At 38.6% G+C, this 72,089-nt stretch overlaps 5 protein-coding genes across 5 annotated transcripts in view; 1 reads left to right on the top strand and 4 right to left on the bottom strand.

Annotated features, from left to right (window-relative positions):
• The first annotated feature begins 20,713 nt into the window (after window positions 1-20,713).
• LOC139128457 (activated RNA polymerase II transcriptional coactivator p15-like) lies at window positions 20,714-21,241 on the top strand. The gene has a single exon (XM_070694228.1). It carries the CDS (start codon window positions 20,714-20,716, stop codon window positions 21,239-21,241), a length of 528 nt encoding a protein of 175 aa, XP_070550329.1.
• A 1,465-nt stretch (window positions 21,242-22,706) lies between these two features.
• LOC139128445 (uncharacterized protein F54H12.2-like) lies at window positions 22,707-24,038 on the bottom strand. Its single transcript, XM_070694220.1, has one exon. The coding sequence runs from the start codon at window positions 24,036-24,038 to the stop codon at window positions 22,707-22,709; it is 1,332 nt and encodes a 443-aa protein (XP_070550321.1).
• A 5,103-nt stretch (window positions 24,039-29,141) lies between these two features.
• On the bottom strand, window positions 29,142-36,773 carry LOC139129763 (uncharacterized). The gene is made up of 5 exons (XM_070695451.1): window positions 36,702-36,773; window positions 35,285-35,386; window positions 34,410-34,504; window positions 32,139-34,227; window positions 29,142-29,625 (listed from the first exon to the last, which is right to left on the bottom strand). Exons 2-4 carry the CDS (start codon window positions 35,375-35,377, stop codon window positions 32,607-32,609), a joined length of 1,809 nt encoding a protein of 602 aa, XP_070551552.1. The 5' UTR covers window positions 35,378-35,386; window positions 36,702-36,773; the 3' UTR covers window positions 29,142-29,625; window positions 32,139-32,606.
• On the bottom strand, window positions 30,092-32,348 carry LOC139128428 (uncharacterized). The gene is made up of 2 exons (XM_070694200.1): window positions 31,121-32,348; window positions 30,092-30,990 (listed from the first exon to the last, which is right to left on the bottom strand). The coding sequence occupies exons 1-2, from the start codon at window positions 32,346-32,348 to the stop codon at window positions 30,092-30,094; spliced, it is 2,127 nt and encodes a 708-aa protein (XP_070550301.1).
• A 34,901-nt stretch (window positions 36,774-71,674) lies between the features above and the next one.
• LOC139128416 (zinc finger protein 718-like) overlaps window positions 71,675-72,089 on the bottom strand; it is a 945-nt gene continuing 530 nt past the window's right edge. The window contains exon 1 of the mRNA XM_070694190.1: window positions 71,675-72,089. This exon is cut by the window's right edge and continues 530 nt beyond it. Coding sequence (XP_070550291.1) covers window positions 71,675-72,089 — 415 coding nt within the window.

Genomic DNA, 72,089 nt, shown 5'->3' with positions numbered 1-72,089 from the left:
ATCTCAGAAAAGGTACGCATAATCAAAACTGACGAGTCTACAAACGATATGTGTTAGTTTCAAAGTGTCGTCATCATACCAAAATTTATTCATAGATCTTCAACACCACGTAGATCCTAAGTACAATGGTACGTCTCAACCGTATAGTAAAGAAAATACTCCTAGGAAAAACTACTTTGAAGATTGCTAGATGCATGAAACTTAAGTAACAGATATAGCTATTTTGTACTTGAAAAAAAAATATATATACATATATACAAAACGTTATATATATATATATATATATATATATATATATATATATATATATATATATTATATTATATATATATATATATATATATATATATATTTGATTTTTTACCGCAGCTTAGATTGTATTAAACTGAGTGGCACTCTTTTTTTTCTTGAGTATCTCATGTGCATGTTCACTTCAAACTCATAATTTTATTAAATTTTATGGCCTTGCCTCTCGATTGAGTTTGCATTGACCATCGAGAATCAGCAATAGTATCAAAAACATTTGATGCAATACATAAATATTATGTCAAAATATTAAAATGCACAAATAAGTGTATGAATGTTTTCATATTTACAGTGTTGTCTTTTCTTGAATCTATACAGATGGCAAAAACTGCTTATGGATATAGATACGCATGAAGTTGATAATTTTATGCAACATTTTTTACATTACATACATGCTGACGTCATTCAACATGTTGGTTTGTCTGCGGGTATGCTATACACTGTCCGTATTTGCGGATATTTTGCTTGCATGGATTTTTGTTTATTTTTATCACATTTTTCACAAAACAGTGCTCGGAGAGCGCACCATCTGCGCCAATCATGCGTGGAGACAGCTAGCCCCCAAAGGAAGCGTAACATAGATTAGCGCCAGACATGGCGGCCGCTGCGCATCTTTTGTTGAATTTACGGCAACAGCTCTCTACAAACAATGAACGTTTTGATATTTATGTACCATGTTACTACAAATATGTTATGACACAAACCAGCAATCCATGCTGCAAGCATCTTCAAAGGTCAATGAAAGTGTTACAAAGCCAGCTTTCTTCCAATTATTTACGAAACCGTGCTTTCAAAACATAACGAGTGGTGGCATGGGGAAGAATTAATCCAAATAACAAGCAAACATGGCATCCATATTCAGAATTCCTGTCATGTATTAGACCTTGCAAAATATGAGTCATTAGAGTCGTTTGACTTGAATTAAAAAATCCTGCATTACACTTACGTTGTCTTAACAGTAACATTTTGTATGGTTATCGTAAGAGTTCCTAATATTGACAATTTACGTTCACTGTCCGTGCACGATGGTTTGATTTCCTTGAGTGAGTGAGGACGTTCGATTCCAAGTTGGTACCCAGCTTATTGGCTAATTGGTATGTCTCTTATTGACAAAGTCTTTCATTGGTGTAGATCTTCATATGACGTTTAAGATTACATTTTTCAGTGAATGTTTTCTTACACACAATGCATGAGTAAAGTTTTTCGTTTGAGTGGATTCGTATATGTCTTCGAAAGGTTACCTCTGCAAACTGAAGGAAAGTTTTTCCACAGTCTCTCCACGTGATTTGTCCGTCATCTTACGGATCCTTTGATACTGCTTCAAATTTGTACTCTGTTTAAATTTATTACCACAAGCCGCACAAGAGTATGAATTGTCTTGTGAGTCAGTGAGGTTGTAGTGATGCTTGAAGGTTTTACCGCATATGTGGCAAAGATATGGCCTTTCTTTTGAATGGACCTTGCTGTGTCGCTCTAGATCCCTTTTGCGAGACAATCGTATCCCGCAGACTTTACAAGCATGTGGCTCTGTTTTCGACTGAGTTCTGAGATGTGTGTTCAGACTGCTGGCTTGAATCAAATTCACACGGCTTCGATTGCATGATAATGTTCGTTTCTCTGTACGTGTTGGATTATGAAAGTTAAGGTGATATCGCTCGGGTGTCTTACCGCATTCCTTGTATTTCAAGGGTCTATGGTAAGTTTGTGTCTTCAAATGTTTTGTTTGGATGGTTTTATTTGTAAAATCTTGACCGCGTTTGACGCGTTTACGTGGCATTCGTTTCGACGAAATCGGTGTATTGTGGTATACTGGGGCCTTTATTGTTTATTTAAGCAATAATGCACCCCCTCCCGGCCCATAATGGACGAAAGCAAACTTTGTACGACATAATGTACGAGGCGAAGCCGAGTACATTATGAAGTGCAAAGTTTGCTTGAGTCCATTATGGGCCGGGAGGGGGTGCATTATTGCTATTATTTTATAGTTTTGGCAATGCCAGTGAATTTGTAGTTGTAGAAAACGAATAAAAAAGGAAATTTAAACTGAGTTTGAAGCCAGTGAGCGTCGTCCAGCATGATCGGCCCTCCACACTGCACAGTGCACTGCACTGAACACGCACGTTCAGCACAAAAAATGACCAGCACTTTCACGGTTCATTTTGAATTGAAAAACGATGTATTTTCGAAGGAAATGAAAAGTAACTGCATCCCTACCGTCTATATCAAACTTGAAACATCACCTTTAAATATCATGCCATTCAAAAAGTCGACACGGTGAAATGCCAGAGATGGAGAAAACGGAATGTTCATGAATCGACATCAGTATGATCAGCGAGCTGCATGGTATCAGCTGATCAATACGATCATTATTATGTCGCTAGTAGTACAGCATTCATTGCTAACGATATCAACAGAGTTCAACATTGTTATTCAAATGTTTATATTTCAATAATAATTGTGTCTATAAATTTAATTTTCGGTGGCTTCTTGAGAAGAGCTATTTTATTTCAGCGAACGACATAACTTGACGTAAACGGGTGCTTGAAAGGTACATGTTGACAAACATATACTGGAGGGTTTCGGTACCGTCGCGATATCGAGAACAAGGCAAGGTAAAATCACAGACATGGAGAAAAAACGATGAATGAAAGTTGTCTCCGATTACAGTCAATGCATCAGAATTAGGTGGCCGAGATGTTAGATCAACGGAGAGTCCACGGTCGTCATGATTGTTGGTAGTAGCTGACCTTGGACCGAGACTTTGAATGGCTCCGCAGTATGTCAGTAGACACCTCCGGTTTTTTACATCCATGATGACAGCAAGCTGCCGTTGTTGGCTCGTTTACGGCTGGTTCGAGTAGCCTTTCACGCTTGCATCGTTTACATGGCCACTGACATGCATAATATGCCATGTGTCAAACCCAGTATCATCTAGGAGTTTGCAAACGTACTGAGTTCTGTTTCACCTATACGGCAACGAAGCGAACCATGTTGTAAACAAACGTAGGATACAACCAGCGTATGCTGAGCGCCAGCTAGACAGACGACAAATGCGTGCGCGAGGACTCAAAAAATGTGATAAATCGTACAGTAAGACATTATTATCAATATTGTGCACGATCATCAAGATTTATAGTTTTGTGTATTACATGGTTTATCCGATATTTTCCCTCCTTTTAAATGCGCAGTCCTTTTTTCGTTTTCCAAAAAAAAAATTTGCTCGCTGTGGGGCCGCAATGCTGAATAATGGAATACATTATCAGTAATAATGTATGGATATGACGTCACAAAATTCACTGGTATTGACAAAGCTATAATATAATATAAGATAAAGGATTTGTCACTTCATATTGACAATAACAACGTCAAGTACCCTGATGATTCAACAATAACTACTTGTGCAAAATGTATTCAAAAAATGAGACAACCTTGAAATCTGACTTAGATAATGTTCAAAATTGGTTTAAAATAATAGAATGGCCCTCAATATTGACAAGACAAAAACAATGATTGTAATGACGCAATATTACGTAAATAATTGAAGAAGAAAAACTTTAAAATGTACACCTGGCGCAGCGGAATTGCAAGCATTTTACTGTTAAAAGATTCCCGGTACACTTGTCGATGAAAATCTGACCTTGGAAACAGCACTATGACAAGATTTTTAAAAAGCAAATAATAATATTTCTTTGCTCAGGAGAATGAGACATTTTACCTACGAATACAATATTTTTTTTGTAATAGCTATATTCAATAAATAATATGTTTTTTTATTTCAGTTTTCTTGTTGATTTGTTTTTTGTTGTTAAGTGTGCGCGTTCATTTGTCCCTCGTGCGCTGCTTTAGTCCACCTTCTGTTTCAGTGCATTGCATTGTGTTACCTTTGAATGTCATGTTTCATGAAGCTCATCTTTGTGTTAAATTTTGTACGTACAATGGAGGACACTGGGGAAGATAAAAATCTTTACTGAAGCTTAGAGACTACCCTCGTTGCATAAGGTTCAACAAAATAATAAATAAAATAAACTACCATTTGTAAATGTTACAAAATGTTATCTTTAGATACAGAGCAGCACAATCAAAAGGCTTTAATGTGACTTAAATATTGCTATTAACGAACACCTGTAGTTATTATATCTATAGTACAATTGTAATGCATTAATATGATGGGTGAGAACAAATGAGGGAATAGGCTTACATTAATTAATTTGTTTTTTCATGCATGTTATGGGTTGAATGTAAGTAGTTATATATTTGCCCAGAGCTAATGGATCAGGGGCCTGGCTGGACCATTCAGAAGGATGTTCTCACTTTCCCTTAAAGAAGAGCATATACAACTACAAAATTACCTAACGAGAACTTGTAAATGTGTAAGAGAATGGTTAAGCAGGGCAATATTAAATGAACCAGGGTATATTAGAGTTAGGCATATTATTATCTATATAACAAAAACATAATCTGAAGGTAGATACAGAACATAACAATGAATTCTGAAGACTTCTTGAACTTAAAACAATAACTATGTAGCATAACTGAAGTAAGGACACTATCTTTACCCACAACTGATGTATGCGATTTGTTTCATAATGAGAATGACGAATGTCTGGTATTTACGTTTGTTTTAATAAAACAAGGTAAATAAGCTGTAAAAATGTGCTTAAAAATACCATACCACAAGTAATATAAAGATATATCTGAAGTTTGAACCTGCCACGTTTGGCAGATCTACTTTGTCTCGCAGGATTTGCAAAATTTGTACAGTGAACATTTCATTGGTGGGCAATTGTCTTCATAGATATTTACTAATCGTTACCGATTGAGGACGCAAAGTAAATGCCTTTTAATATGAAGAGATTCCACAGATGGGTAGAAGTTGACCATATCAAATGTAATTACATTTTGACTTAATCGTTCTGTATTCCTTTAAAACCAGTCAATCACAGCCGATACTCTAACATCAGCAGGTAATGTACTCTTTGTCTGTGAGAAAGCTACATATAGTCAGTGCTGAAATATCTATGCTGTTATAAACGATCTCAGTTGGTATCAAAGTGTTGTCATGAAAACAAATATTATTTTTCGAATATCAACAGCACCTATCACTATAGTACAATGGTATATCCCAACCGTATAATGTAAAAACATCTTAATGGAAAAGTAGTCTGAGGATTGCCAGATGCATGAAATCAGGATTTCCGTCAGATACGGGACCTTGCAGAAATATGATTTGGCGTTTGTGTAGATAATTTAAGATATTTTTAACATAATGTGACCTTATAATGAATTACAAACACTGCTCTACTCTTACGTTGTCTTAACAATAGCACTTGGTATGGTGGCTGTTAGGCTTCAGTTTCGTTTCGAATCTACGTTCACCACCCTCCTTCACGATGGGTCAGTTTCTTTAGGTAGATGGGACCACGTAAACTGCCTCAGTGTTTATGAATAAGCTCAATGTCTCTTGTTGATATATTCCTTTTTGTTGGTGTGTACTTCTATATGTATTTTAAGATTATATTTTCGGTGAATCCTTTCCCACACACCAACAAGAGTGCAGTTTCTCATTTGAGTGGATTCGTATATGTTTGCGAAGATTACCACCGTGAGTGAATGTTTTCCCACAGTCTCTGCACTTATGTGGTCGTTCATTTCCATGGACCATCTGGTGCTGGCTCAGGTTCGAACTTCGTTTGAATTTCTTACCACAGTCCTTGCAAGAGTACAAATGATATTGTGAGTGGGTGTGTAGATGGTCAGTGAGGTTGTGTTTACGCTTGAAGGCTTTACCACAATGATGGCATAGATATGGCCTTTCGTTTGAATGGACTTTGTGATGTCGATCTAGGTTGCGTTTGCAGGAAAATTGTCTTTTGCAGACTTTACATGCATATGCCTGTATTTTTGAATGAATCATGAGATGAGTGTTTAGATTACTGGCTTGGGTGAATGTCATACCGCATCGATGGCATAGGTACGGTCGCTTCTTTGTGTGTGTTCGTTGATGAATATGAGGTGGCAATTTCGCTTAAATTCTCGCCGCACTCCGTGCACTTGAAAAGACTTTCGTAAGTGTATATCTTCCTACATTTTGTAAAGATGGTTTTACGTGTTAAATCTCTATCGCACATGACACTTTTCTGTGGCATTCTTTTTGAAGAAATACGTGAACGTGCCTTTTGAATGATTTTCTGCCTAGATGAGTTATCATTGTTTTTCCTTTTGCATATGATTTCGTTTGATCTAATCCTGATGTGTTTTTGAATCTTTTTTTGGTGTGCTGATGTGTTATTCATTTTCTCATGGTGTCGGTCTCCTTCTGATGTTTTAAACAGCTTGGTTGCCCCGACAGGCTTCCCATGACGTGGGAAATCCAAGAGCCAAATTGACATCTGACCGAAATGTGCAAAAGTGTCCATAATAATTGGATATCTGTGCAAAGATAAAAAAACATAATTATATATTTTTCATTATTATTTCAATGCCATCCTTAAAAGTTATTTTATCACATTAATTTTGTTTTAAAATTGCTTCCATCGTATTTAAACTAGCTAGCATTCTAGCAGCTTATTTAGTCCAGCAATTGAATGACAAATGATATACAATGTTATCATATATTCGGTAACATTATTCATAACGGGATTGACAGACCTTTTAAGTTGTTGCTCCACGAGTTGAACCAGGCACTACAATTTCAGTGCTTAGCACTTCAAGCGTAGAGAAGCTCTGAAGGCCATCTCATCACCCCTAAACACGATAGTCCAGTAACCAACTATCATGGTGATGTACATGTATAAAGTGCATGTATAAAATTATGTGTATTGCACATCGTTTTTAAACGGATTTTCATAACTTGATGTTGAAGCGAATACATTATAATGTACCTGAGAGCCGATGCTCACTAAATTGATAACAATTGGCCTGTTATATCATTAAAATACAATAAATGTTGGATATTCTGTTATGCTACGGCATGTAGTTTATATGGTGATTTTGTGGAGAGATACTACCATCTCTCTTGCAAGCTTGTAGATCAAGGTTACTCAAGACAAAGGCTTGCCTCTACATTCAAAAGCTTTGTGCAGATGTCATGAACTAATAGGTAAGTGTATCACTTAAGGAAATGATCACTGACAGCACTGTTGATAATTATCTGCAGATTAAAAACCACCTCTATTTTGACTTGCAGATTTCATATGGCGGGTACCACATGTTGGACACAATGTACTTACCATTTTCGTAACACCTGACAACTTCTTGGTTTTCTTTACTGGAGGTGTATACATAATTTTATTTCTTCTATGACTTTGACTTGCTGTATGTAATGGTACTTGTTTGCTTTCTCTCCGTGCTGTGCTGTTTGTGTTTGTTATAACAAGTGTGTCACAATAGTACTTATGACCATGATGTAAATTATAGTTTGGTGCTATTGTCTGATGATTTTGTCATAATATACTCAGTTGAAAAGTTCTAAAACTCACTGACCTTTACCTGCTTCCCTCAGGCGAACGTGCTTCTAATTTGCCGATTAGCCTCGCGAAAAACAAAAGTAAACCTACTGTAACAGATAGTTGAAGCGTGTCTCCACACTTAACAAAAGAAGATTGGAGAGTCTTTAGTTTAAATAAATAAATTCTTACCATGTTTTGATGTGGCTCCATTTTGATACCTTTGGTAGATTTCCGAGATTGATTTTACAAAACCACGTCCTAGAGTAACCATTCTCTGTCCATCACACTTAGAGTTACTGTAATTTTCTGGAAATTAACGTTTTGAAACACTGCTTCATTGACTACAGGGAGTTGTACATATTTTATTGTACTCTTAGGTGATACACACGTGTTCATTTTTTCATTACGAAACATGATTGGAGCCGGAAACAAAACACTGTAATTAACACAAGTCCGCCGACAGGCATGGTAATATACTATTGGACTTAACTGAACAAGTTAAGTAATTTGCTTCTACCGAATAAATGTGAGAGAAAATTCAGTTCACCAGTAGCGCTATACACCAAGGGCGGACAATTCCGTAATCTGTGCAAAAGACAATGACTGAGCGACATTGATCTCGTTAAAATTAACACACTTATTTTACTAAACTGCGAAGAGTTCCCCACTTACCTACACTGTCTCGACAGGGAAGAAATACAGGTTTCATCCTTAAACTATCTTTGGCATCGATGAGATTTACAGAAACGTCATATCCATCGATTCGTAATGTCTCAATGGCCATGTCTTTGATTTTTTCCAGATTCCAATTATCACAAAACTGTTATCATTGTTCGTCTTCGATCCTCGTTGTTTTGAGTATATTTTAATTGATGATCTAGAAAAATGTGTATCATAGTTAAACATAGATTTAAAAAAAAGGTCATATAGGTTCCCATTAACTGAGTAACCACGATATCGACACACATTGAAGCTTTTTGCAGCTCTGTAAATGATAATCTTACTTATTGAATCGCTCTGTAAGAATGTATAATATATAAATTGTCGGAAAGCTACATGCTTTTTGTTTGTCTGTTTGTTTGTTGTTGTTGTTGTTTTTTGCAGAGCATATCTATGTTTGTCTCATTTCAAACAGGTTATGAATCATTAAAATATGTTGTGTCATGTCGCAGTATTTTGTAAAGTAGAATATGTCGAAGATGAAGTCATATATTTTATGAATTATGGCAAGCATTTAAAAACCATTACCCTATTATCCTAGTTGTCACAGAAAGGATAGGGTTTATATGCCCTCTGGATTTAGAAAGCCTGACAGAGGCAGGATAGTTACAACCTTATTATTTTGATAGGTTGCAATGAATATCAATAGAGACATTGATTAAAGCGGTACCACGAGACTTTTTTGAAAATTTGTTGTGTTTAATACGATGTTATTATTCGGGATATCACAGATTTCCTGAGATTTATGAGACAGGCAGTACTTGCAAACGTGTTTCACATTATGGTGTTGTGTATAAGCTGTTGTTTACCATGCGCATTGTTCTCTTGATAACATGACAACAGGGCCAAACGTGCATTAGTGATAAGAGAGTGGCGATATCAGATAGCCAAGTAATAAATTTCTTCAGCGAGATTCTGACATTTGAACTCTGCGGTTGGACACAAAAGAATGTTATTCGCTTGTCTCGTTGAGATATATCAACAAATAGTGAAACTTTATATAATTCATTTTGTGTTGTACAGGTGATTGCTTTTCTTGTGTCAAAGTCAGCCTTTAGTGTTTCAACAGTTTATATAAAAAATATAAATGACTACAAATAAAGCAGTCTACAACTGACATGATAACCTTATATCTGCAGACAATTCTACTGCAGCGATACGAGGTACCCGTCTCTTCACTTGGGTATTATACTAAGAGCTTTAGTTACACGTCATTATCAGTATCCATAACAAAATGTAAAAATGTTGGTTTAATGTGCATTTCGAATGATTCGAAGACAGAATGCCTGCGAGATATGCAAACTTCACGCAATCGTCATTCAAAATTATTTTTTTACATGAAGACCATCCTCTCATTTTATAATAACTTCACCTAAAATTAGTCGATTTGTTGGGGTGTATTCAAGTTTAAAGAAATCTTTGTCGAAGCGGGCGCTCAACGTCGACTTGGACAACGACATTATGTTCATGCACAGTCCCTCCACCAAACGGTCGGGAAACGCTATTGTGAAAACGTGCGAACGAGGGGATTAGCTGGTAGGATGCGCGTTGCGCTGGCGTTCGCTGTTGATGACGTCACACCAGCTGTAGCGTCCCCTCAAAGAGTGGGTACGGTGGTGTCGTCTTTGACGAAGAAACTAGCCTGAATCGGCCGTAAAGTGTATAGCTTCTTTGAAACGTCAGTATATTCTCGATAAGCAATATTTCTTGATGAGGAAAGAGGGTGATCGTTTTATTCCTAATCGATTTTCAGCGCTAAATCGCGTTTGATTACGCTATCGTGTGTCGGTCATTTTTATTGAATTGCGTCATTCATAATGTCTCAGGAGAACGTGAATTTTTGTTTGCTCTACACTGCAAATTTCTGACGGTCTGTTTCATTCTGATGTCTGTTCTTGTGATTAAAGTATACGTGAAATTTAACTGACGAACCCAGTTTTTGAATAAAGGTTGATAATGACACGCAAACTGATCGTTTATTGTGTAATGCTTTGCTCCGCCATTTAGAAAATGGCGTCCACTGACGATCTGTGTTCGTTGTGTGAAGAGTCGAAATCTTCATGGTTTAATTTTCCTTTTGATGATTGGTCAAATAAGTTTAATTGAGACGCATTTATCTGATTGAAAGCAATTTCAACTTATTTTAGCGATTCAATAACTGCAAATGAAAGTTTAAAGTTATACAATCGGAACATTGTGACCTCTTCACTCTGTTCCTCTGAAATGGTGTTGAAATCGATGTCTTGTCATCGAGAGAAATGAAATCATGGTCGTGATCATTACATTGTTAGTGACTGCAAGTGTAGTCTAGTCAAACGCAACCTGCAGCAAGTTTAAATACAAAACACAGCCTATGTAACGCATGCGCATTGTCCTTTAGTTCATTGCATGTCAGGTAAAAATGATGTCATCGTTTATGCTAATGTTAGACCAAGTCGCGATAATCTCTTTACGCGAATAAACAGTGTAACGGAATCGCAACGCGCATCAGGACAATAGAAATACATTTCGTTTCCCGACCGGTTTGTGGAGGGACCGTGGTTTATGTCACAGCAAGTATTGCTGGTGTAAAATCTTCACACATTAGCGATGTAAGATCTTAAATACATGATCGTGGTACCATGGGAGCTTGCCCGACAAAATTCGCAAAAAAAGATTGTGAAAAATCCTAAAGACTACTATAGGTAATTCAGACATCGAGATCAAATGTCGTTTGCCTTTCCTAAGGTTTTGATTTCGCATACGCCTCGTCAGATTATCACGTAACAAAAACACTATGTGCGCTAATCGAAAGCAATACTTACGTTTTACTAAATGAGCATACTTGTACTAATGTATCGTTGTATGATCCGATAGTCGCACTTGGTAACAGGAGATAACTAGCCTGTCAAAAGTGTACAGAGGGACTAGGACTAGGACCATAACGAAAACAGGGAACTTGCCTGTTTCTAAGTGGCGTATCTGCGACAAATGGTTCTATAAATGGTTACTCGATCCCTCGTATATCTACATCTAAAAAGGTCGCCGTATATTAACAAACATTGGTTATTATTAAACGTAGATTAGAGTACAGATGTGCTTAGTCGGTTTTACACATGTCGCCAGGTCAATATTTAAAAGAATAAAACATGAAAAAACTACCGCCACCTTTAATTTATTATTGTATTTTTAATGGGAGTAATTAGACATAGTTAGGGTTATTACACGAAGTTTGGGCGATACCGCGTCGTATTCGAGTGATGTGTCCGTATTTTGACGAGTTGCGCAGCAACGAGTCAAAATACGGACACATCACGAGAATACGACGCGGTATCGCCCTAACTTCGTGTAATAACCCCTTTATCATACATGCATGCTTAGGTTATGACTGTTTTCCTACGGACGTTCCGAAATTAGCGACGAAATCAACTTGAAATCGACCTTGCTTCCTCCAGGCTGTACTTATAAAAAGTTGGTTGCTAAGGAGTGATGACAACCGTATCACTTCTTGATATTATTCCGCTATTGGCCCATTCCACTTCAAAGGAGGGTTTATTGAGCACTTTTAAAGCCAACAATTTAGATATTACGATGTCGACACAGGTTTTCACAATTTGAAGAAGATTTATTTTTAGTTTCAAATGACGATGGATGTAAAACATAGGCGGGAGTTTATAAAATGGGTGTGTTTTCGTATTTTGATACATAACCTCATCCCTGCGTGAAAGTTGTGAGGCCGCCAAAAATCGGGTCAAAATACTGGCGCCACGCTCAAACTTTATCGAGTATGAACAGCTGAGAGCACAGAGAGCGAGCAGCTCTGCGACATCTATGAATGCACATACAGTGGATATAATAACCATACCAGTCGGTTTATCTCGAAGAATTATACATGTTCCCAGACGTCAAATATGCCGAATTTACCATATCAGTAAGCGGATTAGTGAAAACATGAAGTGAGTACACTGTAAGCTGTAGTGTCGCAACTCGTTCGTGATTTTGTTGCTGTACGAATAAAACAATTCAAAGGTATTTCCGTCGTCTGCTCGTATATTTTCGTTCCTGGCTTGCCTAAATAGAACTAAACTAAACCTAAGCGGAAGTTTGACGTTCCCTAGATCTTACATTGTATCTGAAACCCGCACCGCATCGGTGCCACCAGACACGATCATGACCTGTGCAATGACAGGTACAAATCGGAAATATCATGTGCACCTTCAACCTTGTCTGTCGCGAGTATTTTCAGTGCGGTTGGATTTTCGTGGCTCATTTACGACTGTAAACGATGTAATTCACCGCCCAGATACTTTAAGCTCATCAACAGGAAACTTGTCGTAAAGCGATTCTATCATGATGCTCTGTCAACCGATATCATTACGTGTAATCATACAACGTAGACGACACGAAAACACTGCACCGTGCACCGCCACGGGACCGGCCGTGAATTGACAGGTGTCGGCAAATTATACAAATTTTCAATACGTTTGTTTGTATGTTTTTGGTACAACTGTACTTGTGCCTAAGTGCAATGCCCATGAAGTGACTGCAAACAACAGAATTTTGACCATAATCATAATGACGTTTCGGATTGTCATTTGTCTTATTCGCTCAGCTGTTTTATATGTACATATACCAACGGAGGTCATGCATACAGCGAAGGTCACGCGTACGCGTCGCTGTAAGTAGTTCGGTTACAGTGAAAATATAATTCGTATTTTCACTAGTTAAAATATGGGCTCATATCAGTACCGTCTGAACAATAGAAGAATGGCAATACAGGCACAGCATGTATGATAATAATAATTATGACAACACAATTCAGTGTATGAATATGAGATCCCGCTTTACCCTGATTATTTTTATTAACGATAATTAACTGGCAACGTCATTTAACAAAGAGCAAAAAACCGCACAACAGAACATATGCAGATGTTTCACCTTCATGTTTGTAAGTTACTATCCAACAATAAAAAAACTATGCTAGAACGTTAGGTAATATCATAATACTCTATTATTACATATATGTACTACAGTTTACTTGTGTATCGTATCACAAGTATACATTCAAAACACCCAAGCACAGAAATAACACAGAACTCTCAAAACTCATATGGAAACTCAACGACAACAACAGAAACTACGATATCAAATGGTCAATTATCGACAGAGCTCCCCCCCCCTATTCAAATAAAACCAAACGCTGCAACCTTTGCATAACAGAAAAACTCCATATAATTTATTCAGATAGCAAATCAACCTCAACAAACGAGCAGAATTCCTCTCAAAATGCAGACACCGCAGCAAATTCCTCCTCATTAATAACTGACCTGCCATTGGCCGCAACCGCTTATTTGAATATGCATACTCACCTGCAACACAATATAAACAGTCCCATTCCCGCCAAATCCTCACTCCTGATGATTGCTTAGTCCATGAAACAGCCTGTCGAGTGACAACTACAAGTTCCTAGATTCTCAGTATTACCGCCAAGCAGAAATGCATTGAGCATTATACTTTGCCTGCATTTACAAGCAATCCATTTTCGTATATATATATATATATATATATATATATATATATATATATATATATATATATATATATATATTGTTATGTAGGTCATTTCCCCCACACTCATCATGACCTGAGTTCAATTAGTCTAGAACATTCTCAAGGTCACTGCCCTTGATGACCTCACAACCTTGAATTCAATTAGTCATGTTTGGAATGTTCTGGAAAGTTGATTAGTTGTGTAAGGGAGATAATTTTAGAACAGTAATTAGCATGTCAATAAAAGTTCTAGATTGTTCTTATATGCCTTTATAAAAGGGACGTGCACAGCTTCCAGTCAGACTTTTGGGATCGTGTCTCTTGTGTGTTACTAAACTCCAGCAGTAGTCATTCTCAAGACTTTTCAAGACCTTCACTGTCAACGCTGGATTTATACTGTGGACTTGTTACTGTGGACTTTGTGTAGCTTCAAGCCTGCAAACCAAAGGACTGTTCATTCATCCGACTGACTGTTACAACTTTGAGACTGGAGCTTTGCCGTCCCAGCTGAGATAAGTAGTCTGTACACTTTAAAGCTTGTATTCTATCCTAACTTAGCAATTAGTTTTATTTTCGTAATAAATTTTGTTTAAACGTTAACTGCTGAGTTCACCCTTTTGTTCGTATCCTCTGCACGTAACAAAATTGGGGGCTCGTCCGGGAGACGAATATTTTGAGCCGTTTGACAACATTTTGACAGCCTTTTCAAAACTACTGTATACTGTGAACTCAGCGAAATTCAATCATGGCGGAATTTAAACCAGACGAATTTATGGATGACCTTGATCAGGACGCATTTGATTCCCTCAAAAAAGACAACCTCATTGCACTGGCAAATTTCCTTAAAGTAGATGTCAAAAGATCTATGCGCAAGCGAGAAATACAGTTCAAGATTGCAAAACATTTAGTTAATGCAGGCCATTTTGAGGAGTCTGCCTTAAAAGATTATGAACCTGAGTCTTCCTTTGAACTCAGAAAATTAGAGTTAGAAATACAGGCAGATTTGGCACGTGAAAAGTTGGCAATAGGAAGAAAGAAAAAGAAAAGAATTACAAATGAAAGAAAAAGAATTACAAATGGAAAAGGAGAGACAGGCATTAGAAAAGAAAAAAAAAAAAATGAGAAAGACAGAAAGAGAGGGAATTGGAAATGAAAGAAAAAGAATTGGAAATGGAAGAAAGACAAAGGGAGAAAGAAAGAGGAGAAGAAAGACAGAAAGAAAAAGAATTGCGATTAGAAGAACAGCGATTACAGGTAGAAATAAAACGTTTAGAGCTTGGACAGTCAGGAAAATTCTTCCCTTCAGACAAGTTGACATCACTAAGCATTTCAGGTTAGTTCCCCCTTTCCAAGAAAAGGATGTTGACAAATATTTTCTCCATTTTGAGAAAATCGCTCAGAGTCTGAATTGGCCTAAGGAGTCCTGGTCTATGCTTTTGCAGAGTGCTTTGGTGGGTAAAGCCAGAGAAATTTACATTCAGTTGTCAGTAGAGCAGACTTCAGATTATGATTCTGTGAAGGAATTAATTCTCAAGGGCTATGAGTTGGTGCCTGAAGCTTACCGTCAGAAATTTAGGGATTGTGAGAAGGTGAAGGATCAAACTTATGTTGAATTTGCTCGAACAAAAGAACAACTGTTTGATCGTTGGTGTTCTTCTGAAAAGGTCAGTCAGAATTATGACAAATTACGACAGCTTGTTTTGATTGAGGAATTTAAGAGGTGCATTCGGAGTGACATCAAGACGTTTATCAATGAACAAAAGGCAGATACATTGGAGGTTGCTGCACGTTTGGCCGATGATTATTCATTGACCCACAAATCTTCATTTCTCAGCAAACCATCCCAGTCCTTTTCATACAGAAACAATGCAGGTAAATTTAACTCCTCCTTTTCATCCAAGAATTTTTCAAAGGAGAGTAGGAAATCAAATGACAACAGTTCACAAAATTCAAGTAACACTTCCACATCATCAGATCCCAAGTCTCAATCTCCTTCTGACAAACAGTTCGGTACACTTTCTTGTAATTATTGCAAGAAAGGCGGCCATTTAATGTCAGAGTGTTTCAAATTGAAAAGAAAACGTGAAGGTCAAAGTGGTCAAAGTGGATCTAAGCCACCGGCTTATTTCTTCATCAACTCAATAGAGTCTAATAATGTCTGCAACACATTTTCTGAGGTTAAACCCCTCTTATCCCCAATTAATGAGGTCAAGGTCAATTCTTCTCAAGATAGCATTATGGGTATTTTCGAACCATTTATTCATGATGGTTTAATATCACTTTCTAGTGATTTGTCTTCCGCTACCCCTGTCAAAATTTTAAGAGATACCGGGCTTCCCAGTCTCTTTTGTTGGCAGATACGCTGCTGTTTTCTGAAAAGTCATTTTCAGGTTCTTAAGTTCTTATTAAGGGATAGATTATAATGACTACATTCCTGTTCCTCTCCATAATGTTTATTTGTCTTCGGACTTTGTTTCTGGACCTGTGACTTAAGGTATTAGCCCCTTTTTTGCCTTTTGAAGGGATTCACCTTCTCCTTGTAAATTACTTTGCAGGGGACAAGGTCATTACTAATCCAATTGTGACTGATAATCCTACTTAGATCAGGATCCAGAGCCAATTGAACAAGAGATACCCGATTTATTTCCTTCATGTGCTATTACTCGAGCCATGTCAAAGAAAACTTCCGAGAATCAAAATACTCTCAAAAATAATGTCACAGATGTTGACTTAAATGACACCTTTCTCAGTCAGGTGTTAGACACGGATCATTCCGTTATCCCTCGTGGATTTGAAACTTCCAGTAAAACTTCTGCTGACCAAAGTCAGACATTTTCTAGATCAAATCTCATTGCAGAACAACACAAAGACCCAGATATTTTGTCTTTGTTTGACAGGGTAGATGATGAAGGTAAAACTTCAGATAGCTCTGTTTCCTATTATACAAAATCTGGTATTCTCATGCGTAAATGGAGACCTCCAGACGTTTTGGTTGATGACGATTGGGCTATAAAACATCAAATTGTGGTTCCAAAGCCCTACCATGCTGAAATATTGCGCCTGGCCCATGAAACCCCCTGGGCTGGTCACTTAGGAGTCAGGAAAAACTTATCATAAAATTCTCAGTCACTTTTATTGGCCTAATCTCAGGCAGGATGTAGCACATTTCTGTAAAACTTGTCACACATGTCAAATGGTAGGAAAGCCAAATCAGACCATTCCAAAGGCCCCTTTACAGCCAATTCCTGCATTTCAAGAACCATTTAGTAGGATACTAATAGACTGTGTTGGGCCCCTACCAAAAACAAGATCAGGAAATGAGTACATGCTGACAATAATGTGTACATCAACTCGGTTCCCAGAAGCCATACCACTGAGAAATATAAAGACAAAGACTATAGTGAAAGCTTTAGTCAAATTTTTCACTTTATTTGGCCTCCCTAAATGTGTCCAGTCCGATCAAGGCTCCAACTTTATGTCTGGAATTTTCAACAAGTAATGGATCAGCTAGGCATTAAACAGTATAGGTCATCCGCCTATCATCCAGAAAGTCAGGGTGCTCTTGAGCGATTTCATCAAACTTTGAAAAACATGGTTAGGACCTACTGTTTGACACAGAGAAGCAGTGGGATGAAGGAATTCATTTTCTGCTCTTTGCTGTTAGAGAGTCAATTCAGGAGTCTCTTGGTTTAGCCCATTTGAGCTTGTATTTGGACATACAGTCCGTGGCCCTCTTAAGCTCGTTAAAGAGAAATTCCTGTCTGACGACGATGATTGTCTGAATATTTTGCAATATGTGTCAGATTTTCGTACAAAACTCTCTAAAGCATGTGAATTAGCCAGAGAAAATCTTGAGTCATCTCAGCAGTCAATGAAAACCAGATATGATAAAAGCACCTCAAAACGGAAGTTTGAACCAGGTCAAAAGGTTCTTGTTCTACTTCCAATTCCTGGCAAACCACTCCATGCTCGTTACTTTGGGCCATATCTAATCGATAAGAAATTGAGTGATTTAAATTACATCATAATAACACCTGACAGGCGAAAACAAAAACAGCTATGTCACATAAATATGCTTAAGCCATATTTGGATAGGGATAATCCTACTATAACTCAGCCTGTCAGTGCAGTCAGTTCAAACCATTATGAAGATAGTGATACTGAAACTGACTTGAGTGAAAATACTCTAAACTCAAAGCTGGGCTCGGTCAAGCTTCAGAACTCAGAAATCCTGGAGAAGCTGGAGTCTACAAAGTTGGCACACCTCCAGCCAGAACAACAACAACAGGTGAAAGAACTGCTCCACGAATATAAACACCTGTTTCAAGATGTTCCAACGAGGACAAACGTCATCTATCACGACGTTGATGTTGGGGACAGTAAGCCTGTAAAACAACATCCATACAGACTGAATCCAACAAAAGCAAAATATCTCCAGGAAGAAGTCAAATACCTGCTGGACAATGACTTTATTGAACCCAGTAAAAGTAACTGGAGTTCGCCGTGCATACTTGTTCCCAAATCAGATCACAGTTATCGTATGTGCACGGACTTTAGGAAGGTCAACACTTTAACAAAGACAGACACTTTCCCAATCCCGAGGATTGATGACTGCATCGACCGAGTGGGAAAAGCCAAGTATGTGACGAAATTTGACCTACTGAAGGGATTTTGGCAAGTCCCTCTGACGGATCGTGCTCGTGAAATATCCGCCTTTGTTACACCAGACGGATTGTTCCAGTACAAGGTGATGCCATTCGGAATGAAGAACTCTCCGGCAACGTTCCAACGGATGATCAACGACGTCATATCCGGGCTAGACGGGTGTGCAGCTTACGTTGACGACGTCGTCCTGTATAGTGACACCTGGGAGGAACACATCAAGCTCATGCGGAAGTTCTTTGAGAGACTGAGCAAAGCAATGTTGACTGTCAACCTTGCCAAATCTGAGTTTGGTTGGGCGAGGGTGACTTACCTCGGACATACTGTAGGACAGGGTGAGGTAAAACCTGTTGATGCCAAAATCAGTGCCATTTCAAGTTTTCCCATACCAAACTGCAAACGATAACTGATGCGCTTTCTCGGTATGGCTGGTTACTACAGAAAATTCTGTCCAAATTTCTCCACAATTACTGAGCCTTTGACTAACTTACTTAAAAGAAAGTAAAGTTTGTTTGGTCAGAGCAATGCCAACAGGCATTTGATACACTTAAAGCCATACTGCAAAGTGCCCCAGTGTTGTCTGCACCAGATTTCACTTTGCCATTCAAATTAGCTGTAGATGCTAGTGATACGGCTGCTGGTGCTGTTTTATTGCAAGAGGATAGTCATGGTGTAGATCATCCTGTTTGCTATTTTTCACGCAAATTTAACAAATCCCAGAGAAACTACTCTACAATGAAAAAGAGTGTTTATCTTTGATATTAGCTTTACAGCATTTTGAAGTTTATGTTACTTCTTCAAATCAGCCAATAGTGGTTTATATTGATCACAACCCTCTTGTTTTTCTGCAGAAATTTAAAGGCAAAAATCAGAGATTGCTAAGATGGAGTTTAATGTTACAGGAGTTTAATCTTGATATTAGACATATCAAAGGCAGAGACAATTTAATTGCAGACTGTCTCTCTCGTATTTAGAGTTTATTGTTGTTCACTTTCAAGAAATTTTATTGTTGTTCACTTTCAAGAAACTTTACTTTAGAGTAAAACAAAATTTGAGTACTTAAATCCTTTTCAAGATTACATTTGTAAAAGAAAGATTTTTCTTTGAAAAATTTTCTTTTTTGAAGAGGGGGTGTGTTATGTAGGTCATTTCCCCCACACTCATCATGACCTGAGTTCAATTAGTCTAGAACATTCTCAAGGTCACTGCCCTTGATGACCTCACAACCTTGAATTCAATTAGTCATGTTTGGAATGTTCTGGAAAGTTGATTAGTTGTGTAAGGGAGATAATTTTAGAACAGTAATTAGCATGTCAATAAAAGTTCTAGATTGTTCTTATATGCCTTTATAAAAGGGACGTGCACAGCTTCCAGACTTTTGGGATCGTGTCTCTGTGTGTTACTAAACTCCAGCAGTAGTCATTCTCAAGACTTTTCAAGACCTTCACTGTCAACGCTGGATTTATACTGTGGACTTTGTGTAGCTTCAAGCTGCAAACCAAAGGACTGTTCATTCATCCGACTGACTGTTACAACTCTGAGACTGGAGCTTTGCCGTCCCAGCTGAGATAAGTAGTCTGTACACTTTAAAGCTTGTATTCTATCCCTAACTTAGCAATTAGTTTTATTTTCGTAATAAATTTTGTTTAAACGTTAACTGCTGAGTTCACCCTTTTGTTCGTATCCTCTGCACGTAACAATATATATATATATATATATATATATATATATATATATATATATTATGTATATATATATATATATATATATATATAAGTAGTTAGGGATACAGTATAGACCACTTTGGAAGTTAGGGGGTCTTTTTTTACTTTTTTTCACATGCTAGGGGGCCTCATTAACCAGCCTCTCCCATTGGTTCATTTAAATGCCGCAAGGGATATTGGGATAGCAATGTGCTTTCCTGATTGGTCAGTTGCTTAATATATGCAAAAATGAGGGTATATAAGTTCTGAGAGGGCCATCTAAGGGCCAGTCTTGCTCTAGAAGTCCCACCCTCAACAACAACAACAACTCAACTCTTCATAACCATGGCAACTCCAATACTGTCACCAAGACTACTGGAAGAGGGATGGCGCAAGTGTTATTCAGTGAAGGCAGAACTGCCGTATTACTTCAACGTTAAGACTAACACCAGTGTCTGGACAATGCCCACTGTCTCTGACCAAGATGAGAGGTATGCTGATGTTCCAGGGAGGAAGAGCCCTGACTTGCCAGAGCCTTCTCAGGAAGTGCCCCTGCCTCATAAGACTCCGTCCAGTCAGCCATCAGCAGCTGCTTTGGTCCCTCCACCTTCCAAGCCTGGCACCACCAGTCAAGCAGGTGAGAGACAATTCAGATTTCTTCTGCGTGACACAGAGACGTCAGCTCGGATTGTGAGTGTGCAGATGTTCAAGGGAAATGTGTACGTGGGGATACGTGAATTCTTCAAGAAACCTGACACTGGAGAACTGATACCGACAAAGAAGGGCATCAATTTGAATTTGGATCAGTGGAGTCGATTGAAAAGTATTGCGCAGAGTATCGATGAGGCTGCCAAGACACTGACGTGCAATTGACCTGGTACTCACAGACCCGTCTTTCATCCCTTTTTCAGAGCCTTCGTTCAGCGATATGCCAAATGACTTGGACAGGAAAGTAGCAAGAAGAGTGGCAAAATATGTCTACGCCAAGTTTATCCTGGACCAAGTCAATGCTATCATCAACGAAAACTGTGAGGGGTGCCGAGAAGACTACCCATCTCAGAGGGACCATGAGTGCCTGTACTATGGCGATACCCCTGCAGGTCAACGGGAAGTCATCAGCAAATACTTTACGGATGCTGCCAAACGAATCAACATGCTGGCTGTGCAGAAGTCTATTCTTGCCATGGCTGAACTGTGTTACATCACCCTGGATCATAATGCCCCCCTTGGATTACTTGATCTTGATGACCTGTTGGAGTTGTTGTACTACCGCTGGAGTGAAGACCCTGAAAGATGTTTTGAAGCTCTATCGGACAGTCTGTCTATGTATGGAATGGTCTTGTGCAACGACATGATCACCGCAGTTTGTTCCACAGTTAGTTCTGCAAGCAGTTAATCATTTCAATTTCCTTCAATTTATAAATGTGTTTTTTCTTCGGACATTACAAGTTTGCCAAGGACACTGAAAGACACTTGCAATAAAAAGTGTTGTGTTTCATGTTTTTTGCCTTGTTAAATTTTGTTAACTTTGAGAAAATAAAATTTACTGTTATTGTTTAAAATGAAAAACCAATATCTTGTCCGTCTATACTCTTTGTGAGCTAGCGAAGTATGATTGTGTTATGAATGAGTATGATTGATTGCCCCTCCCCTTCCCCCCCCCCCCTTTATACCCATCATCCTTGAGAGAGAAAAAAAAAACACAGACGCACATGCTTTGTATTTTCAATTGAACAAGTTTGAAAATTTATTGAACACCAACTGGAAAGTCAACACAAGAACTAGTAACAATGTAATGAATATGACTTCTAAGTCAAACGAGTCTGTAAAAAGTTAACATCATAAATGTCAAAATCAACACCAGTCAATTTTTCAATGAAATCATTCACGAGAAAGTCATTAAAAGTCAAGTCCTCCGTAAACTGCTTCACAATGTTCGACATGGACCATCCCCGGCACCGATGTAGCAGATAATAAAGGACGTATTGTCCACACATTGAAGAAAGAGGTCCCTGGAGCCTTTGTCTGTTATAGATCCAGTCGAGAGAGTTCCTGTTGAGGAATGCCTTGAAAGGTGTCCTGTTGGGTGGACGTCCGTATGAATCGAAATATTCACCACGGTTGCTATCGGCAAAGTAGAAAGCCACCCAGTGTTTCCCTGGTTTGGTACTTGGGTCCACATTGGCCACAAAGGCAGCAGGATAGGACTTTAGTCTGGTCTTAGGCAATCGGTCTGATGGTTCCACCCCGCCAAAAGATGATGCAGTGTATCGATCTGTACTCAAGATCTCTTTCAACTTTAACGTGTCCATCTTTCACTGGAGTCGATGAATCAACTTCAGTAATCAAAGAGGATGTTGCGGTCTCTGTCGATTTCAATGATGTTATCCAGTTCGCCATACACGAGTAAATTCACAGTATTTGGCAGGGCTTGTCTGAACTGCAGTTCGATGCCCAGGTTGCCTTCTTTGACCAGGTTCAAATGTCCTCCGTCGGCAGACAAGTCTGGTGTGAGATCAAATGCAAACAGTGTGTATCCATTGTCGTATTCATAGCGATTGATGTTGATTCCTTCATCCCTGCCTATTTTATTAGTCCCAGTAAACAGGGAATAGTAGGCCATGATGAATGATTGACCACCTGCTTTGGTGAAGTCCAGTTTCAGGGGTTTGCTCGGAACTTGCTTTCCACTGACATTAAGGACCAGCGACGTCATGTCGTAATGTTTGAAGTTGAAAGGATTTTTCTTGTATGAACCGTTGAAGGCATCGTTGTCCACCAGACCCAAGACCACACGTTTAGGTAGCTGTCCCAGAAAGATGTGGTCTTTGTTGAAGGACATGGTGCCTCCAGGAATAGACAGAACCTTCATCACACAACGATGTATGGGATACTTGGACGGTCCCTGCTTTAAAGCTTCTGCATGACCCAGCTGTACCGATGGACTGAGTTTTATTTTCCTGATCAGTAGTGTGGCTTCGGTGACTACAGCTTTGAAGCCTGGATTTTCTGCAGAGCTCACAAGGGAGAAGGCATTCTTGCTTCTATTGAGTTTGAGACGTAATTCGACACCATTCATTAGATACTTGGGCTGAAAGAAGAGATCTGAATGGATGGGTCCTACCATATCGACAACTTGACTGCCCGACGTGAAGGCATATCGGTTTTTCAGTCCCTTGTTCACTTCTCCACCTTCTTTAGTGGGGTCCACTTCATCCATTTTCAAGTGATAGTCCTTGAAGAAGAGGGCTGAACCGATATGGGTGTCTTTGGCCTCCTTACCATAATTCAACAAGGTCTCCAACAAGGCTCGGTAGGGGTAAGTAGGGGAAGGGTTGGATATCATTTTGCCATTGAGGTGTACATCCACCTGGCTGAACAGTGAATGGAGCCACAAGTTGACGGGACCCACTGCTGCATCTGCACCGAGGTTAGTACCATCAACTTTTGTAATCTTGGCCTTGATCAGAAGGAGTGTCGAGGACAGATCGATGTAGTCTTCCCCTGAACCCGAAATCACAAATTCGATGGGTCCCGATTCCACAATGTGGGTCAGGGGATGCACTTCTTCCCATTGTCCCTCTTCCACACTGGTCTGCGTTGGAGGAACTGTGAACAAGTCAAGTTCACTCTTGGTGCACTCGCAGGAGTGTTCGTGAAGAAATGCCATGTTAGTCAAAAATGTCAGGAGATCTTCTCTTTCGCTTGGCTTTGGAGGAAATGACTCTTCGTTTCGGAGTTTTACGTTTTATACTACCGCCGCCTTGGGGAACTGAGTATCTGGAACCCCTGCCTGCCATCAACTGTTTCCCGGCTTCCATCAACCGTCGTTTTGCCGAGTGCTTGATGTTACGTCCACTGAGTGCATCCCCTGCAATGTTGAGTCCCGTTTTCAACATCTGTCTCCCTAAGACTTTGGCACCTTGTTTGAGCAGTGGTGTGGCTGCACGGAAGAGGCCTCCCAAAATACCTGCCCAAGCCATATCCTCTCTGCACGGCTGCTTCCTGGAACGATGCTCCATTTCCACCTGATCCAAATAAAACTTCTTGTATGTGGCCGGATTGTTTTGAAATCATAGATTTTACGTCTATACGGCATGGTTCAGGCTACAATAGTGTAGGGCGTCGTTTTCTGAAGGCTAGTGTCACGATCACTTTCCCACCTTGAAATGGCACTTTCTGACCCATGTCGTCTCTTATGTAGACTTCTACCGTATCAAATTCACGGTTTCTCAGGGGAAGAAAGTATGGCGTGTGGAAGGTGCGGTTGATCATCTGTCCATGGATCCCTTCCACATTTTTATTCTCAACAGGGGTGCAAAGGTATCTCCACCAACTGGTCGTCCACTAGGTCGCAATACACATACAGAGAAAGAGGTTTCGAACACTGAACATGAAAGGTGCATCGTTCTTCTGCCTCAAGATGGTATTGGGATAAAATCCCATGATTTCAGCCAGACCTGGTAGAAAGTAGAGGCGGGTACCCTCACTCATATCAGCGGTTACTGTCCTAGACACCGGGTCAAAAGTCAATTGGACGTTGTCGGGTAAACCTTGCTCTCTCAGAATGGTCAGTATACTTCCAAAATCATCGTAGTAACCTGCAGGATTTTGACAAGTGTTTTCCTATGATCTTGAATTTCGTACGCCAGCATGTTTCTGCCCTCGACCACATTGTACCAAGAGAAAGGGTAGTGTATGTCCATCAAGGCCACTTCCCAGTTGCCCCGCAGAGAAATGTGTTTGGGTAATTTCACAGTGTAGCCTGTCACTGCATTGTCTGGGAAAACATCCATGGATGCATTGCTCGGTAGTGTCATGAAAAACGGATGTTCAGCCATGATGAAAGTGGTGGTCAGACTGTGAGTCTCCGAACAGAGTCATCCCCCTTATAGTTTTGCCAGATCCCTGACCCAACTATTGAATTTGGATGGCCAACCATACCACTTGACCAGATATTCAGTCTTGCCCTTTCTCTTTCTTGTTTTGAGTATTTTTTCCACTCTGAAGACATCGTCCTCTTTCTTGACGACTTTTTGTAGTTCTTGTTCATAGAAAGTACCTTCTAATTCCTCCTCATCAAAATCTTTCAGCTTGTAAAGGTGTGGTCGACTTGAGATCCTTTTCGACACAGTGAAGATTTCTTCTGTCCAATTTGGCAGATAACCTTTCTTGAACATACGTTTAGTTTTGCTGATTCTCACTTGTTCTCCCACACTGAATTTGAATTTCACCGTTTTCTGTTCATAGTCACTGTACAGAGTATCCCACACCTCTTTTTTCATTGGTCTTGTTGACAGACGCTGGTTTCTCTTGATGCTGCGATGCCAAGTGTTGTTGTAAGATTGCATTAGCTGAGGAAGCACCGATAGGTAGCTTAGGGTGTTGTTTCTGGTAAAGTACTTCCACATATTAGTTTTCAGCGTACGATTGAAACGCTCAACCACAGAAGCTTTGGTTTCGTTTCCGGTGGTGAAAAATTGAATGTCTTCACTCTTCAGAAATTTCTGAAATAGGTGGTTCACGAATTCTTTGCCTTGATCCGTTTGTAGTTTTTCTGGTTTTCGTCCAGTCTTCAAAATCTGTTCAAACGCTGCCACCAAAGTGGCCCCTCGTTTGTCTTTCAAGGGAATGGCCCAGGCATACTTGGATAAAATGTCAATGCAGGTGAGGATGTATCGGAACCCTGAATTGTATTTTGCTAGTGAACTGACATCTGCAAGATCAGCTTGCCACTGTTGATCCATTCCACCGACAATTACTCTAGCCCTTGGAAACTTCCACCTCACTGGTTTGTGTAATGTGTAAGTGTCCTGATGTTGCATCCATTCTCTCACTTTCTGACGGGTGGTCTTTATTCCCTCCTCTTTTGCAGCACGGTAAACAGCATCGATTCCTCCAAAACTTGCGGAATGACTTGGATCGTAATACACCTGGCTGAGGTGCTGATCCAAGTCCGTCAATTTGGTCACAGGTTTCATGTTTGATGACTATGGATCCAGAGCAGCAAGCACAGAGGCACCTCACCCGTTTGAGGACATCGCCAAGGGATAGAGAAGGTGGACAACACTCCATGACAGAGGTCTCCTTTGGAATGAGTATCATCAAATTGTCGAGTGATGTTTTAAAAGTTGAGCCAATTCCCTGTCATGGATGGTCGATGTTGCGGTCTTGCAGCAGTTGAAATGACAGGACGTATCTCCCTCCTTATCTTTTTCTTTTTGGCGGATGATTGTCCAGCAAATACTCCATGATCATCTTCTTCATCATCATCACCACCTCTTGGCTGAAACAATCCTTTTGATTTTCGCTGAGACTGAATCCAGTTCCATCTTTCCTTGTTACCAATCAGATCTTGTGGTACATTCATGTCAGACAGCACTCGGGCAAATTGTTGCCACCCTCTAGGAGTGAAGGTTTTCCTCCGACGCAAGGTGTCGTTGATGAGGTCTACCATATGAGTTCCAGGTAAGGGGTTGCCGTCGTACGTTAATTCCCCTTTCTCATTCCAATCCACGGAGTCATGTTGTTTCACTTTCTGAAGGAGCAAGTGTGCTTTTCGTCGGAGGGATTTTGGCACACTTTCCATCACATCCTGCTCCACACTACCCAAGGGCTTTGGCTTGTCTATGCCTTCCTCTTCCGTGCCCTTAGCTAATGGAGACCTGAAGAAAACACAGCGGTAGTGGTACCCGTTGAAGTTTCAGAGGGGAGGATGCTGATTTGAACAGGTTCCTTCCTTTTATCAATGTAAGCCCTGTACTGCTGAAGAGTCTGTTGGTACAGTTTTGCCTTTTCATCATCGGTGATGTCTGTTCTTTCCAAGATTTGTTGCATCTCCTGATCCAGAGAGGACAGCATCTTCGTCACAGGGTTTGTTGTTTGATTCTGCTGTAGTTGTATGGTATCTAGTAATTCCTGTGGCACAAGTGCCATCTTCTTGGCATGTTCCATGGGCATGATGACAATTCACTTAAAGAGGAGACTTCCCAACACAGACAGCACAGGCCCTAGGACGGCCGAGAGAAATCCACCCTTTTGCACAAGTATCTTCTTCTTCTTTGATGTTGAAACCTTTTTATTTGACAGTGTGCGAAGATGATGTTTGTATTTGCTCAATTTCTTCTTTTGAGCAGATGACAGTGGAACACTTCCCCGAAGAATGTTCAGACAACATTCACAGAGACAATGGATTAAATCGTTACTGGCTCCCTCGATGATCCCCCTCTGTTGCTTTGGATTGCCCCTGGCTAACACAGAGAGAAAATGAGCATGTTTTCTCATTCGCTGAGACATGATGAAATGATGGCATTTCATGTCATCATGTCTAATTTATGTTTTCCTGACGTAAACAAAGGCAGTCTCTCCTGGAAAGATGTTCGTGCGCAGGCGAAGGACTTCCGGTGTGTTGGGTTTCAGGTCAATGAGGAGATAACCATAGGGTTCACGGGAGGCATCGGTGAAAGCTTCTTGGATGAAACGGGTGTGTCCTGGGTACATTTGTTTGGCTAAATGAGTGATCTGTGATCCGTCTCTTGGATTTTTAAACAAGACCAGATAATGTGAATTCAGACTCATGGTTCGAGTCTCTCTGCCTTGATGAAACAGATTTTGTAAGATAAGCATGACAGAGAGATTACGATGATGAGAACCTTTGGTGAACAGATTGGTAATTCTCTTGTCATTTCCAGTTTCTGACATCAGATCATCAATAATCAATAAGTTGGATTGGTGAGGGGAAAACATACTGTCCAACTCTTCAGGAATGCCTTCAACAAAATGAATGCTAGGGATAAGGGCAGCCAGTTCCGTATAGGCAGGTTGATATTCTCCATAGCACCAGACAATACGCTCAGGAGATGGAAAAATCATAGTTTCCCGTTCCTTCAGCAGTCGTTTGACGAATTCAGTTTTGCCTGACTGTGTGGGTCCGCATATGAGAGCAGTGAATGGATGTTGTAGTCTTGCATCCATGATTGACTTGATTGATGCTGTTCAGACAGTAGACGAACGATTCGTATCAACTGGCACATCAATTGATGAGTGTCAGATTGTCTGGCCAGTTTCAAAAATCTCTGTCTTTCAACTTTGTCTTCAATATTATGCACTTGTGTGAGATGATTTGCTAGTCTTACGAGATGTTTTGCATGACAACCAGGGTAAGGACAGTTCTTTCGCATTCGTGGCATGGTATACCAAGTTGACCAACTTGATCTTCACCGTGAGGGACTTTTTTGGTTGATTTCCTTTCAGTCAATCTCTCCACTCAGATCAATGTTTTCATAACATGAGACTGGCTTCCTTTTGAAAAATTTATCATAGATGATGTATGGCAACACACACAAATACAGGAAGAACATAGGACTGGAGAAATCTCGATTATTGATGATCAGCTTCAAGAGTGTTTGCAGAATGAGACCCATCACGTCAAATGAGCCTTACTCTAAAATGGTACGAGCTTATACTAGAAAGGATGTTCTCATTTCTTGACAGAGGGAGGGCAAAATAAGGCCCGAGGGGCTGAGGGGCCTTCAAAGGGTCAAGACGGGTGGAGGGAGTCCATAAACAGGGAAAGTGTGATCTCATTCATCGACAAAGACCGATCTTCCTAGGTGGCCCTCGGGGCAGTAGGGCCCACTTTTTGGCCTTCGGGGCAATGGGACACACACACACACACACACACACACACACACATACACAAACAAACATACTTCCTCACTCAACAAATGTTTACACATAAACACTCACAAATAAATTCAAATCAGCCTCTGAATCATTTAAAATAAACTCAATTGATGTCAGTTTATTACTTTACAAAAAGATTAATCAGGAACTTTTGTTTGGTTCACATATAAAAAGTTTTCAAAGATGAAAGTTGCGATCTACAGATTATTTGAACTCTCTCTATCTCAAAAAACCCGAAAACAAATCCAAAGTCAATATCTAAAGTTTCATGGGGTAAAATGTACATTCTTATCTCTTTCATTTGCAAAATTTCATTTCAAAACTTCTTTTCTCAAAAATTCAAACACATACATTTCAAGACTTTAAAAATGAATGAAATTTACAACTCTAATAAACAGAATGATCAGATTTCTTTTTTCTTTAAATTGCCAAATCTACCTGTATAGAAGATCGCAAGTTTGACATTTTTTGTGGTTTTTTTTGTTTTGAATAGGATTTATACAATAGATTCATTAATTGCTGAAACACACGAGAATTGTGAAAACAGCTTCACTAAAATTCTTTACATTATCCTCCTAAAACAACTTGAAATGCAATACGAAAATACAATGAGTTCATGCCTAAGTATAAACATTTACAATTCTTAAAATTTTCTTTAAATGAGATCTTTAAAACCTCTTGAATTGCAAAATACAATATCTGACAAAGCATTCAAAACTAGTTTGATAACACAATGTTTTGAAATACTAGAAAACATTTGCCAAATATTTAGTGACATTCTTTAATTGATATTTCTTGGGGGGGGAGGGTTTCAAATACAATGTACAGTTTAATAACCGTAGGGAAGAGTTTTGTAATTTCCAATCAGAGCTCTTTTATCATACACTAGGGCATACTTTTTACTTTCGCTTTTTGATACTACATTACATCCAACACGTCGGATTTTGACGGGGTCATTCACGGTGATGGTTGATGTTGGACAGGTGGTGACAAGACGAGTGATGGCATCAAAGTTGACGTCTAAGCTGTTGCGGTAATTTAGGGTGATTCCCCTGACTTTACACAGAGTGGTGTTACCTTCCTGTCGGGCTGTGCTAGACAGAAGGCGTAGTTTTTAGCTCCCCCTGACACGAACTTGGTGATGAAATTGCTGGGAGGATCCAGTTCGTTGGTGAGATCACCCAAGTAATCACCAAGAGGTGGTTTGTACTGGTCTGGTTTGCTGACAAAGATGACTGAATCAGTGTCGAAGTACAAGACCCGTTCACCAATGGCTTCAAGGAGATCGTACAACTTCAGACGAGCATAGGCAGTGGTGAATGCAGCGATGACAACATTGGTGTTGACAGCCCCCTCGACAAATTCATTCCGAAGCGTATGTTGAACAGCAACCATGTCGTCATTGACGAAAGACAAGTTGTTGACAATGTGTTGTTCACTTGTAAGCAGGCGGAAGAGTTCTGCAGGTTCTTTGATGTACTGCAGCTGTGGAAAGTTGTTGCGTTGTGCAAACTTGCCCCACATAGAATTCAGCATTAGTTTTGCCAATGCTCGTTGGCCTGGATTTCGGTGAATCTTCGTCTTGTCAAGAAGGATTCCCTCTCTGTCAAAGTACTCACGGATGTACCGATCTTGGTCATCTTCTGTCTGACACCATGAAGGCCAACCACTACTCTCTTGTTTCAACTTTAAGAAAGTGTTGATGTAATCAGTAAAGAGCCCACCTGTGTGCGATTCTGTGTTGTACACTTCTCTTTCTCTGTAGTGCCATACCTCAAACACTTTGATGATCTTGTACCCCTTCTCGACAGCTTTGGCTAATTCAGGTGTTGTCCAAGTTCCCACGAAGGACCGCTGTTCGTCATTATGCTCACATGGTGACTGTTGTTTGGTGTCTGCACAACTTCTGCAAAGGGGAAACATCAACTTCTTTTCCACTCGGAGGGGAGAACAGGAAAGTAGAGTTTTCGAGGAGGCAGAACTCGACATTTCGCCAGACCAAAGTATGATTGAACGGGGAGTACAATGTTCTTGGTGCGGACTTTCGGATGTTTGATAGGTACTTACAGTACTTGTTGACGTAGGGGTAGAGGCTTGTGAAATCCACGTAGTGAATTTCTTCATCATCAACACATTCATGGTATAGTGTAGTGGCATTGGTTCTACCGCCAAAGAATGCATCTCGTGGATGAAGGGGCTCCTGTAGGTCAAGTGACTTGACGAATTCTTGCAGTTCTTGGTTTTCATGAATTTCTTTCTTGAAGTCACACTCCCACTTTTCGATCACTCTAAAGCCATGGCAACGTAGAAATCGCATCTTATCTTGGGTACTTTGGTAAAGGTCTGCCATCGTCTTCTCTACTTTAGTGTTGACAATGTCATGGTCTTCATAGCATCGAGGACAGCCATGGTAGTAGCAACCGTGCATCTCATATACTGTGTTGCTTTCTTCGTCATAACCATCTACCCAATAGCGGTCAATTTTCTTCTCACCTCCATTGTGGACGTGTTGGATGTTGACATCATTCTTGAATGTAATCCATTCTAACCACTGCAATGCAATGACAGATTGATTTCTTCGATGGATGTACCCATGGTCTGGAATGACCCCGATGGTATCTTTCTTGAGAAAATTCTTGCGTAAAACGACATTGCAGGCTGATGCGATGGTCACACAGTCTCTGAACGGATCTACACCATTCTGTTGTTTGAACATGTCTTGAAATTTCAAACAACTTCTCCTCAGGATGTCTACATCACTTCTGCAGTAGTCTTCCAGCTCTTGTCTCAGGTTGAAAGGGCTGTTTTTCAATCTTTCGTCTTCATACCACTTTAGGAATTTCTCTCTCGCATGCTGTTTCATACCATCGGGGCCGTAGTATCTGGAATCTGGGAGAGGACCGATGTAATCTTGATTCTCTGCTGTGTTGAAGAAATGGGGGAAGTAGCCTTTGTGAAGTTCATTCAGCTCAAACATGTCAGGAAGTTGAGCCAAAGCCACAGGTAGGAAATTATAAGAGTCAATGAACTTGATGTTTAAATGGGGGATGTAGATGCGCATGATTTTGGTTCCATTGATGATGACCTTCAGGTTGAACGTTGTTTTCATGGCAGTATTGCAGTATGAATTGTCCGTCATAACCTTGCAGATTGTGTGCGATGAAAGTACTGACGGCATTTTCTTCTGTGAGTGCCCAATCGCAAAACTCTTGCTTGGTGTTAGGGCCATAGAACACCTGCTCTGAACATGACTCGGACTGGACAATGCACAAGTTGGGTACATGGACGCCCCCATCTTGGGTACATTCAAAGTCGAAGAAATAGTACTTCATCTCTTCTTCACTGCTGTCTTCGTCTCCTTCTTCAGCTTCAAAGTCGAATAAGTCAACATCATTGTCATGAATACTATCTCTGGCGGACTTCTTCTTTCTTTTAACACGGATGGGCTGGATGTAGCATAAATGATCACTGTCTTGGTACCGTTTACATACTCTGCAGTACTTTTCGCCACAATTGTGGTCATTATCTTTCTTTCTCTTTTCCCAATGGATGGTTACACCACACAACTTGCAGCGATGAATGACTTGACATGTTGCATATTGAGCGAGGGGACCAGGTGTTTTATGGTTGTTGAAGCATTGTTGACCTCGAAAGTAGCGATGACAATCTTTGCAGTAGACCTGATTATCTGTTGCTGGACATACAGATGGAACACAGCAACACTTGCAGAAAACTTCACAGATGTGATCATGCTTTCTTTGGTACCCTTTGTGACAATGGTGACAGTAATAGTTTCTCTGTAGAAATGCGGGCATTGATGTGATGACATCATAGTGATTGTTATGATGGTACAGGTAAATATTGTGTTCAGCGCTGTCCTTTCCCTGATAAGCAAGTGAACCCGACGTCTCATCTGAAATAACATGGATTCGATACGATGGAAGGACAGCTTGTAATTTGTCAAGTTCTTCATGTCCGCATGGCCCTGGTGAAATACCTGCTTTGGCCATGAGTTGATGTGGTTGATGTGGGCTGTTGCCGTCACTATCGCTCGTGCACAGCATAATTCATCGGTGTTAGTGATGCGAATGATACTTTTCATCAGTCGGAGGCGACGGGCTATGTTGACAGGTCTCCATCCCCACTTCTTTCCCGTCCCAACAGGCATGTGCACATGAATGAAGTTGATGTAAACATTCTCATCTAGGGTGAATTCTTCATAGGACTGCAGGACACGTTCAATTTCACCCAACACTCTGTCCACAGTCAGTTCTTGAACAGGGGAAAAAGGTAACCAGATTTGATAGGGAAGGGACGGACTTTCAAGTGTAATGCGTACTCTGTCCCTGGGAGAGATGCCATGGGTGAGTCGGCTAATAATACTCTCAAACACATCTTGTAGTACTACCATCACTTGCACGAAACCACGCACCGGCTGGATGTCATTGAATTGTATCTCGTAGTCATGAGCTGTAGCATTGAATTTCTTCACTTGTCGTTCACGGACACGTATGATGCTGTAATACTTTGCACCGCTGTCTTCATCTGATGGCGAATCTTCTGACGGCAGGTCATCCGTTGACCCCCCGCCAATCTGACGTGTTGGATGTGATGAGGGGGAAGAACTTTGTGTGGAAGGCGGATGATTATTTGAGAGGAGGGCCTGCCATTTGGTATTAAATTCTTGGATATTCATGGGGACAGAAGAATTGGATGAACGCTGAGTATCTTGAATATTTGAGGGGGAACCAGGAATGTAGGAGTGTAGGAGGTCTTTTAATTTTACATTGAAATCCTGTGTGGCAATATTATCCCCGCTTTCTGTGATGTGGCTATGATCACTATTACAACTATAAATATCTTCGCTTTGAGAACTAGAGCTATCACTATAATGACTATCAGTACTATCACTATCACTATCATGGGAACTATGACTGTCACTGCTATGAGAATTATAACTATTGCTACTATTACAACTGCTATGAGAATTATAACTACTGCTGCTATTACAACTACTACTACTACTACCAGTTAATGTTGATGTTGACCCCACAGTACCGTTTTCTTCACTGCTGTTGGTTTCTTCTTCCCAAGGAAAATCCCACGCTGTCTTCACCAGAACAAGATTTTTCCTCAGCCTGATGTATTGCTTCTTTGGCTTAGCTGTTGTTTGTCTATAAAATAAAAAAAAATAAGAAAAATAATAATTTTACAGAAATGGTGCACCATGATTGAAAACTTTTTTTTTTAAACATTACTATATTGTTCACAACATACAGGACATACATTAGTCAAGAAATACAGTTTACTCTTTTTTCTATCACTTGAAATGAGCAAGTAGAAAATTATAACTTACCGCAATTGATCTAGATTGGCCACTTTATTTTCATCATCATCATCATCATCATCATCATCATCATTATCATCAATACACACAGAGTCATTGAGGTCCTAAAGAGGGGATAAAGGTAATTACAATCAGTACAATATGAATGAGTAAAAAAAAAATAAAAAATAAAAAATAAATAAATAAAAAAAATTGTATACTGCGACCACTCTTATGAAAATAGAGACACTCACACAAAATACTGATAAAGAATAAATAGAACAAAGAATATTGTGTTTACTCTGAACGGTTGGACTGAACACCAGTTTATCTTAAATATCAGCAGGTCACAATATAATTGCTGAATCCATAGATAGACATACAATCAACAGTGTAGTACCTCAGTGTACATATCGATCTCTATACAGGCAAGACTCCTGTTAATGTTCTGTGCATTGTTATATGCAAAGATTCAGGGGGGGGAAATAACTGTTAATCTCACACCATCAGAGGGAGAATACAAAATTACAAATTTCTACCATTGTTTAAAGAAATAATTGTTTTATATTTATATTGGAAATCACAGATAGCTTGGAGGGCGAGGGGCAACATCAAACATGCCAGAGAACATTTCATAACTGAGCGATGTTATGTCTTCAATTGATATGTCGACACGTCTATGTAGTGTTTACAAACACTTGATCCAGGTCACACTACACTACTCAGTGTGTCCATGACCGTACGCACACTGAACAAACGTTAATCAGAAATTCGAAACAATTTTATCACCTGTAGACAGCATTGTCACTTCGACACATCGGGCAACCCTGCCTGACAAACACATGCACAAAATCAACCATAACGCACAAGGGAATACGTCAGTAGATAAATAAACACACACTCACATTATACTGTTGGTCTTCAGCGGCGTCGGCGGCGGCAAACACGGTATCCAACTGGGAATCTGTCAGAGACATCTGTTCCCACTCGACATCCATGGTTACATTCTGTACAAATACAATTAAATAAAAAATACACGTAAGACCAACGTTCCTCGAAAGAAAGAAGTTTGCGTCAATTTTACCACATGCAGGCAGCATTATGAGATCTAGCTGTGGGTCCATAGCTGTGGTGTTTTCGGACGGGATTCCTGTCTTTTACGGGCTGGTTTTGACTTTTTACGATTTTAACGCCGCCACCACAGCTATGGGAAAATGCGTAGAAAAGCGTCCATGTTACGCCCGACAAGCACCCTTGTCGCAACTTTGTTCGGCGATATTTCGAAAAGTTTCCATCCAAATTACAAATTGCCAACACTCATCGACAACGTGGTTATTAGGAACTCACCACGACCAGAAATCCGCTTAAAATTCATTGAAATATCGCCGTTTTTCTAGTTTCAACCGACATGACTACCCGGAGACCGCCATTTTGCTGGCGTAAAACTGTTGTTCGAGGCTCTCTGCAGAACGTCACTACAGTGACGTAGCGGTGACCTCTCAACTTATAAAAACAAACTAAGAGATTACAGCCGGCATCCGCGCCGCATAAACAATCACAGATCCCAGGACTGAACTATTTTTTTTCCAAGTTAAAGTTTGATTTCAGTTATGTGAGACTGGCAATGTCCATAGGACAAACGATGGTCATCGATATCACACGATGAAATACTCAGTTTGTTTTCTATAAGTTGAGAGGTCACCGCTACGTCACTGTAGTGACGTTCTGCAGAGAGCCTCGAACAACAGTTTTACGCCAGCAAAATGGCGGTCTCCGGGTAGTCATGTCGATTGAAACTAGAAAAACGGCGATATTTCAATGAATTTTAAGCGGATTTCTGGTCGTGGTGAGTTCCTAATAACCAAGTTGTCGATGAGTGTTGGCAATTTGTAATTTGGATGGAAACTTTTCGAAATATCGCCGAACAAAGTTGCGACAAGGGTGCTGTCGGGCGTAACATGGACGCTTTTCTACGCATTTTCCCATAGCTGTGGTGGCGGCGTTAAAATCGTAAAAAGTCAAAACCAGCCCGTAAAAGGCAGGAATCCCGTCCGAAAACACCACAGCTATGGACCCACAGCTAGATGAGATCAAACACTTGATCTAGGTCACACTGCACAACTCAGCGACAGTGTCCATGAACGCACACTGAACAAACGTTAATCAGAAATTCGAAACAATTTTATCACCTGTAGACAGCATTGTGAGCATAACAATGTCACTTCGACACATCGGGTAACCCTGCCCGACAAACAATCAGGTTCACAAAATCAACCACAACGCACAAGGGAATACGTCAGTAGAATATAAACACATACTCACATTATTTTCATAGTGTTGGTCTGCAGTGCTAGCGGCGTCGACGGAGGCAAACACGGTATCCCACTGGGAATCTGTCAGGTCCCCCACTCGGCGTCCATGGCTATAGATTCTGTACAAATAAAAATTAGATTAAAAATACACATAAGACAGACATTCCTCGAAAGAATGGAGTTTACGTCAATTTTATCACATGCAGGCAGCATTGAGCATAAAACAATGTCACTTCAGTGCATCAGACAACCCCCGCGCGACACACACACACACACGTACACAATAAAAACCCACAAAAATCAACACACAGAAAATCAACTACAAGCGAATATACTACTCTACAGTGCACCTGTCACTCCTTGTGTTCGCTGTCAGCGCTGGAAAACTGCGAGGAAGCGACCAGCAAATTAATATGTACACGAAGCACGTCTTTTCGATGAACATTTTGACTTATTCTAGTATTACTAATGAAGCTAAGCTAACAAAGACACAAGCTACTATTTACCTTAAAAAGGGGTGGAGTTAACCTCCGTGTCAAAGGTCTTGAGTGCACCTAGAGTTCATAATTTGACCTCTATTTATAAACTTTGGGCGGATCATGTCCATATGTTTGCCAAGATTAAACCCTAAACGGAAACACTCATTGTCAAAGTCAACCCTAAAAGGAAACACTCTTTGATACAAAGTATCTAGATTTTGGAACTCTGCCAGTGAACGATAAAATCTGTCAAATCTGGCCGCGCGCGCATGGGACTAAAGGCTAAGGCAATGACGTAATGTTGTAAACCTCACGCATGCTCAGACTGATCTACCGTCACACTCGTAATAAATCGATAATACTTACAGCATGTACAGTGTTGGTATGCCCGGGCAAATTACGCGGCAGCCAACTGAGAATTTGTCAGATTATCCAATGCGTCATCCATTGTTATCGTGGTCGCCACTGCTGCACTGAAACCATCTGACGCACTTGAACACAGCCGAATGCCACGGCCCTGAAGATACTCCATGTTTATATGTAGTATAAAAATGAGACCCCCCTAGCATGTGAAATAAAGTACGTCTCCTAGGTGATGGAAAAAAGACCCCCTAACTTCCAAAGTGGTCTATACTGTATCCCTAACTACTTATATACATATATGTATATGTATGTATATATATATATATATATAATATATATATATATATATATATATATATATATATATACTTTTTGGGTATATTTTAAACATTCAGTCATTCTGTGTTTCATTGAAATTGTTCTCATGTCAGTTGTACGATAGCAACTTAAACGTGTCAATTCTAAACTTTGAATACAGTCAAAGTTGCCATAGGCTGCGCTCACAAATTAACGTATTGGGTTTTTATTTGGGGGGAAGCGCAATTAATTTTTTTTTCAGATCCGCCACAGTACCCTCAAAATTTTCAAATCCCCCCGTCTATATGATCTTTTTTTTTCAAGTGCCACAATTATCATATAGCCCCATACTTACGAAGGATGAACACAAAGAAAAAATAGACATGTATTAGGCAGTTCTCGCAGATGTTCGACACTACCTGTTATAAGCAATTAATAGAACCATAGTCAAGTTCCTAAATTGATTAACTTTTAAACCCATCATTGGATTTTTTTGATTTGCCAATCTAAGTTGACGTGAGTTAATCTAACTTTGACCAGGTCAATGGCAACTGCTAAAGAGCACATAAGGTGACGATCATGAGAGAGTATGCAAATTGTTAATTTCTGGCTACATTTTGCCATATTGTGAAATACTGAGCACAGTGACCTGCCAAAAATATTTTTTTCAAATGTATGAGACATAAGTATGACTTAGGTGCTGCTCAAAATCGACAATACTAGAGGATTAAAATATTCTATAAAATAAACGTTTTTATCTCTAAAACTTTGCGTGTAATAATGGCAAATTTGGTAGAAAATAAATACTTCCATTCAGTCACATATTTCTTTCATTTAAATTGGTGTTTTTTACTCTAAAGTTTTACTTTGGTGTTTTTGTACGATGAGAATGTGAAAATTTAGAAAATTAAGCATGGTGACCCAAACTTTTTTGTTTGATAAATTCAAAAATCCGTGATAACTTTTAAGTTTCCTGGCCTTCCATGCCGTGAGTTGCTCTCTAATCAGATCTTATTTCAATGTCATGAGCGTCATTTGACCCAAACTCTTCTACAACTACATTAGAGTCAGAGCTATCTCTGTTACTGCAGGTATGCAGTGACAGTGACACTGCAGTAGAAAGGCAGTAGCTGTATTAAAGTTGCAATATGGATCAAAATTGTCGATTTTTTTTCGTAAAACTAAAGCAAATAGACCATACTACGTTGAAGTACTCTTCTTAGCTAAGCCTCTTACCAATCCCGGCAAACAAACACGTTCATTTTGATACGTTGCGGCCGCCTAGAAAAGCTGTTTTGTAAACAAACTTTCAAAACAAAAACATTGGCGTTTCTGCTGTGCACGTGACAAGTACCACCAAGAGTGATGACGTCTCAATAGAGTGCACGTTGGAGGGGCGATGTTGACACGATGACAGAACTTGACATATATAATGATAATTTATTGTAAATTTTGCGTTTGCCTAACTTTGGTAGCATCACAGTGTTTCAGAAATATAAGTATATCGATATATGATAAAGTACTGCTCGACAAAAGATCGTTTGATTGATTTTTCTCACCCATATACATGTATGTCAGTGCCGCGCCGTATGCACCTACTGTGTACGTTCGATCGATCGAGCGTCCAGACCACGTACACCGATCTGGTTGTGTTCACCGCGTGCCTGACAGCGTTTCCGCAATCCTCTCCCCGTTGCATGTTGTTACATTTTTCATATTAAAAGGCGAGGTATCTGCACACTATATTTATTTGAAAGCTTTGCCCACTTCAGTATCATCCACAACTGCAGAAGTTCGGCAACTGTCTTGCCCCTCCAGTCTGGTCTTGCATGGCCATGTCAGCGCGTCGATCGACGCGTCGTAAATAAGACCATGCCATTAATGATGGAGACTGCAGTTTTTCTTTGTTTCCGAAAAATGCATATTTGACGTGAAGGATATAGGTTATCAATGAATGCTAACAGATCTAAGTTATTTCCTTGCGGAGGGACTACGGCCCGGTTCATCACATTACAAATCGTGGGGTCCGCACGGTGTTGTTAGGTCGGTGTTGCCCGAGGAAACACCGCTGGCTAGCGAAGTTGATCATCACACAGTGGCGACGTTGGTGTTTTCGAGAGAAACTGTAGACAGTCTGCCTCCTCGACGTGGTGCTAGTCGCGTGTCACTCTTTTTTTTGGTTCCATCTTTCGATCTGACCAAACAACGTTTATTTTGCCGACATTTGTGGCTAATTTTTTCCATTTTTCCTTGGCTGAATCAGTCAGCAGAGACCCAGGGCGCGGGCAGAGACCTGACCGCTTGTCCGTGAGAAGGCTAGCTAGGCATGTTAACACGATGTTACAATTTCGCAAACCGTTACCATGCACCAAATACGCATGAGTACATATTCAAATAGTAAAAATGACGTTTCGAATTCTGTGCTTTACTCTTGCAATCAGTACGTACCAAAACAGCAATTTATTCGGTAATTAAATCAATTTACTCAAATAAGAGCCATCCCCGTGTTCCTCTTAATGGTCGAATCTGCAAATGAAATTGTTATGGATTTTTCTATAAAGTTAAATCTTCGAAATATGAAGGTCAATTCTGATCCATATTGCAACTTTAACTTTGATTATTTTGACAACATATTTGTTCAGTTTATACAACCGTGTTCTAGTTCTACTCCCTACAGCATGTTGAACTGTCCACTATTCAGCTTGCCTACACAGCCTGTGTATGCGTGTTGTGCATCCGTATCATTGACAAATGACTTTCAGTCTGGACTCTAATTCAGTTATCATCCAACAAATATTTATATATACGTGGTTTGTCGACAAACTGAATATTGTGTGTTACAGCATACTGTAGGGAGACAGCAAGAAACTGTATTTGATGTATTGCATAGAAGTACTGAAAAATTACCAACAGTTCCAGCTTCTCCCCGTTACTAAGCCTATTTGTTTGTTTGTTACATGTTTAGGCGATTTTAATAAAATTCTTTGTTTGCCATCCTTGTGCTGGTAGGTTTTCAGAGAAAATTAAGAAAAAACCAAACACAATGTTTACACTTTTACAAATAAAAATACTATTTTTCAACAGAAAGCAAATAAAAATCGAGCTTATGTTGATAAACTTGTGTTTGTTGTTTGTGTTTGTTTTCCCCCGACTGGCTGATAGGTTTTTCGAAAACCAAGGACGGAAAACAAAGAATGTTCTTTAAATGGCCTTAGATGTTTTAGATACAAAAGTCACAAAATGTGACAAAATGGTACTTCATTTTGTTTCATTATGACTAAAATTAGAACAATTGGATAACATTTGAAATGTTATTCATTTTTCATTGAATTACCTGACATACCCTGGAATTGAAGATATAAAGGTGAAAGGGTACCAAAAACTGTTCAAGTATCTCTCTATAGGCAGTGCAAAACTTTCAAGTCCCCCCTCCAGTAACACCGACATTAATTTTCGAATCCCCTGAATTCCTCCAGCCCCACTCCCCATTTTTGACGCAGCCTTAGTAACGTGATAAGAGAGTGGCGATATCAGATATCCGAGTAATAAATTTCTTCAGCGAGATTCTGACATTTGAACTCTGTGGTTGTCAACAAACAATGGAACCTAATATAATTTATTTTGTTTATACAGGTGATTGTTCTTTCTTCTGTCGAATTCCGCCTTTTGTCTTCCTAAAATTAGCCGATTTAACGGGATGTAATCACGCTTACAGAATCTTTGTCGACGCGGCCGCCAAAAGTCGAGTTGGACGATGACATTATAATTATGTCACAGACGGTGTTACTTGTGTAAATCTACACAAATTATAGATGCAGGATGTTAACTACGAGATCGTGGTACCATGGAGCTTCCCCAAGTAAATTAGCAAAAAAGGTTGCAAAAAGTCCGAAAGAATACCATTCGTAATTCAGCCAACGCGATCAAATGTCGCTTGCCTTTCCATGGTCTTGATTTCACATACGCCACGTCAGATTATCACCTAACCGAAACACAATGTCCACTGTTCGAAAAGCAATACTTTCGTTTTACTAGACGGGCATAACTGTACTAATATGTTCTATGATCTGCCAGTCGTATTGGTAACAGGAGATAACATAGTCTTTCGAAAGTGTGCAGAGGGACGAGAAGATCCCAGAGTAATATCTGTACAACGAAGACAAAGCACTTACCTGATTCTGTGTGGCGTGTCGCCCAATGAACTTATATATCGTTACTTGATCCCTCGTATCTCTACATCGTAAATTAGTTACCGCCCCCAGTGCCTAGGTCCGTGAGTCCGCCACCAAGCATATTTCTGACATTTGTGAACCGATTTCTTTCAAAGGTGGTACAAGGACATTGACCTTTCTGTCATACATATGCACGTCGATTTTTCACCATGCGAAGCAATGTGGCCGCATGGCGGCCATTTTGTTACGATTTTTTCATGTCTGGAGCACTAACTTAGACATGTCTTAACCGATTTTATTCAAAGTTGTCTATGTCATACATACAAGTCAATTGGCTACACAACGCGATGCCATTCGGCCACCTGGCGGCCATTTGGTTACGATTTTTTCGGAGCCATATTCAGACATATGTCAACTTATATAATTCACAGTTTGTACAAGGACATTGATCTATGTCATACATATGCACATCAATTTCTTTCGTGATACAGGCAATATGGCCGCATGGCAGCCATTTTGGTAGAATTTTTCATGTCCGGAGCGGCAACTCAGACATATTTCATTCAATATCATTCAAAATTGGTACAAGGACATTGACCTATATCATACATATACAAGTTCATTTGTTTAACAATGTAATCCATGGCTGCCTGGTGGCCATTATATAACGATTTTCATTAGATATGTCATAACATATTTTATTCAAAGTTGGTATAAGGACATTTACGTACGCCATACATGTGCACATAAATTTGTTTCATGATACGATCCAATATTGCCACCAATGGCCATCACAGATACCCATAGTTTTCACCCATAGTCGCCCTAAATTAGCTTGGTACCGTCTCAATATTTGATGTGTTGATGCATAACAGGCTCGACATGTGAACTTGTTCAAACAAACATGTTTGTATCAAAAACATGCAAATGAGGTAAAAACAAGGCAAACTCTGTCAAAATGCTACAAACTCAAACACTAAACCACATTGCCTTGATATCTGGTACAAAGGTACCTTGCACAAATATTATGCAAATTTATTGCCCCACAAATGCATGGCTACTTTTTGTTTAGCTCCGCTGTATATTAACAGCTAGTTATCGGACGCTGTTTCTACTCTCACTGCGGTCATAATTTTAAAACCGACTTTCATATATGATTGCATTTGGCACGTTCAACCATCAAATTCCACTGAGGTATTTAGTTTGTAGGGCTGTCACACCATTACTATTGCTTTTGCCATCAAAACTGTCTTTAGACATCACATGTTTTATTCAAAAGTTGAACCATAACTATACTACAAACTCATTCTCGGCCATTAAGCCCTATCTGTATCGCAATTCATGAACAGGGCTCTGTCCTCTTCGAGGACTTGAAGCCAAAGTACCCATTAACATGGTGGGGACTGTGTCATCGACGATGACTTGTTTAACTTAGATCACAATACTTTATCATAATCCTTTATTATAATAATATTTATAATAATAATGTATTATAATACTTTAGTATTAGAAATACAGGAATACTGGTATACAGATTAATGAAAGTATAGCATCTTGCGTCAGTTAAACCAACACTTATTTGCTGTATTGAATCGATAAGATATAATTAGATATAAAATTGAAAACAACATTTCCGAGACGTTGTTCATGATAATAACGAGAGGAGGGTCTAACTTTAAGAGTTTTTTATACTTTCTTTTATTCTGAATGAGATCATAGTACAGATTTACCCGTTGCTGATGGTATGCCTTGGTTAGCCAGGTTGACGACTACTCCTATTTTGTAGAGAGGGAATGTACCAGAAGTAGTACCCTGATAATAAACAAAATTTGTGGAAATTTCTGAAGTAAATTTACAACATATACACAAAACATTTTTAGATTGTCACATTGTACATAAATAAACAAAAATAACAATGAAAATGCTGCGGCATGCAAAATAAGTACACTGATTATATACTGAAAAACATTGTTTCCAAAATAAGTACGAATCGATAAAGTGAATTTACATATTATTAATATTACATTTTTTAAATTGTTACCTGTGCCTATTCTGTCAGCGACACCCCTATAAGAATTTTGGAACAGATATCTTAATAATGCTATTAAGCAGAGCTTTGTGTAAGAGCCTTTTTTCCTTGCTATCTTCTCTAGCCCTATGTTTCCTCGCACCGTGAGACATGACTGTCCCTGTATGCAGTATGCAGTGCACCCTCCATTGGTGAACAGTTGGTATAGCATTTCTGCGTTGACTTCCATACTGTTGCCATACTAAACTTTCTCATAATGCTATCGTATAGCATGCCAAAAGTTCACCCAGGAAGGGCGCACAGCATACTGCATACATAATGACACTGAACCGCCATGACTCACAGAGCGATGAAACATGGGCGAGAGAACAAGGAAAATAGTCTCATACCAGCTTTAATAGCACTATAGATTATAATATTTAATTTTAAAATAAGTCTCGGCGAGACGTTGGCGTAGTGGAGTGTGTCTAAGACTGTTGTCACCCTTTGACCCCACGTTTTCTTATTACAAAACAAGCTATTTGTTGTTTTCAACACAAACAGCCAAAATACAATATAGACACAAAACACATTAAAGCACACACAAAAGGAGATAGGTGATGTGTGAAGCCACTTTCCCTTTATTGCAAAGGAGTCTAAGCTTCATAGGATCTTAAATAGAAACACAATTAAAGTGAGTGACGGCTGTATGAAGAATATGGCTAGTGCAATCAAATCGCATAACAGGGTAATCACCGGAAACCAACGTAAAGATCGACCAGCCAATTGTAATTGCCGGGACAAGTCTACATGTCCCTTGAAGGGTAACTGTCAAGTCGAAGGTATGGTTTACATGGCCAAGGTATCAACGGGGACAACACGGAGAAGGTTTACATCGGCCTCACTGATATCACCTTCAAGACGCGCTTCGCAAATCACATGCAATTGTTCCGTAACAAATGTATCGGCACTGCAGAGAGCTCTCCAAGTTCGTCTGGTCCTTAAAACAAACGAGTCAAGTCTTGGACATTTCGTGGTCAATTATTGACAATGCATCGAGTCACTCTAACATAAACACGCGATGTATTGTTTGTATATCAAAAAAGCTGCACATTATCAATGCTGACAAATCTGGGCCGTTGAACAAACGCTCTGAGGTGCTTTCAAATGTCGCCACCAAAACAAATATTATTAAACACATTTTAACACCACTTACAAATAGAATGATACCTGAAAAATATAAATGAAGAAAGTGTTGAACTAAGAATGCTTTCACTTCTTCTGTCTGAAGATTGCAGGAGGTATATATATATTATATATATATATATATATATATATATATATATATATATATATATAATATATATATATATATATATATATATATATATATAACAACACTGGTCCGACCAGAATATATGCAGCACTGAAATGTTTTTTCCGTATATTGCCTAGTAAGTAAGCTGTACTTGACATCATCGGAGAAATTAATTAAGACAGCATTAAGTGCTTCGTATGCTGGAGTTATAGCTAGCATATATTATATTGTATGCATTGGTTTTTGTTAGTTTTATGTCATGTTACACAAAACGGTGCTCAGAGTGTGCACATCATGCGCTGATTATGCGTGGCTACGGACATGGTGGTCGCTGCGCACCTTTTTGAATTGACGGTACAGTTCTATACCAACACGGAATGTTTTGACATTTAATAGCAAGTTACATGAAATATCACATAAAACCACTATCCGTCCTACAAGTGTCTTCTAAAAGTCAATGTAAGAGGTACAAAGTTCTTCCAATTAATGAATTATTTACACACACGTGCTATCAAAACATATCGAGTGGTGGGAAGGGGAAACATTACTCCAAATAGCAATCAAACATGACGTCCATATTCAGAAGTTCTGTCATGTATTAACCTTGCAAAATATGATCTGTCGTCTGCAAAAATCATTTGAGATGCTATTATAATCGTTTGACTTTAATTAGAAACCCCGCATTGCTTTGTATGATTATTGTTAGGGTTCCTCACGGTGATGATTTACGTTTACCGTCCATGCACGTTGATTCGACTTCTCTGAGTGAATGAGGACCTGCGATTCCGAGTGTCCACCTAGCTCATTGGCTGAACGTATGTCTCTTACTGGCAAATTCTTCCATGGGTGTGGACCTTCATGTGACTTTTCAGATTGTATTTTTCGATAAATGTTTTCTTACACACAATGCACGAGTAGGATTTCTCGTTTAAATGGATTCGCATATGTTTGCAAAGGTTTCCTTTGTAAACGAACGTTTTTCCACAGTCTCTGCACTTGCTTTGTCTGTCATTTTTATGGGAGCTCTGATGCCGCTTTAGGTTTGTACTCTGCTTGAATTTCTTACCACAGGTCTCACAAAAGTATGGACATTCTTGTGAATGGGTCCGGAGATGGTCGATGAGGTTGTAGTGACGCTTGAAGGTTTTACCGCATATGTAGCAGAGATATGGCCTTTCTTTTGAGGGACCTTGTTGTGTCGCTCTAGATCCCTTTGCGAGACAATCTTCTCCCGCAGACTTTACAAGCATATGACTCTGTCTTCGAGTGAGTTCTGAGATGTGTGTTCAGACTGCTGGCTTGAGTGAAATTGACATGGCATCGATCGCATGAGAATGTTCGTTTCTCTGTATGGGTTCGTTTATGAATGCTAAAGTCATTTTGCTTGAGTGTCTTCATGCATTTAGGTCTGCCGTAAGTTTGTGTCTTCAAATATTTTGTTCGAATGGTTCTATTTGTGAAATCTTGACCGCGTTTGGCGCGTTTATGTGGTCTTATTTTCGGCGAAATCGGTATGTGTGCATGTGGATTTTTACTCTCATTCAGTGAATTGCAACAGTTATCGCATTTACACGAGCTTTCCATCGATCTCATACCATTGTCTTTTCCAATCATTATTTGACGTTCAAGTGTATTAAATTTTTTCACTTTCTGTGTTTCTTCAACAGTTGTTTTGTACAAAGTAGATGCCTTTACAGCCTTCTCAATTCCATGTGAGACAATCATTTTGCTATTCTGCAGGGAGCTTTTCATTCCAGGGGCGTGACCACCATAATTTTCGTTGCATTCTGGGTTATCCAAGAGCCACATTGACATGTAACCGGAATATGCCAAAGTATCCATGATAATTTGAACATCTATGTAAAATAAAAGGACATATTTCAGTGGTAAAATTATTAGTTTACCCGATGTATGTATTTTACCGTTACATTGATTTTGCCTTACATCCAAGTGATATCATAATCATATGAAAGGTTTTTGCATTTGTGACGATTTCCATAACGAAAGCTTCGGTAACGGTATCTCATAACGGGATTGGCAGACGTTTTCAAAGTCATTACATATGAAATTGTCCTGTGTATTCCACTTTAATTTCAAGCAAGTGTTAGGAATCTACCGGAGCATACAAATTATCTAACATTATATTGCCTATAATACTACGTTTTAAAAGATACTTGACAGGGTAAGTAGCAGCATATGGCCGTGATACTTTGGACAATTTACATGTGATGCTATGCAATGAAAATGACTTTGTACAGTAAAATTTGCCAAGGTCACGATGCACTTAGTCGGAAACGTCAAAAAATTACAGACCACTGCTTACATTCTTCGCACTTACATGATATAGCTGAGGTAGTTGAAAGATGTCTTTATAGTTAACAAAGTAAGATTAATTAGAGTCTTTATATTTCACTTCTTACCATTCTTTGAGAGGGTATCTTTTTTATACCTTTGGTAGATTTTGGAGATGGATTTTACAAAGGCACTTCCCAGCGTAACCATTCCCCTGCCTTCACTCTTGGAGTTACAGTCACTTACTGGAAATTGAAAATATGTTTTCAACACGATTGGAACTAATTGGGGATCATATGATATTGTAGTGTTGTTGGTATAATCAGCAAACTTAAGCTCATCTTCTTTTCTTTTCTTTTTTTTTTTTGTATTTCATTTGTTTTGATGGGTCATTTGTAATATTGCAAATTCAGCTGTAAGGTACCCCAAAACTTTGATAAATTTTAACACTCAAAATGTCATATTCTCCTTAATTAGTGCCAGTCGTGTCTTTTTTAGATTGGAATTCGTTGAAAAGAGTGATAAATTATCAGACCACACTGTGCAAGGTATACTTAATGGTAAGGTTAATGTTGTTTGAGTAGTAATGTCTATTGAGTAGCCATATCGATTTAGTATTTCAATAGGGTATTCATAACCTCATCTTGGTGTCGAAGAAACCAGGATTGACATTACTTTGGCCCCCGTGTGCACAAGGCACAATATGTGGGCCAGTGTCATCACTCGGTTTATGTGAGTATCATTTTCTCTGATAGTTTGTCTGTCGATCCGTCCGTCTGTAGGCCGATTTGCTGAGCACATAGTTGAAACCTATTTCACCAAATGTGATCAGCTTATATATACTAGGAATATTTCGGTGATTATGTAGAACTGACAGGGCTCTCGTTGGCTTACAAAATTATGGAAACGGTATGTAATTATGTCATTTCATAAATTTCGAATATTTTCATTAATGACGAAGTTATGTATAATACTAGACATTACAGACATTATTGGGGTAAAATCATTCAATATTTAATCACATTGAAACAAAATTAGCATATTTTTTATTCTTTTAGATATTTCAACATGTTTGCCAAACGTTTATCTTTACCAATACCAAGCGTGGAAACTGATGCCCCTCCACGGTACCATGCAAATGTTTATGTGCAATATTAACATGAAAAGAGCTATCGGATGAGTGCGTACAAAAATAACGGTATATTCTAAACAACCGAGAACCTATCCAGTCAACAGTTAACCACTTCAATTAAGATAAATACATCTTCATCCGTCCCCGTTGACAAATAACACCGTCAAGACAGGTATCAAATAGTCGGCGATAAGTAACACGTAAGAAATACCCCAAAAGATTCGAATTTTCTGACCCAAAGGGCATACTGAAAGTTACTGCTAGCTTTCCTTGACCTGGAAATTCCCAAATCATTTTCGTGTGGGACGGGGCATGTTTAAAGTATATAGAATTCCTATTTATAACTAGTTTTTCGGGTAATATATTTGTAAAGAGGAGACGTCTGCACCTTTAAAAAATCCTCGTTTGGTATATTCACTCTATTTAACTGGTCAACGAATGGGTTTCGTAAGGTACGATCCAGTTTTGATTTACAAGGGGATTTCCCCTCCACTGTAGGTTTTGAGTGGTCCGTCTAGTGGTTTCCATTCCCCCCTTCCCTATTATGTCCTGACCCTGATGATGGTATTATGGTCAATCATTGTTTAATTCGATCATGACGTTTGTCCTATAACCGGGTCAAATCGTACCTTGGTACTTAAAGTTGACAACATAGCGGCCGTACAAGATATGCAAATATTTTTGTGACCAATTGTGTCTGACCTTTAGACTTCCCTGTTTGATAAGCACTGGGCTCGTAAGGTCTGTGGACTGACAATGAAATCACGTATCGAAACCATGTTGGCTCAGGTAATAGTTTTTTTGTTTTCAGATGATTGTTTGTCTTTGGTCACCTTTTTCTCTCTGTACTAATTCAACCCTACTCTTTCTATTCAAATAATATTTAAGTCGGTTAACAACTGATAATGTTATTTTCATTATATAGCTAAACTCTTAATTCAAATCCGCTACATTCTTATGAAATATGTATCACAAATAAGACATTACTCGTTTTCTTTTGTTTTTTTATAACTTACTTTTGTAAGGTATCGCGACGAACTTTGCTTTCCACCATCCATTGACAGAAAATATGTATGGAAATGAATTTATGCAATGGAAACACGCTTTTATCTACTGTTCTTCAAGCCATAATTTTTTCATAAACGCTTGTATTAGCACTGGTTGGATACGTCATTTAACGCATTTCTGTGTATTGTTGTGTTTGTTTATTTTGTTTATGTTTTTTGTGTGCTTATTTGTTTTATTCGCTTTTTCATCTCACTTGTCTTTGTTTGAACAATCTCGTACCACTAGGCAAGACCAGAATATTTTCATCACAAGCTAATAATTTAGCTTTGAATTGTCCTTTGTTAGTTGAATTGTACTCAAGCTCTTGGAAGAATTAATTAAGCCAGTACTACGTGCTTTGCATGTCAAGGTTATAGACAATCAATCATTTTTGTTTAATTCCCAAATTAACTAAGTATAAAAGGGTCGTCAAAGTGCTTTATTTACAACATTGTTGAGCAGCCATATAAGATATGGAAATATATATCGTGATTGAGAGTTCGACCTTAAGACCTCTCTCTTGGATACTAAAGAATGCAATCAACTCAGCTGGCAAGTCTTTTGCCGAGCACTGAAAACAAAAACTGAAATTTACTACCTTGCATATTGCATTCTATCGACTTTTTTCATAATCTATTTTCAACTGTACATTGAGTCCGTTATTCTGTACCTACCGGGTCATCGAACTCACCATCCTTCTGTATTGAATACGGAACATTAACCATTGTCCCATGGTGGTGTCGAGTTCTGTATTTTTATGCTGATGTAAGTGATAAACGGATTAAAATCAATCATGAATTGATTCATATGGTTACAATGCAAACTATGACACCTGCATGAAATACCACTCCCCTAGTTAGGCATGATAATAACCGACCGAATTAACATGTACATAACATAAATCCAAGTCATGTCTTCCTATTATGACATTGAAAAATTATACTGCATGAAACTTTGACAAGTAGACTTCAGCCAACTTACCTACACGGGGAAGAATACGGGTTTCCCCCGAATACTGTCGTCGACATCGAGAAGTTCTACGAACAAGTCACAACCGTCAATTTACAATGATTCGATGGCCATTCGTAGGAAATTGTCCAGTCAGCAACTAAGAAGTTTTAACCTTCCTTTGTCGTCGACTCCCGTCTCCATAAGCCGAATAACCACTTCTAGTCTAAAATACACGGGCGTGTCCTCATTATATACATACTTCAGAATGTCACATGAGTCTCACATGCCTTTGTAATCGCAAAATCTAAACTAACCATGGTTATCTGTGTGTACTGTTACGTGATGATAATAATCACATCACTCTTTTAGCACTTTACGCAGTACAACAGGAATGTAGCCTGCCTGTGTATTACATTTTAGGACGTTGGATTCGCTTGTTTACTGTCCTGTTGACATGACAAAATGGATAACTCGGCGTGTGTATTGTTAAAGTCATCTCTACAGAACGTATCTAATGATAATACCATTATATTGCCAGATACACGAAATACCACAACTGATCTTTATGGGGAATTATACGATTCATTCAAATAAAAAGACACCCAAAAGTATTTCCTAAACATGTTGATTTTAGCAATTAGCTAGCTTTAAGAATATTTCCATTATGTGGCACATTCTGACGGACAATATATGATCTTAGCGTTCTGTCCGACGCGCTGCTGACCTTAGGCATTCGATTTTGTGTTAACAGCAGATTTTATCGCCTTCGTGGCAGATGATAAACTAGCTGAACTAGATTATGTAGAGGTTCTGTAACACTCGAAAGATATATCTCTACGCTGACGACTGATAACCTGTTTTACATTTTCTTTCTTTATAGCATATCTGTGACAAATGACCCTAAGTATCCTGACATAATCCTGATATTTTTATCATAAAAAGTGGTGAGTTATTGACGTGATCGCCTAAATCCCTAGTTACGTATGTACACACGCATGCAAGCACGTACGTATGTATGCATGTAAGCAGGAGCCTTACTCATAAATGTGTGCACGTATAAAGAAACTCTTAAAATTATATTAAGATTGCTCTTGAAAGTAATCAAAAATTGAGTAGAATATTAGCAACAAATCAGAACTAGCAAAAACAATTTTCCTAAGTTGAATTTATTAAATGTTTTGTAAAACAACACATCCCTATCGCTTGCAATTTATTATAATTTTACATCTTTAACGTAACAAGTGAATGCCTAAGGATGTTTTGGCTGTATTTTTGCATATGACTATTCTACTGCTATTCTTCTTTAGCGAAAACGACATTAAAATTTTCTGTAGTAGACAATGTCTTCGTATGAACAAAACTTAAACCATGGAGTTTGAAGCAGTGCATACAACTGTGCTTGACATTATGTTAGTTTTTATTTTTGTTTACTTTGCGCATTATTCTCTCTATGACATGACAACAAGGTCAAAGTGCCTTAGTTACATGATTACACTGCATTAAAACCCAATAATACTCACGGAATTAGCATGGATTAATGCCTTTTTTTAACTGAAGAGTGTATATACAGATGAATACAGTCAAGAATACATTGTTTGTATTCAGCAAGCCTATATTTACGTGGATTCATGTGGATTCACGTGTATTATTCTATAATACAGGCAACTCATTAGTGTGAATTTATCTGTATTATTGCGTTTTGATGCAGTGTAAGAGAGCGGCTTCAGATACGTCAATATTTAAATTTTGTCTCAGAGTATCCAACTTTTAGACCTTGTTGTTGGATACAGAAGAATGCTATTAGCTTGCCTCACTGAGATATATTGATGAACAATGTAACTGAAACAGTTTGTCACCGTCTGTGAAAAATTTCAACAGATGGCTAGAATTTGAACATTTAGTAAAACTGACAATGTATGATCTGTTTTGTAACCATATCCGTGGCCCGCATTTAAATCAGCTACATTCATATGATAGAAACGATACCACAAAATGATGAAGAGTCGGGAGATGCATATTCAATACAGGCGATTGTTAACTTTCTGAGGGCAATTTGATAGTGGCTGTATTGCCACTGTTGCTACGCATATTAATTAGATCTCAGAAAAAAAGTTAATTTACATCTCATTATCTGTATCAATAATGAAGTGTCAACTCTCTTCAATATGCATATCTCACGTTTCGGCAAGTACGTGTATAGGAAACATGGGAAATTAGTAAAATCTGCATTTAAAATTAAGCTCTTTACGTGACGAACACTCGAATACTCTGTCACTTAATTTCAACCTTGACTTAAGCTTAAATTGGCTGACACTGTCTAGGTATAATTCTTGCGAAGTTTTAACAAATCTCCATCGAAGCGCACAATGAAATTCTTGTAGGATTGTTTACAGCATTGCATTCATGACAGTAAAGTACGATAACGATTGCCGCTGTAGACTCTATCGAACGCTTGTTATACAAGATGCTGATAACCTTCAGGTGACGTCGTAGGGGTGTTTACCCTTACTTGATACAAAACAGTCGAATAAACTTAACTTAAAGGTCGCTTACTGATACGAGTGTATGTACTTTACGTATGTCGCTTATTATTATCACCTGGCGGTAGCATTGTCAGATCGAATTAAATTAAGTGCAACAGGTATATTTTTAAATATATTGGTGACAACTTTAAGGATCTACTGTTTGCCTTTGTAACAGGAGATAAACCAGCCTACCGAATTGTGCGGAAGGCTTGAAAGATTCTGAATGGTAAATCTGTAGATTAGGAGACTGAAAACTTACCTGTTTCCTTTTCGCCTACCGTTGTCAAATGACCCTGTATTAAGTGAGAGATCCAGGTCTTATCGATGATATAAGGTAACAATTGACGAACGCTGTCCTTTAATCCACTTAGTAAACAATGCGAGTGTGATTTATACAATGTGGTCCCACACATGTCACAAATGTCTATCTTCTAGCAAACAAGTAATAAACTATATTAGAGTAACCTTTACTCGGGTATCGTATTTTACCATACAAGTAATTCAAAGATCAGCTTTTATCACACAATAGAGTTTGTGTATTGAAACGAGATCCTGTTAATGTTGTAATTAAGGTCAAACGGCTGTAAATAATGGTAGATTCAGGCAGAGTAAAAACAATACAATTAGATGAACCTAACGTAATGGAAATATTTATGTGTATTATAAATTATATTACCATGCCCTGTCTGTCGCATTCTGATTGGTCGAGCTGAACCACGTGACTGACCACAAATACACAGTAATGGTTTGTTTACAGGCCCATGAATATGAATAATAAGATTAACAACTCGAAGTATCGTATCTTTACAGCTCAAAAGTAAATCATAATCAATCACAAAATAAAATGGAGCACTTGTAGGTCAAGTTGAGATACTGTTTTCTGAAAACATCTCCGGATTTGCCATTTTTTTACAGCGCGCGTGACAGTGCGTCGCGTATTGCTCAGTTTCGGGGCCCAGTTGTCGTTCGCTCCCGAAATTTTCGGAAATTTTGACGGTTTTCTTGTGTTCGCTGATAATATAATGGAAATAACAGACTCCGCTCTGACCATTAACGTTTATTGTGGGCGCGGGCTCGAAGAAAGCCAAATTAACGGGCTCGCACGTTAGTTTTTGGCTTTCCTCTCGCCCTTGCCCACAAATAAACGTTGATGGTCAGCGCGTCGCCCGTTATTTCTATAATATCTAGCATAGAAGTTAAATGCTGGGAGTGATATCAAAGGTCGACGTTGTAACTAAACAAATAATCAAATACACGGCGAGCATTACAACAGCTGTGTTAAAAGTTTAGAATATTGCTTTAAACTTCCTTATCCTTTTAAACTTCCTACATCACCGTAGTAAGTCAAAGTCTTTGATGTCTGCGTCGTTGCCACTGCATTAGACTGAACGATTCCCTTGTTTATAGTTCTCCGACGGCGGCGGATTATAATGGTTTGTTTATGTGTCCATGAATATGAATAATATCTTAAACATCGTAACTTTTCGGCTAAAACGTTATTGTAATTGGTACAAAGATCATAATCAATCACGAAATAAAATGGAACACTTGTGGGCCAAGTTTAGACACTGTTTGGGAGAAATATCCGGATTTGCAAAATTTCTCCAGCGCGCACACTATTCACTGACAAGTTCTGGGGCCCCATTGCCGTTCGCGTAGGAAATTTTTGTAGATGTTGACGGTTTTTGGGGTTTGTTGATGATATAATTGAAATAACTGACTCCGCGCGGACCGTTAACGTTTAATAATCGATGCGGGAGAGGAAAGCGAAAATTAACGGGCTCGGTCTTAATTTTTGGCTTTCCTCTCGCTCTGGCCCATAAATAAATGTTGATAGTCAGCGCGGAGTCTCTTACTTCTATACTTTCGCCCTGATTTAGGCAGCAAGTTAACGCTAACAAAAACGTTATCTTTATATAGATAGCACAGAAATCACAACGCTTGAATGTGACTTCCATCTTATTTCTAACGAACACCTGTACTTGCTTGGTATCCATACTACAACTTGTATGCATTTCAACAACATGGTTGATGATAACAATGGGGAATTAGGCTGACTATAAAGAAGTCGATTGTTCCTGTATTTTATTGCTTTTTCAATAGCAGTAGCTATAGATTTGCCCAGTGCTGATGGAGTGAGGTTCTCACCTTTTATAGAAGAACATGAAGAATACTAACTTATTAAGTATCAAGAACGTACTTGTCACGTATATGTTCATATAGCCTTAGTAGCCAAATAATGGCAAGATAAATACTTTGTCGGTTGCAAAACGTGTAAAAAAATGCCAATTTGTATAATGACAAATAAAATCTGAGCTTATTAGAGTTAGGAATGGATGATGCATATTCATCTACATAATGAAAACTTAATTTAAAGGTAGATATACAACACAACAATAATCGAGAGGCTCTCATAGAAAAAAATAACTAATTAATTAATATATTATATAGTTAAACAAAAGACACAATATCTTTACTCCGAAACAAAGTATACGATTTGTCTTATTCAGAAAATGAATATTTGGTATTCCCGTGTAGTTTGATTAAGCAAACATAAACAGGCTGTAAACATGCTTTAAAATATCTATATTGTACGACATTATGTGACAGTCCTAGTAACTTTGTATATTAAACCAGTATCAAAACGGAAGTGGCAAACATTGCGGTTTGTTTGCCCATACATAGAAAAACAAAACTTAAAGCCCCATAAGCTGTAACTTTCACCTATTTTACCTATTTTTTTGTTCAGTAAAACATGTTAAAACGTCAATAAAATATGTTCAGTTCTCCGCAAATGATGTAATTCCATAAAAATAAATCATAAATTACCTCCCACGCCGATGCACGGCCGCTAAAAAATCAGCCGCGCCAAGCGCCAGATGTCAACAACATTGTATTCCAGTCCGGACCAGAATGGAAATTGGCAACTTAAAATTTCGTGTTGTGATCCCAGACTAATGTGTGATTCTGTGTATTTGATAGGACAAGTAACATAAGTAAGTCATCATTGAAAACAAAAATAGGGGAAAATATGTCAAAAGTTACAGCTTATGGAGCTTTAAACTACTATACTTGTGCCATTTTTCATTTGAAGACTTCTCGCGTTGATTATTTCAGGTCACGTGAAGAGTCAAATGCTTTACCATCCTTGTTCGACTTTTTGGTTCCTTTCAAAAAGCACTAGATCTTAAGTTGCCCCTTTGCTTATCAGCGAGATTACGCGTCTTGTATCGGTATATTCTTTCTTTGGTGTGAACCTTCAGGTGAGCTTTTAAGTTGCCCTTTTCCCTGAATGTTTTTCCACACGCAAAGCATGAGTGAAGTTTCTCTTTTGGGTGGATTCGGAAATGTTTGCGAAGGTTACGACTATTAGTGAATGTTTTCTCACAGATTCCACACTTGTTAGGTCGTTCTTTTGCATGGATCATCTGATGCTGCTTCAGGTTCGAACTCTGTTTTAATTTCATACCACTGTCCGTGCAAAAGTACAAATATTCTTGTGAGTGTGTCCGGAGATGGGCGTTTAGATGTTGGTTACGCTTGAAGGCTTTGCCACATTGGTGGCACAGGTATGGCCTTTCGTTTGAGTGGACTTCGTGGTGCTTGTTTAAGTTGCTCAGATCAGAGAAACATTTACCACAATCTTTACATTTGTGTGGTTTTTCCTTTGTGTGCATACGAATATGGCGTTGTAGGTTGTCTTTGCGAGAAAAACGTCTATCGCAAATTTTACACGCGTACGGCTGTATTTTCGAATGAGTCTTGAGATGGTTGTTTAGATTACCAGATTGAGTGAATGTCTTGCCACACTGATTGCATGAATGTGGTCGTTTCTGTTCGTGTATTAATTGATGAATCTTAAGGTGATACTTTCGCTTGAATGTCTTGCCACACTCCGTACATTTGAAAGGTCTGCCAAACTTCAAATATTTTCTTAGAATGCTTCTACGAGTGGAAAACCGACTTCGTTTGATGCGTTTATGTGTAATTCCTTTCGGCTGAATGGTTGAAGTTACACAGGGGTTGTTATTCTGCTTGTTCGACGTGTTGCTATTGTTTTCTTTGCATCTGACTTCCTTGGATCTCAACCTTTCCTTTCTCAGCATGCTTTTTTGCGGTTCGCAGGTATTCGATTTATTTTCAGACTGACGATGTTTGTTTTTAGTTCTGTCCTTAAGCCGAGTGGATGCCCTCACAGCGTTCTTGTGATTGCAAACTTCTATTTTCTGTCGATTTACTCGTTTACTAAAAGTTTCGCTGGAATGTCGTTGTCGCTCGTTTGAGTTCATCGTTTTGTAGCTTGGTATTACTTGTTTGTGAACACTATAATTTTCGTTGTTTTCAGGAGAATCCAAGAGCCATATTGCGATGTAACCGAAATGTGCAAATGTGTCCATAATTAGTTGAACATCTACGCAAGAAAAAAGAGCGTATCTTCGATATGAATAAAAACCACGTAGGCCTATTTATCACTGTCATAGTTATACCGTCTAACTATTTCATTTGCTTCCACTAGATGCATGGTATTTTTTAAGCTAGATAACTAGTGTAGTTTTGCCGTGCATACCGATAATTATTAAGTCAGTATTATTAATATACATAATACACCTTACAAGACGAAAAGAACTATGATCACTGCCAATTTTCAAACAACTGTTACGGCATTACCACATAAATCAGATTGTGTAGCTGTAGCTACGTTGTTTTTTGTTATTGATTATTAAAACAAATAATATCATATGATAATGTAATTAATAAGAGGCACTGATCGCCTGATTGCCGATTTTCGATATATAACGTCATACAAATAGAAATAAATGACTTAGTTATACTTCTTAACATGTATCCCTAAGGTTTGAGCTTGAGTTGTCAATTACCTTATATAAACAAACCCATAAAGCACTATAAGGTATGGAGGAGGCATGTCTTTACACTTAGCACAAGAATGTTAATGTGTATCTTGAAAGAAAAATTCTTACCATCGTCTGAAAGGTTTCCGTTTTGATATCTTTGGTAGATTTGTGAGATTGATCTTACAAAACCACGTCCGATAGTTACCTTTCTCTTTCCTCCAGTCGGTAAGTTATTGTTATTTTCTGGAAATTCATGAAGCGAGTGTTAAATTGACAGATCACAATAAGCGACATACTCGTTGAAAAAAGTGCTTTGATGATGTCTATTTTATGTAATTACCCGATTATATAACATTTATTTCTTGTTTTTTAAGTCTAAACCCGACTATTTGTTGAGGTTTAATCTATTTTCGGGGAATTTGACATGAAGATTTGAAGACTTTGAATGCCTTCATGGCAGCTGAGTGCTGACACCAAAAACAAATTCTTACATTGCTGTGTCCTGTAGTTACATGCCTAATCGAAGCGTTTATAAAAATGCTGTATTTATGATATTGAGATAAAAAAGCTGATTGTTCATATATTCAAAGGCATCCATGCCTTCAGTAATATAATAAACGACTACGTAGAGATCTATATATTTATGGTGCTACCGAACGTTGAGCAGATGTCAATTGTAACTTTAATTCTCACGACTTACTTTGAAAATATACACATATACGGAACACAACACGTCTGATAGCCTCGTTAAAACAGACTAAATAGAACAATAACACACGTCTTAGTCGTGTTTTCCTTGATGCATCTATTAATTAATTCTTCCGGTATATGAAACTTTGAAGAGCTTATTTGAGCTTACTTGCCTATTTTGCCTCGACAAGGAAGAAAAACTGGTTTCGTTCCAGCGCCGTCTTCGGAATCCAGAACTTCGAGAGAAACGTCACACCCTTCAACTCTTAATGACTCGATGGCCATTTCTATGACACGTCCAATTTCCGAGTGATAAGTGCCACTTCGATGTTTTTCCGATTCCCGTTGTAATGCGTCGAGTTTCGACAAGTAGTGGAATTATTATTTGAGTCTGTACTCCTTATATATAAGTTGAAGAATATCTCGTGCGTCTCATATGCCTGTGTTTCCACTCAATCTAGATGAACCAAAGTTCACTGCATATCAGTAAGTAATTATTAACAACGTGTCACCCTACCAGCACTGTATGGTGTATCCTTTGTCCATTGATTCATTGTAATATGACATTAAACTGGTCCAATTATCATTTCCATTCAAGGTAATATATTACCAGGTCCATGGGACATTTGTGATTTACATATTTAAGTAGGGCCATCCTGAACCACTGATATTTAGTGGTGGTACCAGGTGTCTGGTATGGGTAAGCGTACCCTGCTAGCATGCTGCACCCGTCAGGATCGATTTAATTGAAATTTGTTTTACATAATTCATTTTAGCTCGCATGTTCACACACGTAGCGATGTCTGTGTGTCTGTGTGTCTGTGTGCCTGCCTGTCTGCCTGTCTGTCTGTCTGTCTGTCTGTCTGTCTGTCTGTCTGTCTGTCTTATCTCTGTGGGCCCGATATCTCAAAAACGGCTATGCAGATCAGAGTCAAATCTGTTACATAGATTCACTTTCCAAATGACAAGAATTTATTAGTTTTTGGTAGGTGTGACTTGCTTACTTTTTTGTTCATTTGCATAATTAACACTGGACAAAATGCTTGATATGAGCTTAGCATATTTACGTAAATTGACGTATATGAAACACAATATTAATTGCAAACGCAACATATATGTTTGTATATAGAACATTCCGTTACGTTGATATGCGTAGCGTATTACTATGTAGATTATGAGTATACGTAATGCAGATCTTTGCACACTAAGTATACACTGTAATTTTGCATTTTGTTAGTATACGTACGTGTATACTTAATGTATTTGACACATGTACAGAATCAGTATATGTGTATATATATTGTTGTATATCAATCATTTTGCCCAGTGTAATGATTTAAGAAAAAAACTATTTACATTGAGAACGAAAGCAGAAAATATGATGCGATTTGCTGCAAATATTGATTAACCAAGATATATCAACCATGAAAGGTATCAAAGGTTGACATGAAAGATAATTGCTAATGTGCATATTTAATGAACTTTTATATATAGGTATATATATCTGAATGGACTCAATCAAAACTGACGAAACTTGGTATGTATATTGAAGACACTATGATTTGACATTATTGAAAGTCATTTAGCATATTTACTTCAGCAAATTCCTAATTTGCATATTTAATATACTTTCCTTATTAGGGATATTTATCTGAACGGACTTGGCCAAAGTTGACGAAACTTGCTTTCTACATTGAAGATACTTTGATACACCATTTTTGGAAGTTACTAAGCATATTTCCTTAAAGTTCCATTAGCTGTATCTTCTGGCGATTTTTCCGTTAGTTTTGATTGAAATGATCACTGGCTCATGTTGAATAGCCTGTCAAATAACAGAGAATCGCACATTATTCGGAAACATTACGTGCCCTACAACTAAATAACATGTGATTTTACAACGAAAATTTCAATTTTTGTCCGGACAGAAAATACAAACTGTTGACACGCGAATTGCAACGTCGGCATTCTTCTGCACCTGCGCGAGTTATTTACAGCAATTTCAAAATAAATATTCATACTTATGCCCGGTACTTACGTCGTAGTCCATTGTCCGAGCACGTTGCGTAGCCAGATGTCTGGCAATCCACGACGTAATGTTGTTTTGATCCGACAATAAACGTGAACTTGTACATCTGGCGTGATCGCGGCGTCACCATATCCGCGTTCTCCCACCAGCACGCTGAGCACGCCAGACGTCAACAAACGAGCTCGGAAGGGCAATGCGTTTGAACAAAAATTAGCAGTTTTATGTGGCTGTAACATCACTAATCATGTTTGTTTCTTCGTAAAACAACATTTGCAACAAACTATGAGCCTCCAACTTGGAATTTTCCGAGGTAAAAAATGGTCAAAAGTTACAAATAATGGCCCTTTAAGCAAATTCCTAATTTACATTTATAATGAACTTTCCTAATTAAGGATATATCAAACACACCACTCAGCACTGAATTTAAAATCCTTCCGTCAGGTCGACGACTTAAGGTACCTTTTGCGCGTAAAAAACTTGTACAAAAAGTCTTTTATACCTTCAGCTGTGGCAGTTTTAAACTCAGAATTTTATACGTAATTTATTGTTTTTTCCCCAAGACTGTGTATATATGTGTGTGTGCTTTTATTGTAAGTCAGGAGATTTGTGGTGTCGAAAGAAAATTTTCCATTTGTGGATGTGCGTGTTTTCATTAATGGACAATAAAGTAATTTGAATTGAATTGAATTGAGGATATATATCCTGATTGACTTGATCAAAATACAAGAAACTTGCTATGTACATTATATATTTTTCTGTCAACCCATCGCGCGTCCCTACTGCTTGGTCTCGTCCGAGACATAATTATTATTCAATACTATTAATCGATTGTTATCGTTATTAATCGTTAATGTTGTAAGTTTTGAAATCTACCCCGTAGACAAGTTACATTTGATCAGCGTAGATGTCATTTAGCGTCAAAACATGCAAATGAACTCAGAAGGAGCGTTAGTTATACTCACTTTGTGAATAACATACAAATGTTTTACCGATCCCTTGGCTAATGATGAACGTGAACTAATTCGTCACAAATTAGAAACAAATCACTTATGTTTCATTTTTTTTCTTCCTTAATTTTGAACTAAGCAGAAAATGTCGTGCGCAGTCAATCAAGTTTGCATGTACGGGCATATCTTTATCGTGTAAAGTTAAGGTGGCTGGAATGGCTAGAGCGTCGGTTAAAATTTGAAAAAAATAATATGTTTCTTGCAGTTTATAGAAACTAAATTCAATAACAAATAAAAGTCACCAGGTAAGAATACATGAAACACTGCACAGAAAGTTTACAAGAAATACGTTATTTTCGCTTTTGCCGGGAAGTCTGAGTGTACACGCTGTCAGGCCATGAGGTCATGACTGTTGTTTTTCTGTGGGATACTTCCTCCACGTGTCTCGTATGACCACTACCAAACACGTATTCGCGCGAAGACACTCGAAATTCAACAACATGATGAGTTTCAAAGAACTACCTGCCAAAAGTCCACAAAGAATTTTCTAAGACAGGGGAAGTAAACCAGTTGGTTTTTTTTACTTCTGTGAAACCGTTGTCGTGATATCCAGTTGCACAGGTGGTCACGTGATATGAAATAGAACTGAAATACGGAGCATTATGCTGCAGCATGAAAATGCCGGGTCGCGAAAACTGTGATTGGATTGACAAGCTTCTTTGGCCTGTCATGAAAATGTGATAAGTAATCGACATTATTGAGCACTCAAACCGATAGTTTTATTCTTGGCTTGCAAGATTTTCAACGTTATTTGACTTTAGCTTGCCATTTGATTTGTTTCGAACGTATTATTGACAATGCACAGAGGGATCTTGCTTGACAGCATACCGCCGTGTGTGTACATTTATAAAACTTGCGTCCTCCAGAATGCCATTCGTACGTAATGGGGTCATCTGTCTCGTAATCAGCTCATGCAATGTTGTATGAAGCTTCCTTTGCTTACATTACTCTAAATATTTCGTTATCAGGGTTTATTGGGAAGAAACTCTAGTTAATGATTGTAATGTACAAGGTGCACCATTTGATTTTAGTCCCGACTTGAGTACCTCAATCTTCACATCGCCAGGCCAAACTTCATATACCGATGTTTGATTTCCTACCGTAACTTATCCATATAACAAGCAAACGTTCTTTTTTCTGACTCAATGTAAATTGGGCCCAAATTATTCGATGAAAATTTCCTGTCTCTAGTCTAGAATGCATATCGATGGCGGTCGGTCAGTGTTGAAACTGCCTGTTGATGGGTTATCTGTATCGGTAAGTCTGCATTTCTTGCGATGATTGAGTTAAATTTGCAATTTTCCCTTGTGACCAGCTTTTAAACGTTTCCAGCGCTCTCTTTTCACCTCCTTTGGCCATATTTACGTGTTATGTCGCCGCGAAGTGACCCTATAAAAGTTAATTAACACACTAAATTCACACTGTGAACCACCCTAGTCCACCGTTTGTTTTTGCGTGAGCGAGGGACTCTACGCATGCGCAATTAGATGGTTCCCCCAGCCATGTGCAGAGCCAGACACAGCAGAAAAGCAAGGTCTATGCTTTCACATCAAGCATAGCCATCGGCGGAGATTTAAGGCTGCCATATTGAACTCAAAATCACTTGCTAGGGTGTTTGGAAGGTCGGCCACAGCAGCTCTACGCTGAACCATGGCCATTTTGTGGATGAAAATTGGGCGAAAACAAGCTGTAAACAACGATTTTTCGCAAATTTGGCCTTCTTTCCATAGTTTAAAATTATGAAATGTCGTCAACACAATACAACGGAGACACAGGAGTTTTTTCATGTATTTCGGGGATTATTTTGGACAAAGCAACAGGACTTTTATTTCCATATCTTGGGTTAGGTTATCAGCAAAATGGGGACATCAAAACTAAATTTTCCCCTAGCTAGCATTATTGAATGCCTTGGAATATCCTTTTTGTACAAAACAGGAAGAAAATGCGTGAGTATATTTTGTTTTTTTGTTTTTTATCATTGTAAGAAATTGATGAATTATTAATAATTAAATCAAATTGTGTCATATTTCTCAATATTGTTACATGTTTACGATTGTTTCTTTTTCCCACCAAATCCTGATGCGGATTTAGTCTGTATCTTTAATTAAACTTTGAAGAAATAAAGTGCAATAACATGAACATTTGGGATCAAAAATACTCTTTCCATTCACCTTAAGTGTTTTGCCTCTTTATTGTTTATTAGCCATCTTGTCACATAAGTGGGAAGTTGTCAGACCAAACAAAACCTTAACCCGCAGGTTTTCGTGGCGAGCATTTCATGCAAATGTGTTTCTTACTATAGCGTTCTAAGGTAGCTCGGTCAAAAGAGGCTTGAATTAACGATAAATAAAGGATCGGTAATATAATTTATGATATATCTGTCACCGAATATTATAACTTTAGACGCCACTTTAGCTTGTCAGCATCTTGGCTTAATGGAGCGCTGCACTAAACATGGTAAATTTTCCTCGAAAATCATTTCTTTTCAATTATTCATCAAAACTTCATTAATTTGTAAACCAAGTATTGTCAAGCAAAAGTAAGTTGCGTGATAAGAAAGTTTTAACATATGCAAATTTATGTAAATCACCATATTTTATGGCTTTTCTATTCTCCTAATTTCAAGATTTCCAAAAAATTTAACTTCACTTTGGCTGGGCCAATTTTTTTTTGAAATTTTCACATTATATTATTTAAATGCTATATAACAAAACGATGTTTTGTTTCGCAATAAAATTCTTTCATTTTGAAAAAGGCACTATTTAATTGACTATTAACGATGAAAAAAAATACCGAAACCTGTTTTGTAATGTCGGCTGCAGCCATCGTATTTCTGTGTACATTTTCAACTACGTCATATCTTATTCAAATATGTAACAGGATAGAAAACCAATGATATTTGTTATAAACATATCAACATCTCTCAAAAATATCATTAATAAAGAAAGACGATAACAACAAGAATATCAGCTGACTCGATCACTATCTGTAGACAATTCATAACGCGTCGTACTGGTCAATGCGTCGATATTCTAGTGCATCATGGCGGGGTTTCAATTTAACAACATTTTTCGTTCGTTTGGTAGCAAAAATGTGTGGCATACGTCTCCGTTATGAGGAATGTTCTCCGCTTTTTGTTAACATTTTCCGACTAGTGTATAACAAATTGTTTCTAAAAATTAGGGCGTTCGTATAATTTTACTTCAAGATTAACTTCTTTACCTGACGACGACGATGTTCTTAACATTATACCTACCTTGTCTTAAATCGGTTTATCCTCCAGGGTGGTGCTATCACGAAGTTTGGCAAGTTCGCTTTAGACTGCAAAAATGTCCTTATGGCGGGAAAGCTTAGCAAGCATTGCTGAGCTTAGCAAGTATTGCTGTTGTTGTCCTTTTTCCTCTACTACTATCGAATACTTTTACAAAGGTGTACATGCCGTGTTTGATTACCAGATGGCAAAGACATACGCGTTCTGAGAAAACGTAACCCCCTGTCTTATAATACGTAAGTCGTTTCGCTAAAATGGATTACACTATTTCACCAAAATTATGTGAAGATGGCAAGGAATATGCTTAGAGGTGTATTTGTAGTACGTGGCAGATAGAAACTTACCTGTTTCACTTTTGCACACCCCGAAAAATGCCACTGCATATCGTGGCACATTATTAATATTTCTCTCGCATTAACTATAAGTCAATTTTTAACTAAAATACTGCCCTTCGCAGTAGAGAATAGTAAATTTTATGGTCGTCGTTACATATGCCACGCTGTCAACCTTTAAGCAAACAGTTACTCTTAGCTTTATTAGGGTAGCATATTTTTTCGATTTCGGTAATTAAATTTACAGACTAATAAAAACGGCACTTAAATGTGCGATTTGCTTATGAGGTCCCATGTGACCTTGATAAATAGTTATAATTTCCAATCGACGTTGTAAAAGAAAGATGGGCATGCGCACCAACATATACATGTACTTATAGATATTACGTTGTTGTTTCTGTGTGCTATTCTACGAACATACTTGCTGACAGTTAATCATAATTACATTCTTTAATTTAAGATACAGGTTATGCCATTTAAACATTTGATTGAGCATTACATCCAGCTTGAAAGCGACATACGTGTTCTATCGCATACATACATGTGTCACCATTGTTTGATATTTTACACATTCCTATCACTGTTTATATATATATATATATATATATATATATATATATATATATATATATATATATATATATATATATATATATATATATATATATATATATAGAAATGAAAATTGCACCAGAGAACACTTTCAGAACGTAAAACAATTACATAATACATTATGTAAATAAATGTCAGACAATATTCTTATATCAAATAAACATGTTAAATTTCTTATTATTCAATAATACGATTATGAAAAAATATCTTTTATAATGTTAATATAAAATGTTATACGAGCCGAATGACCTATACAACATTATTTATATTTAAATTTTATTAAAATTTTACCTATTATCTCTGACAATCAAAAGCGACTGCTAGGTTTATTCCCATTTGATGATGCCGAGTCGACGCAGTGAAAGGATCGTTGTATATGTATAAATGCAGGTTTTACATGAATCTGTTTTGGAAGGTCATTTTAATATTGTGATTTGCGCGTATTGTTCCCATTACATGTGATTTCCTTGGATACCACCCTGGTGGGGATTTTTTCTCATCCTCTCTAGACGTTCAGAAGTATTAGTTTTTTTTATCACTGTGTGTATTTCACGCGTTAGCTTGTTTTTCATCCTTACAGCCTCCCTATGGTACACTGTTCCCCTTTTCAAATCATTTTCTCGCTCAATTAACTTTTCATGTACTCTCTGTTGCGTTTTGTTTGAGTTCATAATTTTATTTTTCTGTTTTGAGCCTTCCAATCCGACATGAAGGTACCGAAGAGCATCCCTTCTCCTCAAGTTGCTTACTGGAGATTGCAAGAGCCAAAACAATGACACAAAACTGCAAAAAACTGCAAATCGGTGAGCTTTGTTCCCATACATAAGGGGAACCATGTCTTCACTATCTCGGTTGTCCTCCTGTAAACCGGAGACAATTTCACTGACAGTGTTACACTATTATAAGCCAGCCTTGTAAAGAAGGACTGTGTATTCACTTAAGTTATCGATTTCATAAACCATAGCTCTCTTACGTTGCGACTGAAAAAACTCTTTTTCCGTTGCACGACTCGGAGTTTTTCCGTTGCAATCCATATTCGTCAGGGAGAAACAACAAGAGCTACGACTGCACAGATGAATGCCACTGCTTCCTTGTGGAGTAGATTTTCTAGTCATATTCGTTCAGCATCAAGTACTGAAGTTTTAAAATCTTGATTAAAGACCTGCTTCTTTGAGAAAGCATAGTCATTCGATACAGTGTAAAGCGCCGGTGAAAATTTTATTTATGCTTTATCTAGAAAACTTAAATGATTGTGCTCAGCGCACGTCTGAAGTTGTATTAAAAATAGCGTTGAGGACCCGATAAACAGAATATTATAATTAGTTGGGTGCTCGAGATACGTGGAACGGCCTTTCTGACCAGTCACTGACCATGCTTAGTTTAGGCGTCATATTTAAAATCGATTGTTATGGTGCGTACATATTAAAAAAGCTCTCGCAACAAATTTGAATGTGGACAAAGCTGTCTTGTAGTCTTCATTCACATCACACGGTTACAAAAAGTTAGCCGCAAATGATAACAGCACAAACTGAAAAAGTAGCTGTAGCTGACTCGTTTTTTCACCTATCTCTCGACATTTCGCGATAGCATTGCTCTGACCAGCAGCGCGTTGGTGTTTTCTCCTCTATAATATCGAGTCACCAATTCAGGCAGGCCATTTCTCGTATGTCTGCTGGTAGTTTATGTGGTCACGTACACATTTCCACATTTAAAAGTGATCTCCACTGTTTAATTTCATTTCAGATAATTTTGGTCAGAAAACATACAGAATTAGTGTAATTATCGTTTAATATTAATTTCTTGACATAGCAACCACCTTTTAAACTTACTCCAACCTTGCCTTAAACAGTTTGAACTGCCATTGTGGTGTCATCACATAGTTAAGAAGGTTCGACTGAAGTCGAGTGGGACTACATAGATGTCAATGAAGGTCTTTTTGTTAAGCTCTTAATTTATTCTTCGCACGTTTTTTGGATGATGTCATTTTCATCAACATAATACCAGTGAAACTTTAACTCTTAGCTTTTTGTAAGGGCCCTATCTAAAAGTGTTCTACATATTATGGTGTTGTCGCCAAGTATTGCTTGATTCGCTCATTGTTCTCTCAATAACAAAATCAAAAGTACTTTCGTGACTTCCAAAAGAATGGAGGTACAAGACATGTAAATATTTCGTGACAGAGTGTCTGCTCTGACCCATAGAGAAAGATAGATAGAGTCGCAACGGGTATTGTTTAAGGCGTGAAGCGGTTACGTAACTCATCCATGTTCGCCTCGCCTCAGGTTGCTCTCGCCTCTCTTTTCCGAAGAGTGCCGACCATGCATCCTTCGGTAATTTTCGGATTTTCGCCAATTGTTAAGCGAAAGTATGTTCGGCAAAGTTTGTGTTGTTGTTGTCGTGTAGTGCTGAGCAGAATTGACGTGCTGGCGAAAACGGGAGTGTTTTGAGCTTCAGGAAAGTAAGTTTTACCGTTTTAAAAATTCCTCTCATATTTTTATGAATATATAATGAGTGTGTTTGAACCAAATTTGAAAGTCTTTTATCGATACTGTCTGGTTTTACTCAATGGTTTACGGTCAGTCATACCCTCTTTTACACGTGCGTCAAGGAAGGACATGTTTATGAAACTGCTCCCGTGTTATGTTGATTGGCGTAAAGCAGTGTTTCTGGCCTGAGAGCTCACAAAGTAACTATGGTTGCTACGCGACAGGCAGTAAGATGCCATCTCGTCGTATTTTTCGCATAATCTCGTGTAATTATCAACCACAAACGAAGCCTCCAAAAAGTTGAACACCTTTGAAGCTCATTTTAATATGAAAAGCCAATAGTCTACCGAGAGACCAGGAACAAAAGGCATGCAAGTGTTGCCACTCTGTCTATGTTCCTCTGTGTCTGACCATAAGACTTCCATGTGTTCTTATACCAAGAAAGCTATTTAATTTGTCTGCAAAAGTCTTTTTGATGAACAATGAAACCACGTATCGAAACCTGGTGTACCTTAAAGGTATTCTTTGGCGTCCTGTCGATTTTTTTTCTTCAACTGTGACAATCATATTCAAATATTTAACAGGATTAACAACCGATCGGGTATGTTTTATGTTAGAAAAATATCACAGAAGGGCTGAGGCCATAGACTCCCGCAGAGTAAGATTTGGAATGTAATTTCAATTGAAAGTGGCAGTTCGCTGCCCTAATTAATAGACGATTTTATGTGAATTACTCTTCTTCTTCACAGACATTGATGACCTTGATGGCTACTCGGACGACAGGTTGCTACTGAGCTCGGCTACCCAGCGTACTTAGCGCCAAGACGGTGACCCTTGACACAAGATATGACGGCCGCTGGCAAATGAGTTTATCTTTTTCATCCTGAACGAAAATATTGGGGACTTTGATTTTGGAATTTTGAAGTTATTTTAGTAAATGTTACATTTTATCTCTTGCAAATCTTTATCAAAGTAAAACATATTAAAGGTTCGGCCTTGATGTTCAAGGCGCACTCACAGGCATTATGTGGTTGCAATGGCGGCGACTGTGCGGCCATTTTTATCGTACTGCAGTGGGGTATGATACCAGTGCGATCTGCAAAACGAAGATATGACAGATTCAGTACCATGAAATGATTTAAAATAAGATGTATGCAAGTGACGCGATTGATATCGATGCCTATGTACAGTCCTAACAACCAGGCCAACGCGTCGTTGTACGCAGGCGTATGTGAGAGGGGTTCAGTTGAACGTCATAACACGCACTTTTGACGGCAAAATGGTGTTCGCTTATTGATACATGAGTAATTTATTTACATGACGACCACTCTCCAAACCTATACTTAATAACAAGGAGCTAGTAAAATAAGGCACCGTAGAGGGCGGTGAAGATTCATGTCCGTCCGTGTAAAGGAGAGAACGTACTTGTTTCAGTGTGGTTTACCGGTGACAAATGACCCCTATATATCATGACGATATCATACTTGACCCATATTAATCTTTACGGCCCTGATACAGTTTTTGCAGACCGAGGTTGTACGACCGAAGGGTCCGAGCGTGCGAGGGCCAGTACGCCTTACGACCGAGGTTTGCAAAAACCGTATCAGCTGTTTATCATATACCTTATGAAATGATAAATGTGTAGTTTAAAATATTGTGCAAAGATTTGAAGATAGAAATTCATGCAATGTCAAACATTCATCGTCATTTTTGGAAATGTTTCGGAAAGGCAATGGCCGTATCAAGTCGCGTATTGATATACAATGACATCATTTGTTTACCTGTAGAATTTATACAAAGAATGAGGCGTAAATCGAAGTGTAAGAAGAATGGCGTGGTGTAAATCATCGTAAATTTTATTGCACAGGCAGGGAGATGCGATCATCAGTAAATGGCTCGATTGAAAGATACTTTGTGCCTTTATCATAATTTTATGAGGATTTCGCGTTGAAATGGCCGTGTACTTGAAGCCGGCCGACGGGTGACGGCTAGGCTTAGCTTATCTGTCGCATGATCGCACTCGATCAAATTTATGTTCAGTTCACTTTCAAATCTTTCAAAAACGCAGACATCATCGATAATATGCCTAGTCAACACTGGATTTTAATATGAAACCCTAAGAAATATCATCCGATTTCACTAACGTCACTGATCAGAACGGAAGAGACGTTCGATCGCGCTGACTTTGTTTATGAGTGGAACGTTTGCTGATAGCAACACGCGTAGTAACCAGAATGAAGCTAGTTCTGAAATGCAAGCTCTTACCCATATTTGGGCAAAGTGTCCCCGGCCGCGATACGGCAAATTTTTACACAAAAGTGAGGGCGCCTTTTCACATAGCGTAACACAGGTACGTGGCTCGAGGTATATGATACTGCTCCCTATTTATTCAGAAGAGAATAGGCCTGCTGTTTTGCTAATTGTTTTTACACCTGTCACAGTCGAATGAACAAACACAATACAGCTCTGTCATTTTAATCTGGGCACCATTTTATTTCCTCTGCTCACACGGAAGGCATAATATAATACCATTATCGTTTTCTGCCAGTTTATGACGTGCAGGTGTGAGTGAGAGTATTTGTGTGCGCGCGCGTATGTTTGTGTATTTCTAAATGTATATAGGTGTTGCATCATAAATATATTTCGAAAGTATTTTCAAAAAAATAGGTACGGCGGCATGGTAAAGTATTTTAATCAACATACCGAGCAAACATGGTCTCCATATTTGGAACTTCTATCACGGGCTAGACCTTGTAGAAATTCGGTCGGTCGCATGCGTGTATCATTTGAGAAGTTATTAGGATCGTGTGACCTGATGATTAATTGCAAATTCTCATGTCGTCTAAAAACATTAATACGGCTTATGGTGGCCGTTAGAGTTCGCTTACGTAGACGATTTACGTTCATACCCTCCTTGCACGATGGGTCTGTTTCTGTGAGTGGGTTGAGATATTGAGCTATCTCAAGTTTCCCCCGTGTTTATAAGCTAAGCTTCATGTCTCACATCAGTATATCCTTTCATTTTGTGGACATTGATATGAGTTTGCAGATTGCATTTTTTCGTTGAATCTTTTCCTAAGCACACACAAAAAAGATCGGTGTTTCGCATTTGGAAGTATTCGTTAGTGTTTGCGAAGGCTTCGACGGGGAGTGAATGTTTTCCCACGGACTCTGCACTTGTTTGGTCGTTCATTTGCATGGATCCTCTGATGCTGCTTCAGGTATGAACTCTGTTTGAATTTCTTGCAACACTCCTTGCAAGCGTACAAATATTCTTTAGAGTGGATCCGGAGATGGACGTCCAGGTTGTATTTACGCTTGAAGGCTTTACCACATTGGTGGCACAGGTAAGGCCTATGGTTAGAATGGACTTTGTGGTGTTTGTTCAAGTTGCCTGGATCAGAGAAATGTTTACCACAGTCTTTACATGTGTATGGTTTTTCCTTTGAGTGGATACGACGATGGCGTTGCATGTTGTCTTTACGAGAAAATTTTCTGCGACAGATATTGCAGTCATATGGCTGGGTTTTCGAATGC

Source organism: Ptychodera flava, chromosome 3, assembly GCF_041260155.1.
Source record: "Ptychodera flava strain L36383 chromosome 3, AS_Pfla_20210202, whole genome shotgun sequence".
In the NCBI taxonomy this organism is placed as follows: Eukaryota; Metazoa; Hemichordata; class Enteropneusta; family Ptychoderidae; genus Ptychodera; species Ptychodera flava.
This window is presented reverse-complemented; position numbering and strand designations above follow the sequence as displayed.

Excerpts from the sequence above, each read along its gene's own strand:
- LOC139128445 (XM_070694220.1), bottom strand. The coding sequence starts at position 24,038 with ATGGCATTTCTTCACGAACACTCCTGCGAGTGCACCAAGAGTGAACTT.
- LOC139128457 (XM_070694228.1), top strand. The coding sequence starts at position 20,714 with ATGGCAACTCCAATACTGTCACCAAGACTACTGGAAGAGGGATGGCGC.
- LOC139128428 (XM_070694200.1), bottom strand. The coding sequence starts at position 32,348 with ATGGGGGCGTCCATGTACCCAACTTGTGCATTGTCCAGTCCGAGTCAT. Across the intron at positions 30,991-31,120 it reads CCCCTACGTCAACAAGTACT|TGGAAAAGAAGTTGATGTTT; the intron begins GTAAGTACCTAT and ends CTCCCCTCCGAG.
- LOC139129763 (XM_070695451.1), bottom strand. The coding sequence starts at position 35,377 with ATGGATGTCGAGTGGGAACAGATGTCTCTGACAGATTCCCAGTTGGAT. Across the intron at positions 34,505-35,284 it reads CTGAAGACCAACAGTATAAT|GACCTCAATGACTCTGTGTG; the intron begins GTGAGTGTGTGT and ends TCCCCTCTTTAG. Across the intron at positions 34,228-34,409 it reads GCCAATCTAGATCAATTGCG|ACAAACAACAGCTAAGCCAA; the intron begins GTAAGTTATAAT and ends TTTATTTTATAG.